The 72089-nt window shown below is 45.7% G+C and overlaps 2 protein-coding genes and 1 long non-coding RNA gene across 23 annotated transcripts; 2 read left to right on the forward strand and 1 right to left on the reverse strand.

Annotated features, from left to right (window-relative positions):
• Positions 1-34468: 34468 nt before the first annotated feature.
• Positions 34469-53590, forward strand: LOC139830954 (uncharacterized). Of its 21 annotated transcripts, XR_011744527.1 has the most exons (13): positions 34472-35087; positions 35164-35428; positions 35747-35829; positions 35930-36054; positions 36147-36290; positions 36723-36849; positions 37418-37492; positions 37611-38094; positions 51184-51234; positions 52209-52672; positions 52745-52839; positions 52925-53006; positions 53329-53590. XR_011744527.1 is itself a non-coding variant. In XM_071819728.1 (11 exons), exons 8-11 carry the CDS (start codon positions 52627-52629, stop codon positions 53299-53301), a joined length of 231 nt encoding a protein of 76 aa, XP_071675829.1. In that variant the 5' UTR covers positions 34476-35087; positions 35164-35428; positions 35747-35829; positions 35930-36054; positions 36147-36290; positions 36723-38094; positions 51184-51234; positions 52209-52626; the 3' UTR covers positions 53302-53590. The 21 variants fall into 21 exon arrangements, 8 of the variants coding, with proteins under 8 accessions (XP_071675829.1, XP_071675822.1, XP_071675823.1 ...); XR_011744518.1 differs by having other exon boundaries at positions 34470-35087; positions 36940-38094; XR_011744522.1 differs by having other exon boundaries at positions 34470-35087; positions 37037-38094.
• LOC139831389 (uncharacterized) lies at positions 38980-39845 on the reverse strand. Its single transcript, XM_071820652.1, has 4 exons — positions 39664-39845; positions 39389-39562; positions 39199-39309; positions 38980-39097 (listed from the first exon to the last, which is right to left on the reverse strand). Exons 1-4 carry the CDS (start codon positions 39843-39845, stop codon positions 38980-38982), a joined length of 585 nt encoding a protein of 194 aa, XP_071676753.1.
• A 69-nt stretch (positions 53591-53659) lies between the features above and the next one.
• On the forward strand, positions 53660-54157 carry LOC139831200 (uncharacterized). Its single transcript, XR_011745872.1, has 2 exons — positions 53660-53854; positions 53947-54157. It is a non-coding gene; the product is annotated as an uncharacterized lncRNA (long non-coding RNA).
• Positions 54158-72089: the final 17932 nt, after the last annotated feature.

Raw genomic sequence — 72089 nt, forward strand, 5'->3', positions numbered from 1 at the left:
GTTGATTCCAACTCTAATAATTCACATTTGATATAATCTAATTGTTTATGCAAAAATATAGCATAGTTGTTTTGCATGATCATGGACTAGATTCAAATAATGGCTATGGAGCCATTTCTAGTCCATTTAACACATACACACAAACTTAATTAAATATTATGAGAGCTCCTCTCTCATTTAAATTGTGATCCTAAGTAATTCAAATAGAGGTACTGACCTTGGTCTAATAAGCCTCATGCTTGGTTACTTAGAGACATTAAATTTTTTCCATACTAGTATTAAGATGTATGAGGTGTAGCACCTCATTTAAATTATTACTCCCTCATAATAGATATGAAAGGTTGACCTGGGTCAACTTATATTTCATACCTTATTATTAATTGTGGAGATTAAATCTTGATAGGATTTAATGAGAGGAAATTATTTTCTCCAAAGACTTAAATAGCAAATCAAATAAATGCTCCTAATGAGAGGAAATTATTTTTCTCTTAAATAAGAACAAACCAAGTAACTCACCCTACCATGCTTGAATTGATGTTAGAATAAGTTGTGTGAACCCTTTGGTGTGTTTTAGTCTAGCATGTAAGTATTGTTTGGTGATTGTGTACCTCGTATTCATCTATAGACGCTAGTACCGGAGACTATCAAGAGGAGGTGGTATTCTACCAGGAGGAAGAGCCAGAAAACTTTGATCACCTCACCAATCAAGGCAAGCTAACACTCTTGCAAGGTTCCCTTGTGCAAAGCTCTACAAGAGCAAGGCACCATTATTTTTATTTTATGCTTAATGCTCCTATCCCAAGTTTTTACTTGACAAGCTTAACTAAATTTTGTTTATCAAAGTATCTTTTTTGATTCCTGACTCACTTAGTCTAGTTATGGAGTAGTGTGATGGCGTGTAACTCACACGTTCGTTGGGAACCCCAAGAGGAAGGTATGATGCGCACGGCAGCAAGTTTTCCCTCAGAAAGAAACCAAGGTTTATCGAACCAGGAGGAGCCAAGAAGCACGTTGAAGGTTGATGGCGGCGGGATGTAGTGCGGCGCAACACCAGGGATTCCGGCGCCAATGTGGAACCTGCACAACACAACCAAAGTACTTTGCCCCAATGAAATAGTGAGGTTGTCAATCTCACCGGCTTGCTGTAACAAAGGATTAACCGTATTGTGTGGAAGATGATTGTTTGCAGAAAACAGTAGAACAAGTATTGCAGTAGATTGTATTTCAGTATAGAGAATTGGACCGGGGTCCACAGTTCACTAGAGGTGTCTCTCCCATAAGATAAACAGCATGTTGGGTGAACAAATTACAGTTGGGCAATTGACAAATAAAGAGGGCATGACCATGCACATACATATTATGATGAGTATAGTGAGATTTAATTGGGCATTACGACAAAGTACATAGACCGCCATCCAGCATGCATCTATGCCTAAAAAGTCCACCTTCAGGTTATCATCCGAACCCCCTCCAGTATTAAGTTGCAAAGCAACAGACAATTGCATTAAGTATGGTGCGTAATGTAATCAACAACTACATCCTTAGACATAGCATCAATGTTTTATCCCTAGTGGCAACAGCACAACACAACCTTAGAACTTTCTCATCCTTTGTCCTGTATCAATGTAGGCATGAACCCACTATCGAGCATAAATACTCCCTCTTGGAGTTACAAGCATCTACTTGGCCAGAGCATCTACTAGTAACGGAGAGCATGCAAGATCATAAACAACACATAGACATAACTTTGATAATCAACATAACAAGTATTCTCTATTCATCGGATCCCAACAAACGCAACATATAGAATTACAGATAGATGATCTTGATCATGTTAGGCAGCTCACAAGATCCGACAATGAAGCACAATGGGGAGAAGACAACCATCTAGCTACTGCTATGGACCCATAGTCCAGGGGTAGACTACTCACACATCACTCCGGAGGCGACCATGGCGGTGTAGAGTCCTCCGGGAGATGAATCCCCTCTCCGGCAGGGTGCCGGAGGCGATCTCCTGGATCCCCCGAGATGGGATCGGCGGCGGCGGTGTCTCGCAAGGTTTTCCGTATCGTGGCTCTCGGTGCATGGGGGTTTCGCGACGGAGGCTTTAAGTAGGCGGAAGGGCAAGTCGGGGAAGGGGCACGAGGGCCCCACACCACAGGGCCGCGCGGCCAAGGGGGGGCCGCGCCGCCCTAGGGTTTGGGCACCTCGTGGCCCCACTTCATCTCCTCTTCGGTCTTCTGGAAGCTTCGTGGCAAAATAGGACCCTGGGCGTTGATTTCGTCCAATTCCGAGAATATTTCGTTACTAGGATTTCTGAAACCAAAAACAGCAGAAATAAAGAATCGGCACTTCGGCATCTTGTTAATAGGTTAGTTCCGTAAAATGCACGAATATGACATAAAGTGTGCATAAAACATGTAGATATCATCAATAAGGTGGCATGGACCATACGAAATGATCGATACGTTGGAGCCGTATCAGCCGCCCCAAGCGGAGGTCTGCTCGTCCCGAGCGGGTAAAACGATAACACAGATAATTTCTGGAGTGACATGCCATCATAATCTTGATCATACTATTTGTAAAGCATATGTAGTGAATGCAGCGATCAAAACAATGTATATGACATGAGTAAACAAGTGAATCATATAGCAAAGACTTTTCATGAATAGCACTTCAAGACAAGCATCAATAAGTCTTGCATAAGAGTTAACTCATAAAGCAATAATTCAAAGTAAAGGCATTGAAGCAACACAAAGGAAGATTAAGTTTCAGCGGTTGCTTTCAACTTGTAACATGTATATCTCATGGATATTGTCAACATAGAGTAATATAATAAGTGCAATAAGCAAGTATGTAGGAATCAATGCACAGTTCACACAAGTGTTTGCTTCTTGAGGTGGAGAGAAATAGGTGAACTGACTCAACATTGAAAGTAAAAGAATGGTCCTCCATAGAGGAAAATCATCGATTGCTATATTTGTGCTAGAGCTTTGATTTTGAAAACATGAAACAATTTTGTCAACGGTAGTAATAAAGCATATGTATCATGTAAATTATATCTTACAAGTTGCAAGCCTCATGCATAGTATACTAATAGTGCCCGCACCTTGTCCTAATTAGCTTGGACTACCGGATCATCACAATGCACATGTTTTAACCAAGTGTCACAAAGGGGTACCTCTATGCCGCCTGTACAAAGGTCTAAGGAGAAAGCTCGCATTGGATTTCTCGCTATTGATTATTCTCAACTTAGACATCCATACCGGGACAACATAGACAACAGATAATGGACTCCTCTTTTATGAATAAGCATGTAACAACAATTAATAATTTTCTCATTTGAGATTGAGGATATATGTCCAAAACTGAAACTTCCACCATGGATCATGGCTTTAGTTAGCGGCCCAATGCTCTTCTCTAACAATATGCATGCTTAACCATAAGGTGGTAGATCGCTCTTACTTTAGACAAGATGAACATGCATAGCAACTCACATGAAATTCAACAAAGAGTAGTTGATGGCGTCCCCAGTGAACATGGTTATCGCACAACAAGCAACTTAATAAGAGATAAAGTGCATAATTACATATTCAATACCACAATAGTTTTTAAGCTATTTGTCCCATGAGCTATATATTGCAAAGGTGAATGATGGAATTTTAAAGGTAGCACTCAAGCAATTTACTTTGGAATGGCGGAAAAATACCATGTAGTAGGTAGGTATGGTGGACACAAATGGCATAGTGGTTGGCTCAAGTATTTTGGATGCATGAGAAGTATTCCCTCTCGATACAAGGTTTAGGGTAGCAAGGCTTATTTGAAACAAACACAAGGATGAACCGGTGCAGCAAAACTCACATAAAAGATATATTGTAAACATTATAAGACTCTACACCGTCTTCCTTGTTGTTCAAACTCAATAATAGAAATTATCTAGACCTTAGAGAAACCAAATATGCAAACCAAATTTTAGCATGCTCTATGTATTTCTTCATTAATGGGTGCAAAGCATATGATGCAAGAGCTTAAACTTGAGCACAACAATTGCCAAGTATCACATTACCCAAGACATTATAGCAAATTACTACATGTATCATTTTCCAATTCCAACCATATAACAATTTAACAAAGAAGAAACTTCGCCATGAATACTATGAGTAGAAACTAAGGACATACTTGTCCATATGCTACAGCGGAGCGTGTCTCTCTCCCATAAAGTGAATGCTAGGATCCATTTTATTCAAACAAAACAAAAAACAAAAACAAGCCGACGCTCCAAGCAAAGCACATAAGATGTGACGGAATAAAAATATAGTTTCAGGGGAGGAACCTGATAATGTTGTCGATGAAGAAGGGGATGCCTTGGGCATCCCCAAGCTTAGACGCTTGAGTCTTCTTAGAATATGCAGGGGTGAACCACCGGGGCATCCCCAAGCTTAGAGCTTTCACTCTCCTTGATCATGTTGCATCATACTCCTCTCTTGATCTTTGAAAACTTCCTCCACACCAAACTTAGAACAACTCATTAGAGGGTTAGCGACAATAAAAATTAACATATTCAGAGGTGACACAATCATTCTTAACACTTCTGGACATTGCATAAAGCTACTGGACATTAATGGATCAAAGAAATTCATCCAACATAGCAAAAGAGGCAATGCGAAATAAAAGGCAGAATCTGTCAAAACAGAACAGTTCGTATTGACGAATTTTATCGAGACACCAGACTTGCTCAAATGAAAATTCTCAAATTGAATGAAAGTTGCGTACATATCTGAGGATCACTCACGTAAATTGGCATAATTTTCTGAGTTACCTACAGAGAATTTTGCCCAGATTCGTGACAGCAAAGAAATCTGTTTCTGTGCAGTAATCCAAATCTAGTATGAACTTTTCTATCAACGACTTTACTTGGCACAATAAAACACTAAACTAAGATAAGGAGAGGTTGCTACAGTAGTAAACAACTTCCAAGACACAAAATAAAAACAAAGTACTGTAGGTAAAAACATGGGTTGTCTCCCATAAGCGTTTTTCTTTAACGCCTTTCAGCTAGGCGCAGAAAGTGTGTATCAAGTATTATCGAAGGGTGGTGCATTCTCAGCGGGGTGCGGAGTTTTCTCAACCAGGCATAGTATATTAGATACATAAGTTTTAGCATCTCCCTTTTCATTAGTCTTAGGCGTGCTACTCTCATCAAACAAATTTTCAGGAACAAGCCAAGCATAGTTATTTTCTAGTGCATCATTCATAGCTAGGAGTTTACATGGTATTGGTGCTTTGATCTCCCCACCATCATCAATATTATTAGTGTATCTTATTCTATCCATGTCCATCTTTTCAAGGAGACTAACAAAATTAGTATGAGAACCAAGCATATTAAATTTAGCAAAGACCTTTCTAGCTTCTCTTGCTAGACCACCAAATTCTCTAAGAAGGGTTTCTAAAACAAAATCTTTCTTTTCCCCTTCTTCCATATCACCAAGTGTGAGAAACATGTGTTGGATTATAGGATTAAGATTAACAAATTTAGTTTCCAACAGGCGAACTAAATGCGCAGCAGCAATTTCATAAGTAGGCGCAAGGTCTACCAAGTGTCTATCTTCAAAATTTTCAATGGTACTAACATGATTGAAGAATTCTTCTATATTATTTCTCCCAACTATAGACCCACGTCCTACCGGTATGTCTTTTGTGGTAAAATTAAGAGGAAACATGATGAATCAAATAAAGTAAATGCAAGTAACTAATTTTTTGTGTGTTTTTGATAAAGCAAACAAGATAGCAAATAAAGTAAAACTAGCAACTAATTTTTTTGTATTTTGATTTAGTGCAGCAAACAAAGTAGTAAATAAAACTAAGCAAGACAAAAAACAAAGTAAAGAGATTGGGATGTGGAGACTCCCCTTGCAGCGTGTCTTGATCTCCCCGGCAACGGCGCCAGAAAAAGAGCTTGATGGCGTGTAACTCACACATTCGTTGGGAACCCCAAGAGGAAGGTATGATGCGCACAGCAGCAAGTTTTCCCTCAGAAAGAAACCAAGGTTTATCGAACCAGGAGGAGCCAAGAAGCACGTTGAAGGTTGATGGCAGCGGGATGTAGTGCGGCGCAACACCAGGGATTTCGGCGCCAACGTGGAACCTGCACAACACAACCAAAGTACTTTGCCCCAACGAAACAGTGAGGTTGTCAATCTCACCGGCTTGCTGTAACAAAGGATTAACCGTATTGTGTGGAAGATGATTGTTTGCAGAAAACAGTAGAACAAGTATTGCAGTAGATTGTATTTCAGTATAGAGAATTGGACCGGGGTCCACAGTTCACTAGAGGTGTCTCTCCCATAAGATAAACAGCATGTTGGGTGAACAAATTACAGTTGGGCAATTGACAAATAAAGAGGGCATGACCATGCACATACATATTATGATGAGTATAGTGAGATTTAATTGGGCATTACGACAAAGTACATAGACCGCCATCCAGCATGCGTCTATGCCTAAAAAGTCCACCTTCAGGTTATCATCCGAACCCCCTCCAGTATTAAGTTGCAAAGCAACAGACAATTGCATTAAGTATGGTGCGTAATGTAATCAACAACTACATCCTTAGACATAGCATCAATGTTTTATCCCTAGTGGCAACAAAGACAACACAACCTTAGAACTTTCTCATCACTTGTCCCGGTATCAATGTAGGCATGAACCCACTATCGAGCATAAATACTCCCTCTTGGAGTTACAAGCATCTACTTGGCCAGAGCATCTACTAGTAACGGAGAGCATGCAAGATCATAAACAACACATAGACATAACTTTGATAATCAACATAACAAGTATTCTCTATTCATCGGATCCCAACAAACGGAACATATAGAATTACAGATAGATGATCTTGATCATGTTAGGCAGCTCACAAGATCCGACAATGAAGCACAATGGGGAGAAGACAACCATCTAGCTACTGCTATGGACCCATAGTCCAGGGGTAGACTACTCACACATCACTCCGGAGGCGACCATGGCGGTGTAGAGTCCTCCGGGAGATGAATCCCCTCTCCGGCAGGGTGCCGGAGGCGATCTCCTGGATCCCCCGAGATGGGATCGGCGGCGGCGGCGTCTCAGTAAGGTTTTCCGTATCGTGGCTCTCGGTACTGGGGGTTTCGCGACGGAGGCTTTAAGTAGGCGGAAGGGCAAGTCAGGAAGGGGCACGAGGGCCCCACACCACAGGGCCGCGCGGCCAAGGGGGGGGCCGCGCCGCCCTAGGGTTTGGGCACCTCGTGGCCCCACTTCGTCTCCTCTTCGGTCTTCTGGAAGCTTCGTGGCAAAATAGGACCCTGGGCGTTGATTTTGTCCAATTCCGAGAATATTTCGTTACTAGGATTTCTGAAACCAAAAACAGCAGAAAACAGCAACTGGCACTTCGGCATCTTGTTAATAGGTTAGTTCCAGAAAATGCACGAATATGACATAAAGTGTGCATAAAACATGTAGATAACATCAATAATGTGGCATGGAACATAAGAAATTATCGATACGTTGGAGACGTATCATAGTGCAAGAGTATCAAACTTAGCCTAGAGCAATCCAAGATACTTAGCATCCCTCATAAGTAGTTGCTAGTTGTTGCGGTCAGAAACCCACCGGCGAGCAGCGACGGGCAACACAGGAGAGCCGGGAACAACTTAGGGATGCGGCTGGCCCTGGTCCCTCCGAGCGACGGCCCGCAAAGAACTCCGGCACGCACGTCCGATGCTGGTGCAAGGGCGTGCCACCTGACCTATACCTGGTCAGGAAGCTGATGGAGATGCCTCGCTTAGCTTCCTGCATGGCATACACGTAAACATTAAATACGAGCCTCGATCGGCTCTCAGGTTGTCCTGTGAATCGGCTCAAGGAGCCGATCCACCCATGATTCGCACGAGGTGTACGAATATATGGTGGTCCTACTTGATCAAGATAAAGCTAAAACGATCTACGACGATCTGGGGTTTTCACTGCATAATCGGATCATCCTACTCACGATTGGGCCACGCGGCTACGCACGGTGATCGTAAGCCGATCCTAGATAGGGCCTAAAAACCAACACGAGGTTGATCCTCGGAACATCCTGTCTAGGACTAGCAAACGACACCCTACGCGCCGCTGGATCCTCCAACCCTTTGTAAGGCCTAACTATTGCAGATATTAAACTAATCCTTGAAGAACAAGGAGCAACCGTAACGGATCGGATCTACTAAATAATGATCAAGCGGGGTGCCGCCCCTACACCTAAGATAGGTGTAAGGGCGGCTAGGTGTATAAGGGTTGCACGACGATAGCATATGATACGAAGAACAATGCTAACCCTAACACATCTAAGATAACTACGTTGCTCGCCATCAAAAAGGCTTCAGTACGAGCAACGCATGAACAACGAAATAAGCTTGTGCTGCCTAGATCGCGAGATGCGATCTAGGCAGCATGATGCTTACCGAAAGAAACCCTCAAGACGAAGGAGTTGGCGATGCGCCGAGATTGATTTGTGGTGAACGTTGGTTGTTGTTTCTTTCATAAACCCTAGATACATATTTATAGTCCAGGGGACTTTCTAATTTAGGTGTGCACCTAACCGTGCACGGGTTAAACTCTATCTTTTAATCTAAGATGCGATCTACTATATTACAGATACACGGGCAATCTAGCCCAAACTCTTCGTGCAAGGCCGCTTCAGAGATCTTCTACGTGTAATCTTCCAAGCCCATCTCCCTTTCGGCCCATCTCCTGATTTGGCCAAAATCTGGTGATAACACATGCCCCCCTGGTTTTGGAATTGATAATTCCAAAATCACTCTGTTTTTCTTCGTCGGGTCATGTCGCGGCAGAGCAGAACCGTCGCAGCATCCTTCATCATGATGCCCTGCCTTCTCAACTATTCTGCGTGATTTGACCGCTGTCTTTGGGCACCGCCTCCTCGGAAACTGCTGTGGCATTGAATCTCTACTATATCCCCTTTATTTAACTGCTCTGAGCAGTTTGCCACTTCATCCCTTCGCTCTGTTCTGGCCATCGGCACCCAAAAAACCCCCAATCTCCCGTAGCCATGTCTTCTTCTTCTTCCTCCGCTTTGTCGGTCTTCTCCGACTCTTCCTCATCTCGCGAGCCGACGCCGGAGTGGGGCTCGTTGGCGGCGCACGACATTCTCGCCCCAACGACGTGGGACAAGGAGGAACACGATTCCTTCGTCTGGTCCGAGGATGACAAATCCTTGACCGACGGAGAGGGCGACCTTCAATTCCTCGTCGAAGGGGAAGAGGAGGCGGAGAGCGAGGACGACCGCTTCTCCTGGGACGATTTCACCTCCTCCGAGGAAGAGGCAGAGGAGGACGACGACGACTCCCTCGAAGGTTACCCACCAGCGAAGCGCCTCCGCACCTGGTGGGACGACGACGATGAGGAAGATGAGGCTCCTGTAGAAGGCTGCGGGAGTTCCGATGAGGAGCCTATCAGCAGCTGCGCCAGCGGCAGCGACGACGAGGGCAGCAACGGCCCTTAGATTAGGGACTAGCAGTAGTAGTCGGCTTTTGTCCTCTTCTCCTCCGAGCAATCGGTTCTTTCTTTGTAAGAAATCCCTCTATTAATGAAGAAAATATTCCTCAATTAATTTCGCTTCCTTGTCAACTTTGCCGATCGTCAAACGAAGTCGCCGCATAGAGAGCCGATAGCAGGACATCGGCTCGCAGTATAAACGTGATCTGAGGCCAAGCCGCCGCCTACAGGTCTAACTCACGTCCAAACCATCAGATTGAACCCCTCAGCATCCCAGCAGGAGATTCATCCCAAATATCATGATTTCTGGTCTGAACCGATCCCGTTAACCTGCTAATTTGAGCTTGTTCCTCTAGAGTCGATAGCAATGTATCGGCTTTATTATTCTGAAGTCGATGTCCGTGCATCGGCTGGACTCGCATACTGTTATCTCCGTATGTTTTCTCAAGTCGATGTCTGCGCATCGGCTGTGATTTTTTTTTTACTGGCCGATTTTAAATCGGCCTCCATACCTTACTGCCCATCATCCCACATGCTTGAGAAATACTTCTTGAGGTGTTGACCATTGAAGGCTACTGGGAACTTAACGCCGTCCAATTGTTCCAGCATGTATGCATTACCCTTCAAGGCCTGGATGACTTTGTACGGACCGTGCCAATTAGGAGACCATTTGCCATATGCCTTGTCCCTAGTTCCTAACGGCAGCACAGCTTCCCACACTAGATCACCAACTTGAAACTCCTTTGGCCTAACCTTCTTATTGTAGGCACGAGCTACCCTGGCTTTGTTCTCTTTAATCTTCTCCAACGACCAAAGCCTAAGTTCTGTTGCGTCCTCAATAGTGTCACTCATCAAAGCTGCATATTCTTCAGCTGTTAGATCATTCTGAAACGTGACACGTCTTGATCCAGCCGTAATTTCCCAAGGTAATACGGCTTCCTGTCCATAAACGAGCTGGTATGGCGAAGTTTTTATAGCTCCATGGCACGACATGCGGTAGGCCCACAATGCTTCTGATAACTTTTCATGCCAATCCCTAGGGTTCTCGTCAATTTTTCTCTTGATCAACTTGATCAAGCTCTGATTGGACGCTTCAGCTTGCCCATTGGCTTGAGCATAGTATGGAGATGATCGGATCAGTTTAATCCCCAAGTCATCGCAGAACTTTCTAAATTCTTTAGAAATAAAGACCGAACCTCCATCGGTCGTGATAGTTTGGGGAATCCCGAACCTATGAATGACGTGTTCTTTCACAAACTTGATCACATCTTCTGATTTCACCTTCTTCATAGGGACGGCCTCCACCCACTTGGTGAAGTAATCTGTGATAACCAAAATCCATTCATGTTTTTTACTCGACGCCGGATGGATTTTGCCGATCATATCCATGCCCCACCCTCGGAACGGCCAAGGCTTGATGATAGGGTTCATTGCTGATGCGGGTACCATCTGAATCTTCCCGAACATCTGGCACGCTTGGCACCCCTTCTAGTATTTGAAGCAATCTTCAAGCATGGTGGGCCAATAAAACCCTAATCGCCTAATTAGCCATTTCATCTTGTGAGCCGATTGATGAGTTCCACAGGCGCCTTCATGCACCTCATGTAAGAGCCGATTAGACTCAGTTGGTCCCAGGCACTTGAGTAGTAACCCTTCCAACGTCCTGTAGAACATGTCGTCTCCTATGAGGACATACTTCATGGCTCTGTATCTTACTCGTTTAGGTGCCCCCCGAGCCGAATCTTTTAAGTAATTGAAGATTTCGGCTCTCCAATCATCCTGTTCCAGGAACTGTACCTGAACTTCCGACCCGTCAGATATATCTATATAGCCTGACGCCATTTGTGCGAGATTGTTGGCCTCGGTGTTTTGGGATCTTGGGACCCAATTAAAGTTGATGTACCGAAACTGTGTCATCAACTCACGGCATTCCACCCAATATGGGAAAAGCGATTCACTCTCGCACTTATATTCATCCGTGAGCTGGTTAATCACCAACTTGGAGTCTCCAAAAAGCTCTACTGCTTCTGCCCCGGCTTCCAGTAGTAACTCCATTCCCTTACGTACTGCCTCATATTCTGCGACGTTGTTGGTGCAAGGGGTAGATAATCTGATGGAGAAGGAGTATTCTGCCCCCCGAGGCGACACGAGCAGAATGCCGATGCCACAACCATCGTCGCAAGCCGATCCATCGAAGAACATAGCCCATGCACGTATAGATAGTGCTGCTATATTGGTACTGATCCATTCAGCTATAAGATCGGCCAACGCTTGCCCCTTGACTGCTTTCGTAGGCTGATACCGGAGATCGAACTCTGACAACGCAAACATCCACTTACCCAGTCGGCCTTTCAAAACAGGGGCCGACAGCATGTGCTTGACAACATCTGACTTGCATATGACGATGATCTCTGCCGTCAAAAGGATGTGATGAAGCTTGGTGCAGGTAAAGAACAGGCAGAGGCAAAGTTTCTCGACCTCAGGATACCTTGTCTCCGCGTCCAACATCCTTCTGCTGAGGTAGAAAACGACCTTTTCAATGCCCTCGTAGAGTTGCACCACTACCGAAGCGATGGACGTGTCAGCTACTGACAAGTAGATGTAGAACGGCCTGTCTTGCTGGGGCGGAACTAGCACAGGCGGCGTCGTCAGATACCGCTTAATCTCATCAAACGCCTGCTGTTCTGCCCCCCAGTGAAATTCGTCATCAGATTTAGTCTTCACCAGTGCCATGAACGGCTCGATTCATCCTGACAGATTAGAGATGAATCGTCGGACAAAATTGATCTTGCCGATGAGACGTTGGAGCTCCTTCTTCGTGGTGGGCGGTTGCATGGTACGCACCGCCTCTTGACTTTTCAGGCCGATCTCAATTCCCCGTTCATGAACCAGAAAACCTAGGAACTGACCAGCCGTCACACCAAAAGCACACTTCTTCGGATTCATTCTCAGTCCGAACTTCCGAGTTCGGTCTAGGACACGCCGTAAATCATCCAAGTGTCCCTCCATGGAGACAGATTTGACTACCACGTCGTCGATGTAGATTTCCACCAACTTACCGATCAGATCGTGAAATATATAATTCATGGCTCGTTGGTACGTTGCACCAGCATTCTTCAACCCAAAGGTCATGACTACATATTCAAACAAGCCTACTGCCCCTGGTACTCTGAATGCGGTCTTGTGTACATCTTCCGGAGCCATGAAGATTTGGTTATAGCCGGCGTTGCCATCCATGAAGCTCAACACCTTGTGGCCAGCAGCTGCATTGATCAATGTTTCTGCCACAGGCATCGGATACTCATCTTTTGGAGTGGCTCTGTTGAGGTCTCGGAAATCGATGGCCACACGCCATCGGCCGTCCTTCTTCTCTACAGGAACGATACTGGAGATCCACTCAGCATACCTGCATGGCCTGATGAACCCGGCGGCCAACATCTTCTCAATCTCTTTCTTGACTTCTTCCAGAATTTCGGCCCTCATCTGACGTGCTCGTTGTTGGAACGGCCGAAATCCTTTCTTAAGGGGGAGCTGATGTTCAATGATGCTCCTGTCCAACCCAGGCATCTCTGTGTAATCCCATGCAAAGCAATCTGGGTATTCCTTTAACAGAGCTATCATCTGACTCCTGAGCTGTGGATCTAACTTCTTGCTGATAAAAGTTGGTCGCGGCTTATCCCCAGGACCGATGTCGACTTCCTCTAGCTCATCAGCCGATGTAAACCCATACCCTAGCTTTCCGTCACCTGTGAGGTCGACGCCACATACTGGGAGAGCAGGTGGTACGGATAATACGGGCCGATCGCTAGAATCGGCCTTCATCCTGATCATCACCAGGATCTTTTGGCAGTGTCGGGGCCGATCGTGTGGAACAGCTTCCTCCTTATCTTCGCTATGAGAGCAGCTGCCCTCGTCTCTACCCTTACCAGGGCGGTGCCCAAGTTCTACCATGTTGATGTTGAACGAGTATCTTGGCTGGCACCTCCCAGGGTACATGTCTTCCACCATGTCAACGGCGTATGCCGGTGAATTCGGCACCTCTGGTGCTGCCGATGCGAATGGCAACGGTGGACGGGACTGGAGTGGCACCTCTCCTTGGTAGGTCCCGAGAGCTGGTCCTAACAGAGAGTACTGATGCCTCATGATTTCCTGGATCATCCGAAAGGCGACACGCTCCAAAGTATTCACCAGGCTCTCAGAATGGCGACGCTCGATCGGCTCTCAGGTTGTCCTGTGAATCGGCTCTCAGGTTGTCCTGTGAATCGGCTCAAGGAGCCTCGATCGGCTCTCAGGTTGTCCTGTGAATCGGCTCAAGGAGCCGATCCACCCATGATTCGCACGAGGTGTACGAATATATGGTGGTCCTGCTTGATCAAGATAAAGCTAAAATGATCTACGACGATCTGGGGTTTTCACCGCATAATCGGATCATCCTACTCACGATTGGGCCTCGCGGCCACGCACGGTGATCGTAAGCCGATCCTAGATAGGGCCTAAAAACCAACACGAGGTTGATCCTCGGAACATCCTGTCTAGGACTAGCAAACGACACCCTACGCACCGCTGGATCCTCCAACCCTTTGTAAGGCCTAACTATTGCAGATATTAAACTAATCCTTGAAGAACAAGGAGCAACCGTAACGGATCGGATCTACTAAATAATGATCAAGCGGGGTGCCGCCCCTACACCTAAGATAGGTGTAAGGGCGGCTAGGTGTATAAGGGTTGCACGACGATAGCATATGATACGAAGAACAATGCTAACCCTAACACATCTAAGATAACTACGTTGCTCGCCATCAAAAAGGCTTCAGTACGAGCAACGCATGAACAACGAAATAAGCTTGTGCTGCCTAGATCGCGAGATGCGATCTAGGTAGCATGATGCTTACCGAAAGAAACCCTCGAGACGAAGGAGTTGGCGATGCGCCGAGATTGATTTGTGGTGAACGTTGGTTGTTGTTTCTTTCATAAACCCTAGATACATATTTATAGTCTAGGGGACTTTCTAATTTAGGCGTGCACCTAACCGTGCACGGGTTAAACTCTATCTTTTAATCTAAGATGCGATCTACTATATTACAGATACACGGGCAATCTAGCCCAAACTCTTCGTGCAAGGCCGCTTCAGAGATCTTCTACGTGTAATCTTCCAAGCCCATCTCCCTTTCGGCCCATCTCCTGATTTGGCCAAAATCTGGTGATAACACTAGTGCTAAACTAAAATTGACTACTAGAGATGGGAACTTGTGAAAACCAATGACTTAGAAAACCTTGGAATGATGAGTCATGCTATTGAAAGATTTTGAAGGTGAATATGACTGGTGAATGACTTGGTGAATTTTACGAAAACTGATGGTTGGGTTCGGATGCGATACCATTCCAATTTGAAAGTACCCTGATGGCGTGTAACTCACACGTTCGTTGGGAACCCCAAGAGGAAGGTATGATGCGCACAGCAGCAAGTTTTCCCTCAGAAAGAAACCAAGGTTTATCGAACCAGGAGGAGCCAAGAAGCACGTTGAAGGTTGATGGCGGCGGGATGTAGTGCGGCGCAACACCAGGGATTCCGGCGCCAACGTGGAACCTGCACAACACAACCAAAGTACTTTGCCCCAACGAAATAGTGAGGTTGTCAATCTCACCGGCTTGCTGTAACAAAGGATTAACCGTATTGTGTGGAAGATGATTGTTTGCAGAAAACAGTAGAACAAGTATTGCAGTAGATTGTATTTCAGTAAAGAGAATTGGACCGGGGTCCATAGTTCACTAGAGGTGTCTCTCCCATAAGACAAACAGCATGTTGGGTGAACAAATTACAGTTGGGCAATTGACAAATAAAGAGAGCATGACCATGCACATACATATCATGATGAGTATTGTGAGATTTAATTGGGCATTATGACAAAGTACATAGACCGCCATCCAACTGCATCTATGCCTAAAAAGTCCACCTTCAGGTTATCATCCGAACCCCCTCCAGTATTAAGTTGCAAAGCAACAGACAATTGCATTAAGTATGGTGCGTAATGTAATCAACAACTACATCCTTAGACATAGCATCAATGTTTTATCCCTAGTGGCAACAGCACAACACAACCTTAGAACTTTCTCACATCGTCCCGAGTGTCAATGCGAGCATGAACCCACTATCGAGCATAAGTACTCCCTCTTGGAGTTACAAGCATCTACTTGGCCAGAGCATCTACTAGTAACGGAAAGCATGCAAGATCATAAATAACACATAGGTATAACTTTGATAATCAACATAACAAGTATTCTCTATTCATCGGATCCCAACAAACGCAACATATAGAATTACGTATAGATGATCTTGATCATGTTAGGCAGCTCACAAGATCCGACAATGATAGCACAATGGGGAGAAGACAACCATCTAGCTACTGCTATGGACCCATAGTCCAGGGGTAGACTACTCACACATCACACCGGAGGCGACCATGGCGGCGTAGAGTCCTCCGGGAGATGATTCCCCTCTCCGGCAGGGTGCCGGAGGCGATCTCCTGGATCCCCCGAGATGGGATCGGCGTTGGCGGCGTCTCTGGAAGGTTTTCCGTATCGTGGCTCTCGGTACTGGGGGTTTCGTCACGGAGGCTATTTGTAGGCGGAAGGGCAGGTCAAGAGGTGGCACGGGGGCCCCACACCACAGGGCCGCGTGGCCAAGGGGGGGCCGCGCCGCCCTAGGGTGTGGCCCCCTCGTGGCCCCTCTTCGTCTCTCCTTTGGACTTCTGGAAGCTTCGTGGAAAAATAGGCCCCTGGGCTTTGATTTCGTCCAATTCCGAGAATATTTCCTTACTAGGATTTCTGAAACCAAAAACAGCAGAAAATAGCAACTGGCACTTCGGCATCTTGTTAATAGGTTAGTTCCAGAAAATGCATGAATATGACATAAAGTGTGCATAAAACATGTAGATAACATCAATAATGTGGCATGGAACATAAGAAATTATCGATACGTCGGAGACGTATCAGCATCCCCAAGCTTAGTTCTGCTCGTCCCGAGCAGGTAAAACGATAACACAGATAATTTCTGGAGTGACATGCCATCATAATCTTGATCATACTATTTGTAAAGCATATGTAGTGAATGCAGCGATCAAAACAATATATATGACATGAGTAAACAAGTGAATCATAAAGCAAAGACTTTTCATGAATAGCACTTCAAGACAAGCATCAATAAGTCTTGCATAAGAGTTAACTCATAAAGCAATAATTCAAAGTAAAGGCATTGAAGCAACACAAAAGAAGATTAAGTTTCAGCGGTTGCTTTCAACTTGTAACATGTATATCTCATGGATATTGTCAACATAGAGTAATATAATAAGTGCAATAAGCAAGTATGTAGGAATCAATGCACAGTTCACACAAGTGTTTGCTTCTTGAGGTGGAGAGAAATAGGTGAACTGACTCAACATTGAAAGTAAAAGAATGGTCCTCATAGAGGAAAAGCATCAATTGCTATATTTGTGCTAGAGCTTTGATTTTGAAAACATGAAACAATTTTGTCAACGGTAGTAATAAAGCATATGCATCATGTAAATTATATCTTATAAGTTGCAAGCCTCATGCATAGTGTACCAATAGTGCCCGCACCTTGTCCTAATTAGCTTGGACTACCTGGATTATCACCGCAATACATATGCTTTCACCAAGTATCACAAAGGGGTACCTCTATGCCGCCTGTACAAAGGTCTAAGGAGAAAGCTCGCATTTGGATTTCTCGCTTTTGATTATTCTCAACTTAGACATCCATACTGGGACAACATAGACAACAGATAATGGACTCCTCTTTTAATGCTTAAGCATTCAACAACAATTAATTCTTTTCTCATTAGAGATTTGAGGATGTTTGTCCAAAACTGAAACTTCCACCATGGATCATGGCTTTAGTTAGCGGCCCAATGTTCTTCTCTAACAATATGCATGCTCAAACCATTCAACTCAGCGTAGATCGCCCTTACTTCAGACAAGACGAACATGCATAGCAACTCACATGAAATTCAACAATGAAAAGTTGATGGCGTCCCCAGTAAACATGGTTATCGCACAACAAGCAACTTAATAAGAGATAAAGTGCATAATTACATATTCAATACCACAATAGTTTTTAAGCTATTGTCCCATGAGCTATATATTGCAAAGGTGAATGATGGAATTTTAAAGGTAGCACTCAAGCAATTTACTTTGGAATGGCGGAAAATACCATGTAGTAGGTAGGTATGGTGGACACAAATGGCATAGTGGTTGGCTCAAGTATTTTGGATGCATGAGAAGTATTCCCTCTCGATACAAGGTTTAGGCTAGCAAGGCTTATTTGAAACAAACACAAGGATGAACCGGTGCAGCAAAACTCACATAAAAGACATATTGAAAACATTATAAGACTCTACACCGTCTTCCTTGTTGTTCAAACTCAATACTAGAAATTATCTAGACCTTAGAGAAACCAAATATGCAAACCAAATTATAGCATGCTCTATGTATTTCTTCATTAATGGGTGCAAAGCATATGATGCAAGAGCTTAAACATGAGCACAACAATTGCCAAGTATCACATTACCCAAGACATTAATAGCAATTACTACATGTATCATTTTCCAATTCCAACCATATAACAATTTAACGAAGAAGAAACTTCGCCATGAATACTATGAGTAGAAACCAAGGACATACTTGTCCATATGCTACAGCGGAGCGTGTCTCTCTCCCATAAAGTGAATGCAAGGATCCATTTTATTCAAACAAAACAAAAAACAAAAACAAACCGACGCTCCAAGCAAAAGCACATAAGATGTGATGGAATAAAAATATAGTTTCAGGGGAGGAACCTGATAATGTTGTCGATGAAGAAGGGGATGCCTTGGGCATCCCCAAGCTTAGACGCTTGAGTCTTCTTAATATATGCAGGGGTGAACCACCGGGGCATCCCCAAGCTTAGAGCTTTCACTCTCCTTGATCATGTTGCATCATACTCCTCTCTTGATCCTTGAAAACTTCCTCCACACCAAACTCGAAACAACTCATTAGAGGGTTAGTGCACAATATAAATTAACATATTCAGAGGTGACACAATCATTCTTAACACTTCTGTACATTGCATAATGCTACTGGACATTAGTGGATCAAAGAAATTCATCCAACATAGCAAAAGAGGCAATGCGAAATAAAAGGCAGAATCTGTCAAAACAGAACAGTTCGTATTGACGAATTTTAAAATGGCACCAGACTTGCTCAAATGAAAATGCCCAAATTGAATGAAAGTTGCATACATATCTGAGGATCATGCAAGTAAATTGGCTTAATTTTCTGAACTACCTACAGGGAGGTGGACCCAGATTCGTGACAGCAAAGAAATCTGGAACTGCGCAGTAATCCAAATCTAGTACTTACTTTTCTATCAACGGCTTAACTTGGCACAACAAAACACAAAACTAAGATAAGGAGAGGTTGCTACAGTAGTAAACAACTTCCAAGACACAAAATAAAAACAAAGTGCTGTAGGTAAAAACATGGGTTGTCTCCCATAAGCGCTTTTCTTTAACGCCTTTCAGCTAGGCGCAGAAAGTGTGTATCAAGTATTATCAAGAGACGAAGTGTCAACATCATAATTTGTTCTCATAATAGAATCAAAAGGTACCTTCATTCTCTTTCTAGGGAAGTGTTCCATACCTTTCTTGAGAGGAAATTGATATTTTATATTACCTTCCTTCATATCAATAATAGCACCAACAGTTCGAAGAAAAGGTCTTCCCAATATAATGGGACAAGATGCATTGCATTCAATATCAAAAACAACAAAATCAACGGGAACAAGGTTATTGTTAACGGTAATGCGAACATTATCAACCTTACCCAAAGGTTTCTTTATAGAATGATCAGCAAGATTAACATCCAAATAACAATTTTTCAGCGGTGGCAAGTCAAGCATATTATATATTTTCTTAGGCATAACAGAAATACTTGCACCAAGATCACATAAAGCATTACAATCAAAATCTTTAACCTTCATCTTAAGGATGGGCTCCCAACCATCTTCTAGCTTTTTAGGAATAGAGGCTTCGCGCTCTAGTTTCTCTTCTCTAGCTTTTATGAGAGCATTTGTAATATGATGTGTGAAAGCCAAATTTATAGCACTAGCATTAGGACTTTTAGCAAGTTTTTGCAAGAACTTTATAACTTCAGAGATGTGGCAATCATCAAAATTCAAACCATTATAATCTAAAGCAATGGGATCATCATCCCCAATGTTGGAAAAAATTTCAGCAGCTTTATCACAGGCAATTTCAAGCTTTAGCGATTTCGAGGCAGTTTTTCGCGCTTTGCATTAGAAGTGGAAACATTGCTAACACCAATTCTTTTATTAGTATTAGTAGGAGGTGCAGCAACATGTGTAGCATTAGTATTACTAGTGGTGGTAATAGTCCAAACTTTAGCTACATTCTTCTCTTTAGCTAGTTTTTCATTTTCTTCTCTATCCCACCTAGCACGCAGTTCAGCCATTAATCTTATATTCTCATTAATTCTAACTTGAATGGAATTTGCTGTAGTAACAATTTTATTATGATGATTCTCATTAGGCAAAACTTTTGATTTCAAAAGATCAACATCAGCAGCAAGACTATCAACTTTAGAAGCAAGTATATCAATTTTCCCAAGCTTTTCTTCAACAGATTTGTTAAAAGCAGTTTGTGTACTAATAAATTCTTTAAGTATGGCTTCAAGTCCAGGGGGTGTGTTCCTATTATTGTTATAAGAATTCCCATAAGAATTACCATAGCCGTTGCCATTATTATAAGGATATGGCCTATAGTTGTTACTAGAATTGTTCCGGTAAGCGTTGTTGTTGAAATTATTATTTTTAATGAAGTTTACATCAACATGTTCTTCTTGTGCAACCAATGAAGCTAATGGAACATTATTAGGATCAATATTAGTCCTATCATTCACAAGCATAGACATAATAGCATCAATCTTATCACTCAAGGAAGAGGTTTCTTCGACAGAATTTACCTTCTTACCTTGTGGAGCTCTTTCCGTGTGCCATTCAGAGTAATTGATCATCATATTATCAAGAAGCTTTGTTGCTTCACCAAGAGTGATGGACATAAAGGTACCTCCAGCAGCTGTATCCAATAAATTCCGTGAAGAAAAATTTAGTCCTGCATAGAAGGTTTGGATGATCATCCAAGTAGTCAGTCCATGGGTTGGGCAATTTTTAACCAAAGATTTCATTCTTTCCCAAGCTTGAGCAACATGTTCAGTATCTAATTGTTTAAAATTCATTATGCTACTCCTCAAAGATATAATTTTAGCAGGGGGATAATATCTACCAATAAAAGCATCCTTGCATTTAGTCCATGAATCAATACTATTCTTAGGCAGAGATAGCAACCAATCTTTAGCTCTTCCTCTTAATGAGAAAGGGAACAATTTTAGTTTAATAATATCACCATCTACATCTTTATATTTTTGCATTTCACATAGTTCAACAAAATTATTGAGATGGGCAGCAGCATCATCAGAACTAACACCAGAAAATTGCTCTCGCATAACAAGATTAAGTAAAGCAGGTTTAATTTCAAAGAATTCTGCTGTAGTAGCAGGTGGAGCAATAGGTGTGCATAAGAAATCATTATTATTTGTGGTTGTGAAGTCACACAACTTAGTATTTTCAGCGTTGGCCATTTTAGATACAGTAAATAAAACAAACTAGATAAAGTAAATGCAAGTAAACTAATTTTTTTGTGTTTTTGATATAGCAAACAAGATAGCAAATGAAGTAAAACTAGCAACTAATTTTTTTTGTATTTTGATTTAGTGCAGCAAACAAAGTAGTAAATAAAACTAAGCAAGACAAAAACAAAGTAAAGAGATTGAGAAGTGGAGACTCCCCTTGCAGCGTGTCTTGATCTCCCCGGCAACGGCGCCAGAAAATATGCTTGATGGCGTGTAACTCACATGTTCGTTGGGAACCCCAAGAGGAAGGTATGATGCGCACAGCAGCAAGTTTTCCCTCAGAAAGAAACCAAGGTTTATCGAACCAGGAGGAGCCAAGAAGCACGTTGAAGGTTGATGGCGGCGGGATGTAGTGCGGCGCAACACCAGGGATTCCGGCGCCAACGTGGAACCTGCACAACACAACCAAAGTACTTTGCCCCAACGAAACAGTGAGGTTGTCAATCTCACCGGCTTGCTGTAACAAAGGATTAACCGTATTGTGTGGAAGATGATTGTTTGCAGAAAACAGTAGAACAAGTATTGCGATGATTGTATTTCAGTAAAGAGAATTGGACCGGGGTCCACAGTTCACTAGAGGTGTCTCTCCCATAAGACAAACAGCATGTTGGGTGAACAAATTACAGTTGGGCAATTGACAAATAAAGAGAGCATGACCATGCACATACATATCATGATGAGTATTGTGAGATTTAATTGGGCATTACGACAAAGTACATAGACCGCCATCCAACTGCATCTATGCCTAAAAAGTCCACCTTCAGGTTATCATCCGAACCCCCTCCAGTATTAAGTTGCAAAGCAACAGACAATTGCATTAAGTATGGTGCGTAATGTAATCAACAACTACATCCTTAGACATAGCATCAATGTTTTATCCCTAGTGGCAACAGCACAACACAACCTTAGAACTTTCTGTCCCTGTCCCAGGTGTCAATGCAGGCATGAACCCACTATCGAGCATAAGTACTCCCTCTTGGAGTTACAAGCATCTACTTGGCCAGAGCATCTACTAGTAACGGAAAGCATGCAAGATCATAAATAACACATAGGTATAACTTTGATAATCAACATAACAAGTATTCTCTATTCATCGGATCCCAACAAACGCAACATATAGAATTACATATAGATGATCTTGATCATGTTAGGCAGCTCACAAGATCCGACAATGATAGCACAATGGGGAGAAGACAACCATCTAGCTACTGCTATGGACCCATAGTCCAGGGGTAGACTACTCACACATCACACCGGAGGCGACCATGGCGGCGTAGAGTCCTCCGGGAGATGATTCCCCTCTCCGGCAGGGTGCCGGAGGCGATCTCCTGGATCCCCCGAGATGGGATCGGCGTTGGCGGCGTCTCTGGAAGGTTTTCCGTATCGTGGCTCTCGGTACTGGGGGTTTCGTCACGGAGGCTATTTGTAGGCGGAAGGGCAGGTCAAGAGGCGGCACGGGGGCCCCACACCACAGGGCCTCGCGGCCAAGGGGGGGGGGCCGCGCCGCCCTAGGGTGTGGCCCCCTCGTGGCCCCTCTTCGTCTCTCCTTCGGACTTCTGGAAGCTTCGTGGAAAAATAGGCCCCTGGGCTTTGATTTCGTCCAATTCCGAGAATATTTCCTTACTAGGATTTCTGAAACCAAAACAGCAGAAAACAGCAACTGGCACTTCGGCATCTTGTTAATAGGTTAGTTCCAGAAAATGCACGAATATGACATAAAGTGTGCATAAAACATGTAGATAACATCAATAATGTGGCATGGAACATAAGAAATTATCGATACGTCAGAGACGTATCATACCCCCACAATACCCAACATGGGTAAGGGCTTAACTAGAAATTTATGTGCTTTAGTATGGGTTCCCTCTAAACAAGCGTCATCGGGGTTAGGCTGGAGGCTGCCTCTACAACAAAAGAACTGATGAGAAATGATGTTAATATGAGGTGAATGTACGGCCCAAGCCCTGTGCAGTTCCCGGGTTGACTGCGGTTTTCACCGGGAGGCCAAGCTCATGGGGAGAGGTGCCTATACTAGAGTATGTAAGTGAAAGGTTATGGTTGGTAGTCCGCATACGGAGTATGGTAAATCAGGGCCAGTTAACCCTGACGGATTATTGCAAATGTTGTGGCACAAGTGTACGACCTCTGCAGAGTGTAGAACTATTCGAATAGCCGTGTCCACGGTTATGGACGGTTGGAAAGGCCATACTGTTCCGTCATCAGACCATTTTCAAAAAATGTGACATATGACTTGTGACTTGAATTTGAAAGGTGAATGGGTACTTTGAATTGAATCACAACCGAGTTGTGGGAATGACACTAATGTTCCCACTTGAGTTAGTTTAGCAAAGGAAGAGTCTTTACTAAATGTTTATGAAATAAACTTGGCTTTATGCAAATAAACCTAGAGCTTAGTATCCCCTTACTAAAATTGTTAGTGCTTACACTAGTATTAGTTTGCGAGTACTTTAAAAGTACTCATGGCTTTGTCCCTGGCTATTCAAATGGCCAGACTATGAAGGTGAACAGCAGTACGAGGAAGATGGACAGCAGGACGTCTACGACAACTAGGACTACTCCTGACGTCAAGCGTTGGCCTGTGGATTAGATAGCCACTACTACTTCACTTCCGCTATTTGTGATGTTCGTTGATCAATAGATCAACTACTATTGTAATATTGGATCATGTGATCTACCTTTGTAAGACGATTATGTGTTGTAATAAATGATGACTCTATGATATTCAACTATTATGTCTCGCAACAACAATATTCCTGGGATTGCGATGTATGGCATAATAGGCATCTGGACTTAAAAATCCGGGTGTTGACACCTGCCCCCACAATCACCAAGAAAATGGCGCCTCAGATCGCAAGGACCTCCAAATTATGGAAAATGGACTTTTGCTTCTTCCCCACTCATGTATGCTTGTTCGCTTTTGGTGCGAAGCTTTTCTTATAGCTACGTACCTCATTAACCATTTACCAAACCCGACTACACCATGCGTAAGTCCTTTAGCTGTGCATGTTGGCCCTATCTCCGCACATACAATGCTAGAAAACTTTGTTTTCGCTCCAAGGAGTGTATCTTTGTCGGCTATAGCTCGCATCACAAGGGCTACAAGAGCCTCGACACTATCACCGGACGCATCTATATTTCTCGCTATGTCATTTTTGGCGAGATGGTGTTTCTTTTTGCTCGAAAATTCGAAGCCACGCTTACCACAATCGAGCCTACACCTCCTACATATCAGCAACTCCTTGCACCACTGCCTCTTGAGCCTACTATTCCTAGCGGAAGTACTAGTCGAACTAATAATGAGTTGTTTTAGATGAACAGGGAGCGCTCCCCAGCTCCATTTTCACTGAAAATGAAACACTAAAGCATTTCAAACGAGTTCTAAACAACCAGCTCCAGCCTACCACTACATGAGGATATTAAGAAAGAAAACAAGTTCAGCAAAAAAAAAGAGCTACAGATGGAGAAAGCACAGCAGTCAAGAGAAGCTACTCTCTAGGTAAAACAAGGAATTAGGCCCAGCATCATGCATCACGGGACCTTTGCACTCATCCATCTCCACACATCTCGCTTCTGAAACCATCTCACGTCAAGTCACCACATGAATGTTGTCCGTTTCTTCGGAATACTACTTCATTAGATAGGCTTCAGAAGCACGCCCAGCGTATGGAGATGTTGTAGAAACTTTCCATGTTGAAATCCAGTGGAACGAGGTGCACCTTAATCTGGCATCAATGAAGGCAAGCTCCTCAGTTTTTTCACCAGGGAGATATTGTAGCTTTTCACATGCTCCCACTCCAGGTTTTTAAAAGGCATCTGCGAAGTCATTAGATACGACAGTATCAGCCTCCATACATGTTTAATGGATAACCAAGTTTTTCTGTTAAACACCAAAAGATTTCTATTATTCCATATGCTCCAGATTACAACATATGAAACTACATTAAACACTTCAAATCTCTTATTGCATAGCCATTTAGAGGCAAGAGATAGGTAATCATTGACTTTTACACCAAAAATCTCTTGCACATCAACCCAAAACAATTTAGAGACTAAACGGTCAAAGAAAAGGTGCTTAACAGATTCCATTTCACTACAGAGTTTACAAACAAGAGGTTTTCTGTATATCTCTACGTCTAAGATTATCCCTAGTAATAATTTTATTTTGTGATAGCAACCAAAGAAAAATTTGAACTCTAGGAGGAATCTTCAGATCCCAAACTGCTGGTAAATACACAGGTTGCAGACCCGCATATAATGACTTGGAAGAGTAGACACCACTAGATTCATATTTTCAAATAAGTTGATCTTCAACTTCAGAAAAACTAATAGTTTTGGCAATTTCCACTATCTCAAACCACATATTCATCATATGTGGTGTGATAGTTCTCCTAAAATCACATCTCAATTGTTGCCCATCCCAAATATCAGCAATGGTCCTCAGTTGTTGATTAACTACAAAGTAAATATCCCAATACTGGGTAGATAAAGGTGCTTTTCCAAACCAGGTATCCTCCCAAAATCTAATTTTCCTACCATTGCTTACTTTCCAGTTGTATCCAAACTTAATAACCCTAGATGCCCACATTAAACCATTTCAAAAGACAGAGGGATTCAGATCTTGACAGGAAAGTATATTAAGGTTTCTAGTGTTATATTTAGCATCCATTGTCCTCTTTCAAAGGCTCCCGTCTCCTTGAATATACCTCCTAATCCAAGATCCAACTAGACATATATTTAGATCCTGGAGATTTGGTATACCAAGGCCTCCATAATCCTTCTTAATATATATAGAGGGCCAGTTAGCCAAATGAATTTTTCTATTGCCATCTACATCATCCCACATACCAATTAGCTATCTGAGTATTAATAAGATCTAAGGCCCACTTTAGGAATCTAAAAAAAGACAACATTTATATAGGTATACTGGATAAAACAACTTGGATGAGGATTCTTTTTTGCTTCAGTGGACAAAAGCTTCTCCCTCCAGCATGCCATTCTATTGAGCAAACTATCTACCAGAGGTTGTAAGTCATCTCTCCTAAGTTTGTTACAATGTAAAGAAAGCCCTAAATATTTAACAGGGAACTTTCCAGCCACCCATTGGAAAATATCTAGGTAAGAAGAAACCTCCGGAGGCGACCCGGACGTTTGGAACCTGGGTGCGCGCGCACCCATTTACGAAAAGTTTAAAAAAATGCTATTTAAAAGTTTCAAAAAAATGTTAAGTAAAATTTTGCATGTACATATTATGTTGATACTTACTCGTGTGAGTTTTCACGAAAAAATACCATTGTGTGTGGCCTGCATAAAAATGACACTATTCACAGGAATAGGAATTTGCATTTTGTCATTTTTGTGTAGGTCACACACAATGGTATTTTTTCGTGAAAACACACACGAGTAAGTATCAACATAATATATACATGCAAAAATTTACTTCACATTTTTTTGAAACTTTTAAACAGCATTTTTTTGAACTTTTCGTAAATAGGTGCGCGCGCACCCAGGTTCCATTCACCATTTCCGCCTCCGGAGGTTCCATGTTTATGGCCATTAATTCGATCTAATGATAGTTAATTTTCATCCTTGACACGAGCAAGTGAGAGTTCATTTAAGATTAATGGCATTCTCCTCATTATTTTCTAAAAAATGAGGGTATCATCTATATATTGCAAACTAATCACACCTCCAGGTTTACGTCTCCGCGTTGGAGATATCCTGGCGGCCACTGATCGATGGCTCAATGGTGTTGACGCGCCCACGTGCATGGCCACCTTGGGTCAACTTTTCAGCCACAGCGTTAGCCTCTTTTTGTGCACTAGCTCCTCTCAGGCCCAGCCTTGGCCATTTCCCGAGCCGCTCGACCGGCTCACGGCCTCTCTATCCCTCACAAGGGACTGTGCGATGATGCTCACGGCACCGGCGCACTCCGATCGCGGCCGATGCCGACAGTTTCTGCATCGTGTTACTCCTCTCCAATGAATCAGGTTTTTTCGTTTTGTTTTTTATGGTGTAATAGTACCATTTGGCGTAGCATTGCAAATAAAAATAAGCAATGCAAAGACCACAAAATGCAGTGTCCTGCTTATTGACGTAGTCTGCTTATTTAAAAGTACTGTCCTACCTATCTAAAAGGTAGTGCTTCGTCTAATCGAAGGTAGTGCTTACTGGCGCAATGCTCCGCCTTAGCGAAGGTAACACCTTATTACCCACCAGTGTAAGAGCACACGTATCCGAAAACGGTGTCTTGCTTATCAACACGGTGTAGTGCACTGATGGTAGTGCCAAAGGCTCTGCAACGCAAAACTAATTGAAGTGCGTTTGGGAAAAGGAAGACAGTGCAAATGAGAACCGAAAAGTGCAAATCACGTGCATCACATATACTAGACAGGAGTGCAATCACTAGTAGAAAAAAGGTCTTTAGTCCCGGCTCATAACGGGCTTTATTCTCGGTTGCTTACGAACTGGGACTAAAGATCCATCCACGTGGGTTCCGTGCGTCGGGGCGAAAATGTCTCCAGGTGAATTTTTCTAATTTTATTTTTTTTAATTTTTTTTCACTCCATTTTTTCCTATTTTTTCAGAATTTCTATTATTTCAGTTATTTGCATAGTTTAGTCTCTAATACTAACTACACTTATCTCTAGTCAAATTACTTACTCGTGGTCAAACTTTCCGCTCGGTCACCCATCATCTCACTACTCTAGCACTAGCACGCTTAACTTCCGAGTTCCATTCCGTCCCGCATCAAAGTGTTTCGCGCGCATGTATGTGATACTAGTATTATATCAATCCTATTACCATGTTGGTCGATGTCACATTTCTTTATTGTTTAAATTTCAAATAATTCTTTTAATAAACAAAAGTAATGATGTAATAATAATCTTGAATAAATAAATAAATAAACATTAACTTTTTAATTTGTATTTTTTTTATTTTTTTTGCCAAACCTAAAACCTAAAAAATTTAAAATCTAAAAATTGGGTAAAAGTAATAGTAATCTTTATGGAGGATGCAATTATTAATTTTAAATTTTTTTAAAAAAATCCGTAATTTATAGCAAAAACTAAAATCTTCTTGCTTTCCTATTTTCATTTGATATTTTGAGAATCTAAAATTTGGCTAACCGGGTAAACCCCGGTGAATTCGAATAGAACTTTTTCCCACGGTGATTTTGATATATTATACTTTTTTCCAACATCGTATGCAAAAGTTAATGCGGTTTTACCATTTTACAAACCTTTTTTGCAAAAAAGTGAAAATTCAAATTTCTTAATTTCACCGAATAGTAGGTTGCATAACATACAAGAATCTGCAAACATTTTATTTTTTGAATTTTCTATCATTTTCTTTTGTATTGTACAAAGCAAAAAAAAGGCGATCCACGGGGGGGGGGGGGGGGTGAAGGGTGCGTGGGAAGTAAAAAAACCAGAAAAAACCTTTAGTCCCTGTTGGGGGCACCAACCGGAACTAAAGGGTACCCTTTAGTCCCGGTTGGTAACACCAAGCGGGACTAAAGAGGCCTGCGCCGGCCGTAACCCACCATAGCCCTTTAGTCCCGGCCGGAGCATTAGTCTCGGTTCACCAGCAGAACCGGGACTAAAGACCCTATTAGTCCCGGATCAAAGTATTTGGGAACTAATGGGTTGGGATGGAAGGCATTTTTCTACTAGTGAATATACACACTTATGGTAGTGCAAAAAAAAGTTTATCAAAATATATAACATTGGATCTAATATTAAAGATCTCAACAAGACTAATGCAATTGTGAAAACAGATAGTAATTTTGGCACTCTTTTAGAAAGTTATTTTGACTTTTATTTTAAATCTAGAAAAAAAAAGAAAAATCCAATCATGTATCTAGCTCGTGCATCTGAATAGCTTAACTAGTCGCTGTGGTCAGGTCAGATTTTTTACCCGCAAAAAAATCGGTAGCTAGCCCTATCACATGTGGAGCTGATATATAAAGGACAGGAACACACGATATCGTGCGCGCTGGCCCTCATTGCGTCTGCTTCAGCCACGTGGAGGCACCAGATCGATAACTGCGGGCTGGCCCTCGCTGCCTCTGCTTTAGCCACGTGGAGACACCAGATGAAACGCGGAGCATTTTTCTTAGAGTGCGCCCTTTGTTTAGTCGAACAGATGGATTAATGGACCAACGAATGCTTGGCGGTATCTCTAAACCAATCACTGTTCTGAAAACTACACTTCATGATTGCAAGTGGAAATAACCCAAAATTCAGAAGATGCACTAGGGATTGCAAGTGGGAATAAAGTTTCCTATGCTAGAGTTATAGATCTCGGTCTTCTCTCCCAAATCCTAGAAGATCAAGAATTTTGGGTCGATAGGGAGAGAGATCTTGAGAGTTTTAACTCGAGTATTAATGAATGAGAGAGAGAGAGGGGATAATAGGTGAGGTTTCTTGGGGAACAAAACACTTTTAAAATAGGGGAACTCGATATCAAACCCGTATGTTCAGTTTCGTCATACCCGCTACTAAGTTTCGGCAAGCGGTAGTACCGTTGCACACGCAAACTGGAGTGAAGCTCCAAGGGTGGTACTACCAGTATCACTGGTTATTATACCCGATGGATTTCCTACCTGTCTAATCCCACTCCCATATGTACCCTTAGCGACAGGCACCCCCAGCGGTTGTGGTCTGGTTTCGCAGCCGAGGTACTATTGCAAGATGTTATCCGACATGACAATACCAAGGGGTGGGCACCCGTAGTGGCTCACTTGGGATTGAGCGATTCTACCGTTGGCCACCTTAGTATTTCCAGGCTTGAAGCAAAGCTATGAGCATATTAGAAGCAAGGTGATACTCAACCATTTTTAGGAGGGCATCGTGCATTTATGCTTTTGTACGTGAATATGATTCTACACATATCTTCCATAGCGGAACCCTCTTGATAATACAATTATTCAACGATGCAACGAAAGAAAAGGCGGAAGCACCATCTTCGCTCTAAACCCTTTTCAGGGGCAACAAATCTTCTTGTGCTAGCTTCAAGAGAATCTATAAAGGTTATGCACACGATTAGTCACCTAAGCACATGTACATTGGTAGGGAAGACATGTCTTCTTGGTAGGTTTGATTTAACTGAATATTAATTTATGGGAATGCAACTAATATTTGAGAATATGTTTTTGTTTATTGCCAGGTGTCTAACACCATAAATCTGAGTCACCATATTTTATATTTGTTTGTTGCTACCGCTTCATTTTATTTCGGCATAACACTATGTCGTGTAGCAATTGCCGCGTAAAATACTCGACCCTAAAATGGATTGACCCGTATTACTCTAAGCTCAGTTCGCCCTTTCCAAATTGTCTCCTTATAGCAAGTCCAATTGAAATAAACAATTACGGCTTCAGTTTTGGAATTGAGATCTATCATAGATAGAAGCCATCCAGTGCTTTTTGAGAAAATTAGATAGGTAAGGTATTTTGTTTTAAAATTGTTTAGATCAAGCAAGTTTATCATCTATATAACCTCCCTTAATGAGAGAATAATCAATACTTAATGTCTACAAATACTCAGGCATTGTTGCCACGGGTTGATTTACTCCTTCATTTACAGAATGAAGCAATATTGTACTGAAATTTTGGAATTGTACTTTGATAAACCTTAAAATAAATATAAAATCATATACAGTAGCACCTTGGAATCTTATCCGTATAAAATACTGTGTAAGTGGAGTAATTTGACTGGAAAAAAGGCATATGTTTGTCTATACATATATTTATTTTTAAACTATGTGTTCGTATGCACATCTATCTAACATATAGAGTTGGCCAGGCTATGCTTTTCACGTAGATGGTCGACAAGAGCTGTGGCCCAGCACCGCATTAGTCAAAACGAGAAGAGAGAGCTCTGTCCGTCTTGGTATCCAGGCACAAAGAAAATTCCCAAATCGACGAGCCGCCTCCAATCCTCCACTGGGGCGCGCTGCCGCTGCCTCCCGCGGTCTGCCCGCCCCTTCAATCGACGACGGCCACCGCCTTTCCCTTGCTGGGGATCGCTTCCTCCCGTTTTGCGCCCTTCCACCTTTCTGCCGCCGACTCGCGCTTTGCATTCTCCCACTTCTTCCGTCTTGTGCGTCCGGCCGCTCGTCAAGCCTGGATTTTTTTGAGTAATCTTTCCTTTCTCGTCGTTCTCCTTCCATCTAATTTCTTCCTGACAATTTGATGATATACCAATCGATGGTAATGCTTATTGATTCCAAGGCAACTTGGTGACTCTGGAAAATTTGACTATATAAACCGGCGTGAGTCCCTACAAAGAAGCGAGGTGGGACTAAAATCTTGCATAGATGCCTCATTCGGGCGGAACAAAGCTCGCACCCGGAAACAGGCCGGCCCAGGGTGCAGAAGAGCCAGATCGATCCAGCGACAGATATGGTCAATCGGTGCTCTTGCCAACCGTTTTTTTGCATACGCGGTGGCACTCCATGTAATTCGATCGAAAACTGAGGGCGGTTTTAAAACGGACGAAAATATGGGGAGAAACATTACTTCCTTTATTAGTAGGTATAGACTAGGAAAGTTGCCCGTGCGTTGCTACGGATTGACACCACTAAACAGTTGGTATTTGTACCATTGCTTAAACTTTTAGATGAAAATTGTTGGCACGACCGGAATTTCTCCCAAAAATCTATGGAAGCTGCAAATCTTTATTAGTTTTTTGTAAGTACCATATCAATATAACACAATTGTTCATTAACACACACAAAAAACTGTCCATACAACAGATAAGAAGAGCACAAAATAAAATCAATGCCATTAATATTTGAAAAGAGGCTTGAATGATCAACTGGCTTCGAATGAATATATAAGTTTATCATACCCTGACTGGACACAAGAAAGATATAGCATCAGGATGCAAAGATTGCGTTAAAATCTAACAATAGCCTCCATACGAGCAGACCCAATCCTCGACGTGGTGGAAACGATTTGCATCTTCTGAATATGATCCACCTCTTAAACATATTAGCAGCTGAATCATGTCATCAACCATTTGGCGCGCATCTTCTGATTTGTGTTGTCTTCCATGTCCTGGAAATAACTCATGATTCCTATTGCCTATTCCAATTGAGCTATAAAAAATCCAAGAAGAATCATGCAGCTTAAGAATCCTCTCAAACACACGTTTTGGAAATCAAAATTTCTAGAAGCAGAAAATAGTGTCCTCCATAAGTTGGCGGTGCGCTTTATCAGCAGTTCGTCAATGAACTTGTAATAAGCTTTTACAAGCTAACCTGGTCGAGCTAGCAAATAAATCAGTCACACAATGTAGTAATTTCCTGGAACGATCCCATAATGCGTGTCGTGCAGTCGAAGTATTCATCTTGTGAGACAACAGACTCGACATCCACACTTCAGAACATCACCGTGCACGTGCAGCCCCGCACGCCGGCACTCCGCTTACATGGTGGTGTTGCTCAGAGTGACATACCTGTGCTCCGCCAGGGCCGACCTTGACCTCCAAGCCGTGCGCCTGCTGGAGTCACGCCTTGGGCACCAAACACATAGCTGTATGTGTGCATCAACACGAATACGGAATATATAGCCGCGCGCTTCCGCCGCGGATCCAGCCGAGAGCGCCTACCCGTGCAGTAGCGTGCTCTACCAATCGACGTGGCCGGGGTTGGGAAACGGGCAAAGGAGACCACGTTGAGCATGAGCATCCATGAGCACCCATAGCCACATGCTCGCGCAGAACTCATGTCGAGAGCCCGCATCGTCGCACTCCCCGGGGCCCCATCCGTGAGCATCCTAACGTCAAAGCTGTTGCGGTTTGGACACGTCGGAGCCGATGGCCGACGACCACGGCGATCGGTAGATACCCGTCCTGGTTTTGTTTCTTCTTCTGTCGCCTCTTGAGACAGACCGTAGCCTGGCTGTATTTTTATACGCGATGCATACTCGATGAGTCCTTGACTCCTTGTACACGGCCAAGCGGTGTGCTTCCCTTCAGCTAGGTCGAGGAGACCAGGGCGCAGACGCTGTCGGCTCCACGCTAGTCCGCGACTCCCAGCCGCAGCTCGACGAGCTATCCTCCTCCGAGGAGACCAGCATCTTCTCCAGCTCCTTCCGTTGTCCCAGAAGCAGCTTGCAGATAAGGTCGACGAAGAGGCGGGCTTGGGGAAGAAGGGCGATGCACGAGCGAAAAAATAGCGTCCAAATCTGAATCAATCCCCAAAGCATCTATCTCCCAGTCGCTAGCGGCCGCACGCGTCGTTCAGGACGGCCGACGAGACGTGTAGGCGCAGCCGAAGACCTCGGATGTATCGGTATTGCCTCCGACTACGGCGGCAAACTTCCCCGTCAACGAGCTGATCCAGGCCGGGCAGACCGTGTACAATTTCGGCAAGCGGCGACTGTACACATGCTTCGTAGCCGACGATTCGTCGATCCAGGACTTTCTCTTTCCGATGGAAAGCTCGGTTTCGAGGGAATTCCACGATATCGATCTGATCGATAGTGGATTAGTCCACACACCTGATCTAGACCCTCGTTGCAACGCATCGGGCACAGAGTGACGTATCACCGGAGATTAGATTAAACCTCGATATCGGACGAAGTCGGCAGAACGGCGATATCTAAACGAATCTCATGTTGAGGTGGTATTCGAGGTATTTATAGCTGGCTTTGGCTTGAGGAACGGGCAAAGTTACGTGTACATGCAGGAGAGTTCAGGCTTGAGCGGACCAAGAGCTTTCCTCTCGTACGATGTCGTCCTATAGTCAGGTCCTGGACCTCCTGGATGTGGGCTTTGTTTATTGGCAGCCAATAACAGGCCGTGTTGTTTTGTTTACTGGCAGGGCCAAACGCCATGGGCTCACGGACGGGTCCATGTGCGATCGTAGGTAAAGAGAGGCTGCATGCGTGAACCGTTATTCACTAAGCGGTGGCATTCTCCGTAAATTCAACTGAAAATCAAGGGTATATACAAAACGGACGAAATTTTTGGGGAGAAACCTTACTTCCTTTATTAGTAGGTATAGATATAGATATAGATAGAAAGGTATAATTGTTGCACCCCCATGGGGCATGGAGAGGCCATCCACGATACGCCACTAGGCGCGCAAGGGCTGGGCGCTCGCATCTCCTCTCCGTCGGGTCCACGTGGCAGCTCGTTATTGGCCCAGCCCAAAAAAATCTCTTCATCCACGCGAGGCCAAAGCCAGCCCTGTCCCGTTCCATTCGCCTCCTCCCCAATCCCCTCCTCCTCGTCCGCCGCCACGCTGCTCGTGACGTTTGGCCGGCCGCCAACCTCCTCCCCGCCCCTGCTTCTCGCCGCCGGCGACTGCGGTCGGCGCTGCAACGCGCGTGGATTGGGGGAGGTGCTCAGCAGGAGAAGCGCGAGGCGCCTCCTCACCTTGTCGTCCTCCCGATCCCAGCGCCCGGCCGCCAAACTCCTCTCCTCCCCTGCTTCTCGCCGTCGGCGACTGCGGCCGCCGCTGCACCACTCGGGGATTGGGGGAAGTGCTCAGCAGGATAAGCGCGAGGCGCCGCCTCACCTTGTCCTTCTCCCGATCCCAGCGCCCCCGGAAGTCAGTCTCCGACGAGCGCGAGGGGAGGAGGCCGCCGCCGACGAGAAGGCTGGGATGGAGATGGTGGCGTAGGAGGAGAAGATGCAGGGAGGCGCAAACGAGCAGGGGAGGGTCACAAGTGCGGGAAGAGGAAGCTAGGGTTTTCACCGCGGCGGATTTCTTCCGTGGTGAACTCACGCGACCTCTCCCCATGACTGAGCACCATCCCCGGCCAGGTACAGTGGTCTTCCTTACCTTGGCTTCCCACTCCTTCCTTAAATATCTCTTCATTACTCCATCACTGATTTGCAGCATTTGTCTCCACTACCGTGAGGCTACATGTGTGCACATGTGGTGTTTGTGCAAATGTCCATGGATAAATACTGCTTTGAGAAGATGCTGCTGTTTGTACATTTATTGTGTTTGATAGGGCTTGTTTTGCATTATGAATGTTTATAAAAGTTTGGTGACTATAAATGAAATGAAATAGAGATTGAGTAGTCATAGCCTGGATGCCACCACTGTCAAGATCAAGATCAGGTGTTTGGGGCTGAACCTCGGCGTCGTTGATCTGCAGGTTCATCTCCCTCTCTCTGTTTTCATGTGTGTGTGTTGGCTGGCAATCCTCTTCTTCCTTCAGTAGCTCAGAAAGTAGTATGGCCATGTGCTAAACTTATTTCTAGAATTTTGCTTCAAATATTGTATGACCTGTGATTGTTTCAATTTGGTCATGCTTGCTTTGTATTATGGACTCATGGCAAAAAATTGTATATGCACATTTGCATGTATTATTTACTGAATAAATTTCCCTGTAGCTCACTGCATATGCAAGCTATGAATGTCAAAATTGCTCCAGTAAGTTTTTCTTCATCAATGGTGCTTCCGTTTTTGCCAGAAATTGAAGAGATGGAATTTATACTGTTGGTGCACAAACAACCGTGATGGTTGTGGTCTCTACTCTCTACTTTTCCAGTTGAGGTATCTCTCTTGGCCATAATGAGGTCATTACTTAATCTATATTGAGTTTAAAATTTCTTCTTGCTCTACCACATCAAGTAAATTCATGATTTTTTTGTAGCTATATATCCCAAAGTTTTGTTCTCATATTAGTTTCCAAGTAGTTGCATTTCTGTTTGTCAGAACTAAAGATGTAATCTCAAGTTCAGGCAAATGGCATATCAGAGACGATGATCTGGAAGGAAGGTAGAATTGGACATGGCATCTCAATTCTTTGCATACTATTTTATGAATAATTGTACTAATTAGATCTGATCACCTAATGTTTTTCTTGAAAGGTGTAGACGGAAAATATGCCAGAAACAAGCAAGGCATGGGATAAGATTAAAGAGCAAGTGAAGAAATATATAAGCCTGCCCATTCTGAACTGAACTTGGCACATGACATTTTTTTATCAGATAAAAGATTCTCCTTTATCAAAGGTCTGTGGTAGTATTTTGAATGTAACTGACTTACTGCGGAGTTCATAATATTTGGATAACTTCTATCAACTAAATAGGAGGTTGCAAAGATCATATTTGGAATGTAGCAGGACATATTGACAGTTAACAGTGTGAAATTCTTCTTATGCTGGTATCTGTTTGCATGTGCTATCAATTATTCCCTTTTCATATTTCTTTTATTACTTGGGTTCCCACTTCCTATCCTTTCCACATACACATGTCATATCGGATACATCTGTCAATGCTTCATATCTATTATTATGTTGTTGCAGTCTTATAATCCATATTTACTGCATGCCTATGTTGTTACATTGTGCCCATATGTTCAAACCAGAGGACCAACCTATTTACACTTTCATATGATTTACTAACATAGAGTAATTATATCTGGTTCTTTTATTTTAAAAACAGGATACTCAAATGAAGCCTATCCAGTTGCTTGTATTTATTTTAGCATAATGGATGTTATTTAACTCGGTGATCATTGATGTGGAATATCTTCATGCTATTTTTGATGGTTCTCATGTCGTGTTGTATGGTCAGTTCCCCTTTCTCATTTGTATGTACAATAGTTTCCCTTCCGACAATTCGTGACTTTACTATAGTTCAATCTGCATGGGGCCCTCAGTGGTACAGGGTTTTGGCTCATTTTATGATGCCCCCATCCTCTAGAATACAGAACCAGAGATATGGAGTTGTAAGATTTGTTCATTGATTTTTTCCAGTATCAAGGCCTTAAGCCTTTCTTCATGTTTGTAATATTCGTATCCAATGCAAATTAGCTTACCTGATAGAATTTCAATACTCTTGGCTGAATAACAAACTCTTCTCGGTGTGAGGGATTCATGGGAACAAATAGTTTTGGTATAGTTCACAGCGCTGCCTGCACAAGAAGTCCAGGTTATGTTATAATTGGCTAACAATGGTGATTGCCTTAAAATAAGATGCCTTAACTTTATACTGCTCTTTTACCACAAAATGGCATCACCGTTTTAGGCAGCATTCGGCTCCCTTTCAAAAACTAGGCAATCGTACCATACATCTCTCAATTTTGTGACTTGCATGTACAATATATTGCCTCTCAGTTTTATCAATTAGTCATGCAGGCTATTATTGCTAAATAGATGAGTGATTCATGGGAAAATATATTCGTGTTGTATTGTCTGAGACTCAAGCATCAGGTAATAATTCTTAAGAGTAGGAAATGATTGCCTTTCTATAAGATCTCACCAAATTTCTTTTTACGTAATTTGAACATCTATAGTTTTATTTCATTTTTGTCCTTATGACAAAAAATAGGAACTCAAGAATTGCATGTAAGGATATTAGTACATTATTCTTCGCGTCCATCTATAGGTGAGAGTGCTGAACCATAGATGGAGATAATGCTGAATTAAAAGGTATCAACAGACTTGGTATGTTTCTGGCATGACGCAGCGTTGTCCTTGGAACCTGCTTGATATTTATTTCGATTGCTAGCCTACGGTTTTGCTGGACAATCGTCATCGGCCATGGTGGAGGCCTGTGGATTTACTGGTTTACTGAACTGAAGCTTGTTTTTATTTTGCATACACCTCTGTACTGATCTCCATTCCAAGAATTTGCCTGATGTGTTGACCTCTAAAATTGTAGTGCTGCCTACCAATGGAAGATTGTGTGTGCCTAAAACTTGCTCCCTGCAATTTGTGGGGCGGAATAAAATTTTGGCTGTGCATGCATCCAAAGGTCTGTCCTAAGATTTCTGTTGTACTCGCCACCACACCCGTTGTCAGCGCCCATCAAGGTACCTTCCCAAATTCTGATCGATGATCCACTAGTGGAAAACGGGGCAATAGGCCCGGTCCATTTGGGCCTTTAGACCCGGTTCCTGAACCGGGACCAACTAGGCGGGACTAAAGGGGGTACCCTTTAGTCCCGGTTCAAAGATAAACCGGGCCTAAAGGCCTCAACACGTGGTGCGACCAGGGAGCTCGCGCTGGAAGGGCTTTGGTCCCGGTTCGTGGTACGAACCGGGCCTATGTTTCTCTGCCGCGGCAGAGAATTGCTATTTCTCTGCCGCGGCACAGATTTGGGCTGTACCAGCGTTTCTCTGCCGCGGCAGAGAAACAGTCTGTTTCCCTTGCCGCGGCAGAGTTTCAGCAATGCATATATATATCATTCAAGAAACCACAAAAAATCGTCATGAATATATATAGACATCGTCAACAGTACACGACATAGTCAACACAGTACACGTAATGCATGCATATTTACAATACAACTTTTCCTGAACGAATATCCTCCGCCGTCACGATCTTCCGATAGTGCTCTCCACCTGGGGTAAGGACCTCGGTAATAAAGAATCCCGCGATTTCCTCTTGAATTGCTTTTATTTGATCCGCTGTTATGAGAGTGTCCCGCAGGCGTGTCATCTATATTTAAAAAAGGAGATCAATATATGAATGGAACTCAATACAATAGATGGTACTAATTAAGATTAATTGTGAAAATTTGTTATCGTACACGAGTGTGGTGTATTTGGGGATCCCCACCCTTGGGACAGGACATGTCACGCATGAAGGTGCAGACGTAGTATCCACATAAGTTATTCCCTTTTTCCCGCCTCATACACTTTACGAAAAAATAGTTCGATCAAACTAATAATCAAGCATCGTATTGAAAGTAAATATCATATATAAAGTTTCACGGACATAGCTATATATATAGTACTACTTACAGGGTAATCTCTAAATGTAAGCTCCGGTTTCCATTCACCCGGAACAGTATTGATGAACCGTTTCCAAGCCCTGCCCAGCAAAAAATAATGAGTAAATGAGTAATTGATTAGTTGATGATATCTTCGAATTAGAGCAGATGAAGATGCCAATACGAAATTGATTGAAACTACCTCTGGAGGATGGCAGCCATGTCCGCCCATTCCGCATATTCTGTACGTTTCGAGTCCATGACGTTTACGACTCCAAGGTGAAGATCAATGATTAGGAGAATAAAATGGAAACTGCACAAGCATAGCTCAATGATTACGAGAATAAAGTGGAAGGTGCACAAGCATAATGTATGTTATATATAACACTCACTTGAAGTTGTAGGGAAAGAATATATCCTCTTTGTCTGCTTGCTTCTCTAAAAACATTACGATGTTGTCCTCTGTGTCCTTGGCGAAGTCTCGAACCGTAACTTCATGAACTGTGTTTGGGTCTATGAACCCCAGCGGTAGGAGCTTGCCTCTTTTGTATTCCAGCTTCTTCATTCTGCATAATTAAATGTATAGCGTACACAAAGAATATAATGAGGATAATTGTTAGTGCAAATGAATGAGCTACAAACTTAATTACACAAATAAATCACTTACAGGCAGTAGCAACTGATGACAGCTTTGTCGAGGGCGTCTTGATTGAATAACTGAAACAGTTCGCATAACTCAATGTTTATCTCGTCTTTCCCCCGGAAGTAATGCTCATCTCTAAGATACACCGTGATGTAGGTTTCACATCTTCGACAGGCTTTCAGGTACCAGTCATGCAACCTTCGCATCTGAGTCCCTAGACGCGCGAGCTCGCCATGTTTGACGAGATCAGATCCGTATCTATACTTGTTTACCATTTGAGCCGTTGGATAGTAATCTTCGTACTCAACTGATGCTCCCTGAGCTCTAGCCGCCCGTTCGATCATCGATGCCGTCTCTGGATCATGATATGGCTCCACGATGAAGTGGGGTGCGGCCTGAATGTCCTGCTGTCCAAGCTGGGCGACTTTTTTTGCTTCTTTCATCGCTTTAGAGGACTGTCCAAGAGAGCGGTCATAATCAGCTCTCAGCTCAGGTCTCTTCATTCTCGTCTCGGCAAAGTGCTTCACTGTCTGCGGTGGAATAAACATCTTCTTCGGCGCAGTTGCAAGAAACGCCTTTTGCTCTTCGATCTGCTCATGTGGCAACAACTCGGAGTCTGTTCCCTCATTGGAGTTGATGATCTCTTCGGAGCTGTAGGAGGTGCCGCGGACCGCTTCCTCTTTTGCTTAGGTGGAAGCGGCGGAGTCTCCTGACGAGGAGGAGGAGGCGGCGGAGTATTTTCACGCGGAGGAGACTGGTCATGGATAGGGGAATCATCATCGCGCAGAGGAGAATCATCACGCGGAGGAGACTGCACAGGTGGCGGAGGAGGCGGAGGTGGCACAGCTTGTTGGCTTCTCACCTGGAAACACAATGTTCTCCTTCCGCCATTGCACGGTGGTTCTACGGGCTTCTCCCAGTTCTTTGATTTCCCCATCTTCACCTGCAGGGTGCTCAAGCACCAACCCCTCATACTCTCTCAACACTTCATCCACCATCACAACAGCAAAGTCGTCTTGGACCGGACGGCAATGGTAAGACCTTGTAGGTAAGAGGATGCCGACCGCCGCCTTGAAGGATAGGTTGAAAACTTTAACATGCAGCTCACAAGGACGGCTCTCAGTGAGATCATCCACGGGGGTAGCGAGGAGGCTCGACCACCTGGTCATCATCATCATCATTATCCACCCGCCGAGAGGAAGCCACGCTGCTTTTCCGGTGTGGTTGAGATTGCAGCGGGGCGATGGCATTGAGCAGTGCAGGATCTACAGCCTGCCCCCGAGCCATCTGAGATGTAAGTACTTGGGTTACCATGGTTAATTGGGCTTGCATGGTGCTCATACCCTCCTCTAAGTTAGCCAGGCGGTCTGTTTCCCTTGCCTTCCTCCTCTCATGGCTTTTATCAGGAAATCTCTTTCTTTCCGCAGGAAAGCCATACTTCCACGGAACGGAGCCTGCTGTGCCTCGTGTTCATCCGCCGTGTTCTTTGTTCCCAAGGGCGCGTGTCAGCTCATCGTTCTCTCTTTCGGGCTGGAACAACCCCGCCTCCACGTCCCTATGTGCCTTTTCCAGGGCATCAATGGGAACCTTCAGATGAGCTTTCTTATAGATGCACTTCCCTGTTTCTGGATCCAACGTTCCCCCAATCCCGTAGAACCACTCCTTGCACCGTTCGATCCAACCGTGTGTCCCTAATCTGATCCCTTTCTTGAGTCAGTTCCGCCTCAGCTGCCCTGCCACTTAGGACGGTTAGCCCCTGTATCCACCTGGACCCGAATTTGGTGATATAGCTTCCACGCAGCATTTGCCTTATTTATTTCCGACCTTCTCTTAAATTCTTCGACTCCGTCTTTGTACTTCACGAATTCGTCCCAGTGACTTTTTACCTTCTCACTGTCCGGAGTCTTCTTTAACTTGATAAGGCGGCGCAATCTTTTCTTGTGGCTCTTGAATAGTTCGGCCATCTTCTTCTTGCCAAACTCGCGGAGGGCCTGCTCCATCTTGGCCTTCTCAGCGTCACCCCCCTCTTCGGGTACTATGTTGAAATGTGACATGAGCTTGTTCATAATGCTGTTTTTGGCTACATCATCGATATAAAGACCTTGAGCTTCTTCCTCTGCAGACAGCACTAGTCCCTTCGGCTTGTGCCATTCTCGAACGGTGATTGGGACGTGGTCCCTAACAAGCACTCCGCATTGAGCTATAAATGTCTTTGCACCTTTCTCTGGAGCAATCGGTTTACCATCCTTCTCGATGTGGGTGATGTCGTGCCTAACACCGTCATCCAACTTTTTGGCCGGGCCTCGCTTCCTCGACTTTACAGAAGAAGTGCTCGATCCGGAGGGCTAAAAAAGAAATAGTTCATAGTCAGTACAATTTCATTAGTTAATGCATCTAGTCGATCAACAGCGGCTTAATTAATTTATATACCTCGGTGATAACTACAGTTCGGGAGCCATTATGATGATCTTGTTCCTCACCGGCGCCACTAGGATCTTCTTCCTCAATATCCTCCGCTCCCTCACCGGAGTCATTCAAATAAGTTGCGGTGACATCGTCTGGAATAACGTCGTCGTCGCGATCATCCAGAGTACCGTTTGCTATGAGTTCCTCCATGAAATTTTCTTGAATTTCATCTCTCTCCATGCTTTCTACAACGACCTGCAAGCTATACATAGGAACCATCATATGATCAAATTAAGGATAATGCAGAAAACTGAAAATGGAGTTACATATGTGTAGTTCTTAACTAAGGATCGATAATATAGTGCTGAAAGCAGATACTGCAGTTACATGCATACATAGATCGGGTTCATGTTTATTTAACCCTAATACATATCAATCACTACTACAACCACTCAACCGCGCAGACCGGGTCCTAGAGGGCGCCGACCGGGTCCTGAGCCGCGCTGGGTGTGCCCCCAAAGCCACGGAACAACAACGGGAGCATAGCTAACATGAGATCCCCGCATAACGCTCCATCCGGTCCTATACATGTTGTCTAACGCGTACATGTAACGGCGAACGTGCTGGTCCTCCGCTTCAATGCGCTGAGCTACCTCCTCCGGCGGGGCCGGCTCCCTCTGAAACGACCGTGGCCCATAAGACCTCCACCAAAGAATATCCGGGTCGACAACGGGACCCGGATTCCGCACAAAGGTGCGCGACCCGGAAGCTAAGACCTCCCAGTGCCACCCCGGCGGAGCCCAGTCCCGGACCTCCCCCATCTGCTCCATCTCCTCGGTGAGAGTCAGACCACGGCCCGCCGGCTGTCGATGTCGCGGCATCGTAGCTATGAAAACAAATCATATATGTATACTAATATAAATAAAAAAACATGATATTGTGCTAAATAAAAAACTTCACTACTTTTGTACTAACGCCGCGTTCCACGACCCTGTTTTGGGGGCGTCGGCAGGGGCGCCGGCAGTACCGGCACCGCCACGGACTCGGCGCTCCTCCTCGCTCGCTCTTTCTCTATTTCGCGACCCTAAGTCTATGTCGCGGCGGCACCGCTACGGACTCGGCACCGCCACGGTCTAAGTCGTCGGCGCGCGCGGGGGGCGGCGCCGACACAAATGAATCTATTTTCTAACTTTTCTAACTTTTTCCTAACTAATTTTACTAACTTTTTTCTAACTAATTTTACTAACACTAACTAACTAATTTTCTAACTTTTCTCTAACTAATTTTACTAACACTAATTTTTCTAACACACTAACTAATTTTACTAACACACTAACACATTAACTAATAATTTTACTAACACACTAATTTTACTAACACACTAACTAATTTTACTAACACACTAATTTTAACTAAATTTTCACTAAAACTAACTACACTATTTTTTTTTTTGCGGGGTAAAACTAACTACACTATAATCTAACAAATGAAAAAAAAAAAGCCGGATCGAGGAGGCTTACCGGCGGAGGGAGAGGCGCGGTGGCGGCCGGCGGGGTCGGCGGCGGCGATGGCGGCGGACGGCGAGGAGAGGCGGAGGCGGGCGCGGCGGAGGCGGGCGCGGCGGAGGCGGGCGCGGTGGCGGCGGACGGCGAGGAGGAGTGGCGGAGGCGGTGGCCGACGTGCGCGCGCGGGGGAGAGAGAGAGAGGGCGGGGATGGTGCGGACGGCGCGGGTGGCGCGGCGGCGGCAATGGCGCACGGGAGGGCGGCGGCGGCGCGGCGGCAGCGGCGTGGGCGCGCGGAAGTTGGGCAGCCTGGCGGCGCTCAGCGCTTCGTCTCCGCGGGATTGATCGCCGCGGAGACGCAGGCCTTTCGTTTATACTCCCCCCTTTGGACCCGGTGCGTTTACAAACCGGGTCCAAAGACTTTGGACCCGGTTTGTAAAACAAACCGGACTAAAGGTCTTTTTTGCTGCGTTTTCGCTGCGCGCGCAAAAAAGGCCTTTAGTCCCGGTTTGTAATACAAACCGGGTCCAAAGGCCAATTTTTTTTAAAAATTTCATTCCCGCCTTATTTCAAATGAAAAAAGCCACCGCACCGCCACCACCGTCACCGCCGTGTAGTGGCCACTGTCGCCACCGCCACCGCCTGCCCACCACCGCCACCGCCGTGTACTGGCCACCGTCGGCACCGCCGTGTACTGCCCACAACCGCACCGCCACCGCCTGGCCACCACCGTCACCGCCGTGTAGTGGCCACTGTCGCCACCGCCACCGCCTGCCCACCACCGCCACCGCCACCGCCTGGCCACCACCGTCACCGCCATGTACGGGCCACCGCCGTGTACTGCCCACCACCGCCACCGCCACACGTGTCCCTTCCCCGTGCCACGTGTCGCCGCCGCTTCCACGTGCCTCGCCCCGCCGCCACCGCCATGTACGGGCCACCGCCGTGTACTGCCCACCACCGCCACCGCCGGGGCCGGGCCACCGTCGGCACCGCCGTGTACTGCCCACCACCGCCACCGCCATCGCCTGGCCACCACCGTCACCGCCGTGTAGTGGCCACTGTCGCCACCGCCATCGCCTGGCCACCACCGTCACCGCCATGTACGGGCCACCGCCGTGTACTGCCCACCACCGCCACCGCCACACGTGTCCCTTCCCCGTGCCACGTGTCGCCGCCGCTTCCACGTGCCTCGCCCCGCCGCCACCGCCATGTACGGGCCACCGCCGTGTACTGCCCACCACCGCCACCGCCGTGTACTGGCCACCGTCGGCACCGCCGTGTACTGCCCACCACCGCCACCGCCATCGCCTGGCCACCACTGTCACCGCCGTGTAGTGGCCACTGTCGCCACCGCCATCGCCTGGCCACCGCCGTGTACTGCCCACCACCGCCACCGCCGTGTACTGGCCACCGTCGGCACCGCCGTGTACTGCCCACCACCGCCACCGCCACCGCCTGGCCAGCACCGTCACCGCCATGTACGGGCCACCGCCGTGTACTGCCCACCACCGCCACCGCCACACGTGTCCCTTCCCCGTGCGACGTGTCGCCGCCGCTTCCACGTGCCTCGCCCCGCCGCCACCGCCGTGCGACGTGTAGATCCCGCTTCCACGTGCCACGCCCCGCCGCTTCCCCGCGCCACCTGTCGCCAAACTTGCCGCGTCGCTGTGCTATAAAGCGCCGCGTGCGCGCGGAACCACACGTCGCCGTCGCCTCCGTTCATTCGTCGCCGGGATGCCGCCGCGCCGTCGCGGCTCGTCCGGTTTCCGTGGCGTCCGAGCGCGGCCGAACGGTAGGTTCTACGCCGAGATGCGTGCCGGTGGCTTCCGGCTCACCCTCGGCACGTACAACACCCCGGAGCTGGCGGCGCGCGCTTACGACGCGGCCGCATGGCGATTTCGGCGGCCACGGTGCGACATGAACTTCCCAGACGTTGAATCGCTAGAGGAGGCGGAGTTCCTCGCACCGACGCCGTGCCTCGTCGACGACGAGGACCGTCGCCGCCACCGCCAGGTGCAGCGCCGGATCGCAATCGCCGAGCACGACAAGGAGTTGATGCGCCAGTGGAGGGCGCAGTTCCCCAACGACGTCGACAACACCGCCGCGTTCTTCGCTGACCTCCGGGCACAACGCAGGTCCAACAGGCGCCATCGTCGGGCCGTCGCCGTGTTCGAGCTCGATAACCCGAATACAACTTGGGCCGACAACGACCCTCGGTGGGACGACATTTGGACCGAGACAACCTCCGACGACGAGTAGATCGACTAGACTAGTTGTTTATCTATTTTATTGTATTTTCAATAAAGTCGTTGTGGCGACGCCGATGATGAGAAAAGTTTCCCGCCAGATTACATGTGGAATTAAAGTACAGAACTCAACTGAAAATTAATTAAGATACATGGCCAGATAGTACTCGTGCCTAGCCCTATAGTACTCGTGCCTAGCTCAACTGAAAATTAATTAAGATACATGGCCAGATTCGACTGTTCGAGTCATTCAGTCATACTCGTGCCTAGCCCTGTAGTACTCGCCACTGTAGTCGTCGTAGTCACCGTCATCATCGTCGCTGGCATCGGGGTCGCGGTAGTCAAACCTCGGCGGGAGAGCACGCGTGGGCTGGGACTGAGGGTAGCGCAGGCGGGGGCCACGGTGGGCCATGATGCCCTGGAGAGTTCGGTCGCGCCACCACAGCCGACGGCCGGCCTCGTTGAAGTTCGAAGGAGGCGGGCCGCCCTCCTCGTGCCTAGCGAGCGCCCTCTCACGCCGATTGATGAAGAAGCTCTCCCAAGTCGGGCTGTAGTCGGGATGCCACTGGGGATTCCTCCGCTGCTCTGGCGTGAGCTCGAAGTAGTAGTGGTTCGTGATGGCCATCTCGCGCGCCACACCTAGAGGGACAGGAGGGACCGGTACCCCTCCGACGCTCAGCAACCAGCCGGTAGGGACGCGGTAGCCCGGCGGGCAGGGGTAGTTCGACGCGCAAAGCGCCTCCGCCTCCCGGAGGGTTAGAGATACGATGGAAGCCATGTGACCTGGTGATGAGGTTTTGCGAGATATGAGTCTAGATGTGATATGTAAATGGAGGCCAAGCCAACATATATATAGTGAAAAAATGGCGGGAGGACGGAGGCGGGAAGCGATGGAAAGCACGGGAAGAAAAATAGGCGGGAACGCAAAGGGCGCCAAAAGCTGCTCGGTGGGATAAGGCCGTGGGGGTAACCGTTCGTCCCGGCTGGTGGGTACACCCGGGAATAAAGATCCTTTTGTGTGTCATCTAACAAAACTGTCGGTGGGATAAGGACGTGTGGGTAACCTTTAGTCCCGGCTGGTGGGTACAACCGGGACTAAAGATGTCGGCAGGATAAGAACGCATGGGTGGACGCACTGCTCGATGAGATAAAGCATGTAGCGCACGACGCACTGTCGAAGGAACAAGACAAAGTAGAAGAGGTGCCGTGCCTATAAAAGGAGCATCGATACGCCTTGCCAAGCCCCTGAACGACTACATCTCATCTAACAGTGTTGGGGAAAGGGTTGGGAAATCTCCCGTGGCGCATCTCCACTTTTAATATCTTACATACGATTACATGATTACACAAAAATAAATGGGAAATTGATTGCCATGTTGAGATACTCATTTGTGCCATGAACATTCTTCAATTAACTTGATGATGGAGCATCTTCATCATTTAATTAATCTTCTTCGGCCGTAACCATGGAGCATCTTCATCATTTAACTTGATGCTTGGATCAATGTTCACTCGAAGGGTGGAATTTCATCAAACTGATTATAATCTTCGACATGTCTGTCTTGTCCTCCACTCCCACGATGTTTCTTTTTCCGTAAAGAACTATGTGGCGCTTTGGCTCATCGTTTGATGTATTTGTGTCCTTATGTTTCCTTTTTCTTGGTTTGGTAGACATTTCCTTCACATAGAAAACATGGGCCACATCCTTGGCTAGGACGAATGGTTCGTCTCTATACCCAAGCTTGTTGAGATCCACCGTTGTCATTCCATACAACTTGTCTACCCGAACCCCGCCTCCTGTTTTGTTGACCCATTTGCACCTAAACAAAGGGACCTTAAAAGAAGGTCCATACTCAAGTTCCCATATATCCTCTATGTAACCATAATATGTGTCATTTGGGCCTTCATTCATTATTGCATCAAAGCGGACACCACTGTTTTGGTTGGTGCTCTTTTTATCTTGGGCGATCGTGTAAAATGTATTCCCATTTATCTCGTACCCTTGGAAAGTCACTACGATCGAAGATGGTGTCTGGGCCAGCAAGTACAACCGATCTTCAATATGTTTGTTATTCAGAGATGTTTTTGCAACCAACCGCCGAAAGTCGACATGTGTTCACGTCTAATCCAATCGTTCGATCGCCCCGGGTTAAGGAGCGTAGAAAGTTCTTGTGGTCACCGATATACGGAGCCACCAAGGTGGAACTTTGTAGGACTGTGTAGTGTGCTTGAGTCAAAGAAATCCCGTCCCTACATATCATTGATTTCCTTCCTAGCGTGCCTTTTCCACTTAGTCTCCCTTCATGCCGCGATTCAGAACACCAATCGGCTTAAGGTCAGGAATAAAGTCAACACAGATTCAATGACCTCCTCTGTTCCATAGCCCTTGGAGATGCTTCCTTCGGCCTAGCACGGTTATGAACATATTTCTTCAAGACTCCCATGAACCTCTCGAAGGGGAACATATTGTGTAGAAACACAGGACCGAGAATGGAAATCTCATCGACCAGGTGAACGAGGAGATGTGTCATAATATTGAAGAAGGATGGTGGGAACACCAGCTCACAACTAACGAGACATTGGACCACATCATTGCAACCTCGGTAGAATTTCTGGATTTATTACCTTCTGAGAAATTGCATTGAGGAATGCACATAGCTTCACAATGGGCAGTCGAACATTTTCCGGTAGAAGCCCCCTCAACGCAATCGGAAGCAACTGTGTCATTATCACGTGACAGTCATGAGACTTCAAGTTCTGGAATGTTTTCTTCTCCATATTTATTATTCCCTTTATATTGGAGGAGAAGCCAGACGGGACCTTGATACTGCTAAGACATTCAAAAAATATTTCCTTCTCTGCTTTTGTAAGAGCGTAGCTGGATAAATGACGTCCTTTAACTCTCTCATGCAGGTTTTTGGGGTCTTGCCCACGTTGCGGGTCCTCCCGTGCTACGGGTGAATCTTGTGGCTTCCCGTACACACCCGTAAAGCCTAGCAGGTTCACGCAAAGATTCTTCGTCACGTGCATCACATCGATTGAAGAGCGGACCTCTAAGACTTCCCAATAGGGTAGATCCCAAAATATAGATTTCTTCTTCCACATGGGCGCGTGTCCGGCATCGTCATTCGGAACAGACCGTCCGCCAGGACCCTTTCCAAACATTACATCTAGATCCTTGACCATACCAAATATATCAACACCATCACGATGGGGAGGCTTCCTCCGGTGATCAGCCTCACCGTTGTAATGCTTGCCTTTCTTTCTTACGGGATGGGTAAGCCTAAGAAATCGACGATGCCCCTGTACACGACCTTCGACCTTTTTCCAAATAATCACCTTCGAGCTCATGTAAACAGTGTGTGCATGCATTGTATCCCTTGTTTGACTATCCTAAAATGTTACCAAGAGCAGGCCAGTCATTGATGGTTACGAAAAGCATCGCTCTTAGGTCAAATTCCTCCTGCTTGTGCTCGTCCCACACACGTACACCTGCTAGGGACCACAGCTGTAGAAGTTCTTCGACTAATGGCTTCAGGTACACATCAATGTCGTTCCCGGGTTGCTTTGGGCCTTGTATGAGCACTGGCATCATAATGAACTTCCGCTACATGCACAACCAAGGAGGAAGGTTATATATACAAAGAGTCACAGGCCAGGTGCTATGGCTGCAGCTCTGCTCTCCAAAAGGATTCATGCCATCTCGTCGAGACCAAACCGTAAGTTCCTTGCATCCCGTGCAAAGTTTGGGAACTCTCTATCGATTTTTCTCCATTGGGAGCCATCAGCTAGGGTGCCTCAACATCACGTCTTTCTTACGGTCTTCTTTGTGCCATCGCAACAACCTAGCATGCTCTTTATTTCGAACAAGCGTTTCAGCCGTGGTATTATAGGAGCATACCACATAACCTTGGCAGAACCCTCTTCTGGGCGCTCGCCCTCAACATCACCAGGGTCATCTCGTCTGATCTTATACCGCAATGCGGTGCACACCGGACATGCATCCAAATTCTCGTACTCATCGCGGTAGAGGATGCAACATTAATGCATGCATGTATCTTTTGCACATCTAATCCTAGAGGGCAGACAATCTTCTTCGCTTCGTACGTCTTTGGCGGGCAATTCGTTACCCCTTGGAAGCTTCCTCTTAATTATTGTCAAGAACTTTCCAAATCCTGAGTCGGTGACACCGTTCTCTGCCTTCCATTGCAACAATTCCAAGCAGTGTCGCCTAGCTTTTTATGGCCATCTTCGCAAGTTGGGTATAACAATTTGTTGTGATCTTCTATCATCTTGTCGAAGGCCAACCTTTCCTTTTCAGTTTCACATTCTCTCCTTGCATCAGCAATGGCCCGGCCAAGATCATCATCAGCAGGCTCATCTGGTGCCTCTTGATCTTCTACTTCATTGTCTTCATTGCCTTCTGCGGATCATCGTATTCAGGGAAATTGGGATAACCGTCATCATCCTCTTCCTCTTCGTCATTGTCTTCCATCATAACCCCTCTTTCTCCGTGCTTGGTCCAACAATAGTAACTGGGCATGAAACCGGATCGCAGAAGGTGGCTGTGAATGAGACTCGAGCGAGCGTAATTTACGGTATTCTTGCAGTCCACACATGGACAATACATGAAGCCACCATGTTTGTTTGCCTCCGCCACGGCCATAAAATTATCCAGGCCCGCAGTGAACTCGTCAAACCGTCGGTCAATGTACATCCATTGCCGATTCATCTGCCTGATATAATTAAGCTGATCAAAACCATTACAGAACATCACGATGTATATATACACATGCATTTTATCAATTGCAGATGAAAAGGAAAAAGTTGTTAACCTCGATGAAGAAGAAAAAAGCAAGTTAAGTGTGGCTTAATTTGTGTAAACTCAAGTGGCAAATCCTCTTAAGCATTTCATCAAACACCTCTTGTGCATGTGAAGAAGAGAGGAGAGCAATACACCCTCTTGTGAAGATAGTGAAAAAATGGCTAAGTGTGACTCACACTTGGGCAAGGGCAAGGTTATATAGCCAGAGGGGGGCCTTTGGACCCGGTTTGTCATACAAACCGGGACTAAAGGGTTCCCAGCTGACACGGCCTGCCGCGCCCTGCGGTGGACCCTTTGGTCCCGGTTTGTATGACAAACCGGGTCCAAAGGCCGCCTGAAGACGAGCGCCAGCGGGTGGGGTCGTCCTGGGCAGAAACGAACCGGGTCCAATGGGGGCATTGGACCCGGTTTGGTTCAGCAGTGGGTCATTTGCTTGGGTCCAAAGGCCTCTTCTCCACTAGTGATCACATCATGGTTTCTTACTACGTGCAGCCATGTGTGCTGGTTTGAGAAGTATTTTTTGTTGCCTGCTTTAAACTCCAATGCCATTGTTGTTCTCAGGGCTTATTGTAGGTGGATAGTCAGGGTTTGGGTGACTCAATGCTGCAGTACGTAAGTACAAGTGGTTGTGTTCTTCGTGTTCATCGTATTGCCATGTTTTAGAGCACATATGACGAACAAAATCGACTTAAGTTTTTTTTCCACTGCCATATTCTAGGGCATACAATATTTTGCATGCCAGAAAGATTGAGGACATAATTGATAGAAGCTTCTAGGAGTTTTAGCTTATTTTTGGTAATATAATGGCCCTGTAGTAATTTCTCGCTTCTGAGTTTATTAGCATGTTTATAATTCTTCAATCCTGGATTTCTTTTATTGTTGATCTCATCTTTATCATTCCATCCTTCCGGATGAATGATTCCCAGTGATTGATCATGCTCAGTGTCCAGAATCCAAACATGCTGAGTTAGTCCAGAAAAATAGGCAAGCCACCCAGTCTAAACTAATTTTTTTACTAGGATCATTCTCTTTTCAATAATTGTTTGATATTACCGTGGAGATTATGCTGGTATTTAATTTATCTTTATACAAAACACATCCATGTGTGAAGGCAATGCACACATGATTCTTAGACCAATAATAGCATGTAGACATTTGGATCATGGGTTACATCTTTGTTGACTGAAATGTCGATCTAAGACTGTGTTTGCCGTCTCTATTGCAGGAAAATTAACTACTTTATTACGAGATCATTGCAGGAATGTTAATAGTTTGAATTTATAAGGACATCTATAAGAGCCTAGCAGACGCACTTCATATGATGTTCATAGCTAATGTTTCTAGCTTTAAACTTGCTCTGTTTTTATTTTGGTGAAATATACCTCAAACAAAAATTATTGGTTTAACAACACTAGGCAAGCTATTACCATTATTTATGGTGTATCAAGTTACCTTATATGAATATTGGTCGCTGCATCCCTTCATATCTTGATAGCCAATATTTGATGATAAATATTGCTTTATATCCTTGTATATATGTAGATGAATCTTGCAAAAAGATAATTATGTGCTTGTTCGTCATACAGGACATCATCACGAGGGATGTTGACTCCTGGGATGGAGGAAGCATGGCAGAGCATCCAGCCAACAGTGGGGATGGAAGTGCGGATAAGGTAGGCGACTGGCTGAAGAGGCAGTGGAAGATGACGAACAGGGCAGGGGTTTGGGTTCCACCGCCACCGTCCTGCGGCAGTTGGGGGCCTCTTCGTTGCAGAGCCGGCGGCCGGCTAGGCTCCACCTCCTCCATCCCTACCTTGGCGCTGCACATGGGAGAACAAGGGGGCGACAGGAAGATGGCATGAGGACGAGGGGTTGCCGGGGTGGATTCTGCAGCACCGTGTCGTCTTGTCTCCTGCAACCAGCCCCATCCCCTCCGCCTCCCGTGACTCTTTTCTCGTCGATCTCGCGACGCTGCTACACTCCCTCTTCATCAACATCCACGTCATGGTCGTCTTCACGTCGAGCTGGCAGCGCATATGCATGATCCCAGGTTTGGTCTCTCTTTGTTCACCATTGTTCACCTTAGCTCACGGAAAATAGTAAAACAATGTCCTTGATGCAGCTAGAAAGCTTGGTGTCACCCAATGTACTAGCGATAAGGCGCTGATCGCTTTTATCATTGTGTACAATGTATCAGTTAGCAGGGAAGGAATAATAGTAGGTCACCCTATCCTTTTGTGTTATACATTTCTTATTTTCCCCTCAATTTTTTGCCTTTTGAATAATCTTTTGTCACCTACAGGTTACATGGTGTATGGTACAGTTCTGGGAGTTAGCCGATGGCAATATATTTGCACTTTTATTTTGGTGCTTAACAGTTGAAGGTAAATAAATTGCAGTCTTATTTTATTTCCTTATGCTAAAAACTCAAGAAATGACATGTTGTACTTGGTTTACGAGTATTTCTTGTATAGAGAAAGCTTTATATACATATCAGCATTACCATTTTGGTTGTTGATATATGGCACCACCATATATGCATTATATAGAAAAAAAATATCTGTCTTTACTTGACAATCAGATATTCTTTCCCATGGATCATAAATATCCCACGGTCTTCTTCTTTGTTTTCTTCTTTATTCTTATGCAGTTTATGTTTTTCGCTCTTTAGGTATGTAACTGAAAATCTACGTGATATAATTGCAGTCAGTTGCAAGTGTTAATAGTATTCATGTGCACCAAGGAGCTCTAGGAGTTGGGGAGGAAGGAGGAGTCCAGGGACATCAATTGGCAGCGCCAGGAAGCTCAGCAAGAGGCGTGCAAGAGGGTCACCAGCGTTGTAGCACACCATAGCTCAGACCAGAACCACAAGAGATGGAGTTTGACACCCTGAAGCAAACAAGGTAAAAGTTATCTGAATAAAAGTGTTAACCTACTTGTTTGTGTGGTGTCTGATGTGTGGGTGAGAATGAGAACCAGAGCTAGAGAAAATTAATGCTTCAACTAGGGAAACCAAGTGGGCATGCAGTGGCATGGAGGTCGACTCATGCCTATAAGTATGGACATTGGGCGAGCACCAACAGGGTACACAAACACACACCTCAAGCATTCGTCCGGTGAGTTCTCTAGTCACATCATACCATGGCCAGAGCTGCCCGTCTCATGGTGCTCGCGTTGGTGCTCCTCTGCGTGGTGATCACGGGCTGCCACGGAACCGGCGGCGACGTCAGCGGTAAGCTTCTTACTGTACTGCAAACATTCTGGTTCGCTGTCGAATTCCATTATCTCAGAGCCTAACCATGCTTGTGTGCGTTTCCTTTCCAGATCGTCGAGGGTTGGGAGGGATCCCGGCCGGATTCCACATCCCTGGAACTGGAAGGCCCAAAATCCCCAAACTACCCAAACGTGCACCTATACCCAAACGCCGCGGCCGGACTTTCGCTGGTGTTTCTTCACCAGATCTGTTGGGATGTCACCAGGATCATTATGTGATGTATCAACACGATCTGGAAACGCTGTACAGTTTGACTTGTTAGGGCATGTACATTGGTTTAGACGGATGCTGTCTGGAGTACTACTACATGTCATCTATAGACAATGATATAGACAGTGTATACAATAGTCTGTCTGTAAATTATCTATTTTTAGTCATAGCTATATGTGAGTATAAGTTAAAGACACCCTTCATACAACAGCAAAACTGGTGTCTGTAAGCTGTCTGTAAGAAGCCTACAGACTGTCTGTAACTTTACAGACATGCTCCTTCTCTCTCCTTATTATCTTTCCTCCACATCACCAAAATCACCTGTAACTACCTCTTACAGACAGCTGAGTCATCACCATTGTACATGCCCTTACGCCCCGCCCCCTCCCTCAACCGTTTGAGGGATTCATGGGTGGACGGCGCGCCTTGATGCATGCAAGGGGTCAGCCGTCCTCCCTCCCCCTCAACTATTGGGGACAGATCGACAGCCGCCATGTGTGCCGTCAAGCTAGATAATATCTATGATGTGTAAACTGGCGGGGAATAAAATTTACTTCATATGTCTAGCGTTGCCCTCGTATCGGGGCTGTTAGAGTATATTTGGTAGTTATAGATTACACGGGATTGTATTAGGATTGTTTCCATATTCTCCCTAGGAGGTTTCTTAGCTTCCAAATCTTGTACTCTATATATACTCGCCCATGAGGTGCAATACAATATCCATCATATTTCGCAATCTCTCCTCCCTCTCTATCCTTCTACATGGTATCAGAGCGGCACGCTCCTTGACCTAGCCGCCGCACAAGCTTCCGCCCGCGCCGCCCCCGGGGAGGTCAATCTCCATGGCCTACTCCGGGGGCCGCGCAACCCGTATGAAGGTTCGTTCGCCGATCTGTTGATCCGCTGCCCTCGAGTCTTTTTTTTTCCAATCCGTAGATTGGTTTTCTTTTTGCTCCGCCGGTCGAGCGACCGGCGTTTTCATTTTGGTTTACCGATCATAGATCGGATTGAGTCGCCCACCGCCGCCGTCACCGCGCGCCTCTACTCCGACAACGGCATCGACTGCACCAGCCATCTTCATCAACCGCGCGGCGCGGCTGCACGTGTCACACACGGGACGCCTACGTGCGACGCAGCAGGCTGTCTCGCCCGCGCGGTCTCCATCGCTGGTCCGTCTTCGTCGTCATCGCCCGGGACATCAACGACAACGTCGCATCGACTCTGATCTGCGCGTCGTCCTCGCCATGGCGCGTACACAGCTGCCGTCGGTCTGATCAACCGATCGCGCGCACGTCTACGCCAAGCACGTCCCCGAGCACGCGCCTACGACCGATCGAGCATCGGGCTGCGCGCCGCTGCGTCGCCCCTTCAGGCCGCAGCGCCGCCGCCTTTGGTCCAAGCTACCGGCCTCTGACGCGCCTTCCAAGGCGTGTACGTTGCTGGTGGTCTCCCGCCGCTGCACCGACTCGCGCACTACAGCTACGCCGCCCCCTTGGGCCGTGGCGTCGCCGCACGCGGTCACCTTCGCCGTCCCCCGCGCATCGACGTCCGAGGCCACCACAGCGCCGCCCCTTCGGCGTGGGTCGCCTCCGTCTGCGCATGGTCTTCGTCACGCCGCCGGGTCTTCCTCGCCTACTTCGAGTACCGCCGCCGCGCCTCCACAGGTAACCTGCATGGCCACTGCTGGCCGTTGCGGGTCCCGTCGACCACTTCACGCCCATCTAGGCGTCAAGCATGACCACTCCAGGCCGCTGCTGCGACCGCCGCCTTCTACGTCTCCGTCCACCACGACCTCGTCGCCAGCGTCATCGTCTCATCCCTGACTACTTCGTCTACTCCGACAACCGCGGACTGCATCGGCACCTCTCCCTCTCGTTCGCGACGTTACTGTTGTTCACGTCGCTACCGCTACGACTGCGGGGGAGTGTTAGAGTATATTTGGTAGTTATAGATTACACGGGATTGTATTAGGATTGTTTCCATATTCTCCCTAGGAGGTTTCTTAGCTTCCAAGTCTTGTACTCCATATATACTCGCCCATGAGGTGCAATACAATATCCATCATATTCCGCAATCTCTCCTCCCTCTCTATCCTTCTACAGGGGCTCCTGTATTTACTTCGGTTCAGAATCATCTCGTGTTACAGAAATGCATGGGCTGTGTGTGCTGTGCTAAGATAGCCTTGCTACGTCATTGACGGCTCCACTTATCAAATTCAAAATCCTGCATCTCTTTGTTATTAGAGAAGAGAGACCCTATATGGACCGTGCACTAAAATATAACTGCTAATTTACAGCGCTAGAGCCCGCACGCGTCGCTCCAGCAGGCGCGGTAAAATCACGCTCGCGCCAAAAAGTTTACCGTACGCGGGGAAAAACGGCGACGTGCGAGTTTTTTTTTAGGCACCGCTGAATGCCCGCGGTATAAAACTGGCCCCTCCAACAGTGTTGAAGATGCTCTTATATTATCATACACTGGTGGAAAAACAGGCTTCGGGTGAGCCCCGTAAGTCGCGATGCTGCAGGAACCGCGACTAATGGTACCTTTAGTCGCGGTTCGGGAGGCGAACCGCGACCAAAGGCCTGGGCCCAGGGCGCTCGGTGGCCAGCCGGTGCACGTGGGGGGCTTTAGTCGCGGTTGGCCAGGCCAACCGCGACTAAAGGTGCCCGAAGGCCTTTAGTCGCGGTTGGCCAGGCCAACCGGGACTAAAGCCCCTCCCCTATATATACCCACCCAGCAGCCAACACTTAGCCATTTGGTGTCATTCTCTACACAAGCTTCACAAGTGGGTGTTAGGTTTGCTTTTGGTTCCTCTTATGCACATAAGGTGTTTGATGAAATGCCCCAAGAGCATGAAACAAACATGATATGAAGTGTTGGAGCCACACTTGAGCTTTCTCATTTATTTTTTCCTCCTCGATCGCGGTTAGCAACTTGAACCTTTGATGTGTCGTTGATAAAATGTGCATGTGCATGTGTGTAGTTCATTGTTTAATTTATATTGTTTGTAGCTAGTTAGTTTAACAAATGCATGATGGTTAATTATATATTTTATATTATAATAATGCAGATGAATCGACAATGGATGTACGGTAACCGACTCTCCGGCGAGTTCAGTGCGGGTTTGAAAGATTTCCTCGTAGTGGCTAATGCGAACAAGCAGGGGGGTTTTGTTATCTGTCCATGTGTTAAATGTAAGAATCAGAATGGTTACTCTTCCTCAAGAGATGTTCACATGCACCTGCTTCGGCACGGTTTCATGCCAAGCTATAATTGTTGGACCAAGCATGGAGAAAGAGGGGTTATAATGGAAGAAGATGAAGAAGGGGATGATTTCATCGATGAAAGCTATCTTGCTCATTTCGGTGATACTTTCATAGAGGATGCTGAAGGTGAAGGGGAAGGTGAAGGGGAAGGTGAAGAAGAGGCACGTGATGATGATCCCGTTGGTGATCTTGGTCGGACCATTGCTGATGCACGGAGACGCTACTTAAACTGAAAAAGAGAGGGAGAATTTGGATCGCATGTTAGAGGATCACAGGAAGGCGCTGTACCCCGGATGCGATGATGGTCTGAAAAAGTTGGGCTGCACACTGGATTTGCTGAGATGGAAGGCACAGGCAGGTGTAGCTGACTCGGCATTTGAAAACTTGCTGAAAATGTTGAAGAATATGTTTCCAAAGAATAACGAGTTGCCCGCCACTACGTACGAAGCAAAGAAGGTTGTCTGCCCTCTAGGTTTAGAGGTTCTGAAGATACATGCATGCATCAACGACTGCATCCTCTACCGCGGTGAATACGAGAATTTGAATGAATGCCCGGTATGCACCGCATTGCGTTATAAGATCGAGGCGATGACCCTGGTGACGATGTTGAGGGCCGAAACCCGGGAAGAGGGTTCCCGCCAAGGTGATGTGGTATGCTCCTATAATACCACGGTTGAAACGTCTGTTCAGGAACAAAGAGCATGCCAAGTTGTTGCGATGGCACAAAGAGGACCGTAAGTCGGACGGGGAGTTGAGACACCCCGCAGATGGAACACAATGGAGAAAGATCGACAGAGAGTTCAAAGATTTTGCAGTGACGCAAGGAACATAAGATTTGGTCTAAGTACGGATGGCATGAATCCTTTTGGCGAGCGTAGCTCCAGCCATAGTACCTGGCCCGTGACTCTATGCATCTACAACCTTCCTCCTTGGTTGTGCATGAAGCGGAAGTTCATTATGATGCCAGTGCTCATCCAAGGTCCGAAGCAACCCGGCAACGACATCGATGTGTACCTAAGGCCATTAGTTGATGAACTTTTACAGCTGTGGGGCAGACCTGGTGTCCGTGTGTGGGATGAGCACAAAGAAGAGGAATTTGACCTACGAGCGTTGCTTTTCGTAACCATCAACGATTGGCCTGCTCTTAGTAACCTTTCGGGACTATCAAATAAGGGATACAATGCATGCACGCACTGCTTACATGAGACTGAAAGTGTACATTTGCCAAATTGTAAGAAGAACGTGTACCTTGGGCATCGTCGATTTCTTCCGAAAGGTCATCCAGTAAGAAAGAAAGGCAAGCATTACAATGGCAAGGCAGATCACCGGCCGAAGCCTGCGGAACACACTGGTGCTGAGGTATTTGATATGGCCAAGGGTTTGAAAGTCATCTTTGGAAAGGGTCCTGGCGGACAATCAGTTCCGAAGGGAGCTGACGGGCACGTAGCCATGTGGAAGAAGAAATCTATATTCTGGGAGCTAGAATATTGGAAAGTCCTAGAAGTCCGCTCTGCAATCGACGTGATGCACGTTACGAAGAATATTTGCGTGAACATCCTAAGCTTCTTGGGTGTGTATGGGAAGTCAAATGATACAAAGGAAGCACGGCAGGACCAGCAAAGTTTGAAAGACCCTGATGACCGGCATCCGGAACGGTTTCAAGGTCGTGCCGCCTACGCTCGACCAAAGAAGAGAAGGTCATCTTTTTGAATGCCGAGCGAGTATGAAGGTCCCGTCAGATTCTCGTCCAATATAAAGGGAATAATAAACATGGCGGAGAAAAAGTTCCAAAACCTGAAGTCTCACGATCGCCACGTGATTATGACGCAATTGCTTCCGATTGCTTTGAGGGGGCTCTGCCGGAAAATGTTCGAGTAGCCATTGTGAAGCTATGTGCATTCCTCAATGCAATCTCTCGAAGGTAATCAATCCAAGTTCTACCACGGTTACGAACGATGTGATCTAATGTCTTGTCGATTTCGAGTTGGTGTTCCCGCCATCCTTCTTCAATATTATGACGCACCTCCTGGTTCACCTAGTCGATGAGATTTCCATTCTCGGTCCTGTATTTCTACACAATATGTTCCCCTTCGAGAGGTTCATGGGAGTATTAAAGAAATATGTTCGTAACCGTGCTAGGCCAGAAGGAAGCATCGCCAAGGGCTATGGAAATGAGGAGGTAATTGAGTTTTGTGTTGACTTTGTTCCCCGACCTTAAGCCGATTGGTCTTCCTCAATCGCGGCACGAGGGAGACTAAGTGGAAAAGGCACGATCGGAAGGAAATCAATGATATGTATGGACGGCCATTCTCTCGATCGAAGCACACCACACGCTTCGACCAATTCCAGCTTGGTGGCTCCGTACTTTGAGAAACACAAGAATACTTTACGCTCGGACAACCCTGGGAAGCCTGAATCCTGGATTAGGAAGGCCCACATGGAGACTTTCGGCAGTTGGTTGAGAAAACATTTAATGAGTGACAATAAGGTTGTAGATCAGTTGTACATGTTGGCCAAGACACCATCTTCGACTATAACGACTTTCCAAGGGTACGAGATAAATGGGAATACATTTTACACGATCGCCAAAGATAAAAAGAGCACCAACCAAAACAGTGGTGTCCGCTTTGATGCAGCAACCGAGAATGGGCAAAAGGTCACATATTATGGTTACATAGAGGAGATATGGGAACTTGACTATGGACCCTCCTTTAGGGTCCCTTTGTTCCGGTGCAAATGGTTCAAGCTAACAGGAGGTGGGGTAAAGGTGGACCAGCAATACGGAATGACAATGGTGGATTTCAACAATCTTGGTTACCTTGACGAACCATTCGTCCTAGCGAAAGATGTCGCTCAGGTTTTCTATGTGAAGGACATGAGTAGCAAACCGAGGAAACGGAAAGATAAGAAAACGATCAGTACATCATGCGATGATCCAAAGCGCCACATTGTTCTTTCAGGGAAAAGAAACATCGTGGGAGTGGAGGACAAGACAGACATGTCAGAAGATTATAATATGTTTGCTGAAATTCCGCCCTTCAAAGTGAACACCGACCCAAGCATTAAGTTAAATGATGAGGATGCTCCATGGATACGGCACAATCGTAAGCAAGCAGGGACACAAGGGAAGAAATGATGTGTAATAATTTATTGTACCAAACTTTGTTGAATGAATCATGTGAATTATATTACCCGTGATGTGTTTGGTGTCCATTTTCGAATGATTCAATTGACTCGAGATAGCACTGATGATACATGAAATTTGGAGTGACTAAGTCATACTCCTGCATACATGAAATTTGGAGTGACTAAGTCATACTCCTGCATATAGGAAATTTGGAGTGACTAAGTCATACTCCTGCATACATGAAATTTGGAGTGATTTAGTCATACTCCTGCCTAGGCGTATAATATGCATACTCGTAGTCTTCATAGCCGCCGCCGTTGTACTGGTAGTCGTCGCCTTCTAAGTTGCCGGCGTCGCTGTTGTCGTCGCTGGCTGCCGTCGGCCGGGCGCGGCGCTCGTGGCTCGAATCGAGGGTAGCGCAGCGGGGATATCGCCGGCCGTGATGTAGTCCATGACGCTCTGCGAGAGTCCGGCCGTACCACCATAGCCGACGGCCGGCCTCGTGGAAGTTTCCAGGAGGCAGACCGTCCTCCTCATACCTGGCGAGCGCCCTCTCACGCCGATTGATGAAGAAGGCGTCCCAAGTATGCTGGTTATCGGGATGCCAACGGGGATTCATCCGCTGCTCCGGTGTGAGGTCGAGGTAGTAGTGGTTCGTGATGGCCGCCCGGCGCGCAGTACCCTGAGGGACGGGAGGGACCGGCACGCCGCCGGCGCTTAGGCTCCAGCCGGCAGGGACGCGGTAGCCCGGAGGGCAAGGGTAGTTCGAGGCGCAAAGCTCCTCCACCTGCGGGTCGGTTAGAGTGGGTGCGGTGGAAGCCATGAGAGAGGGATGAGAGATTGTAGAGATGATAATGCGGCCAAGCCGGGCTACCTATATGTAGTGACAAATGGCGGGAAAAATGGGAGCGGGAAGACAGGAGGCGGGAAGAAAGAGGCGGGGAGAAAGTGGCGGGAAGAAATTGGCGGGAAAAAATTGGCGGGAAGAAAGAGGCCGGAAGAAATTGGCGGGAAACAATTGGCGGGAAGAAAGAGGCGGGAAGACAGGGAAGAAATGGCGGGAAGACGAGGAGGGAAGAGGGGGTCGGCGGAAAGAGGCGGGAAGAAATGAATTAGTTTTATTTTCCTGAATTTTTTCATACATTATTTGTATTTTTAACATTTAGAAATGAATTAGTTTTAATTTTCTGAATTTTTTGATATAATATTTGTATTTCTAAGATTTTGAATTGAATTAGTTTTATTTTTCTGAATTTATTGATATATTATATGTATTTTTCAGATTTTGAAATGAATTAGTTTTATTTTTCTTAATTTTTTGATATATTATTTGTATTTTTAACATATTGAAATGAATTAGTTTTATTTTCTTGAATTTTTTCATACATTATTTGTATTTTTAACATTTAGAAATGAATTAGTTTTAATTTTCTGAATTTTTTGATATAATATTTGTATTTTTAAGTTTTTGAATTGAATTAGTTTTATTTTTCTGAATTTATTGATATATTATATGTATTTTTCAGATTTTGAAATGAATTAGTTTTATTTTTCTTTACTTTTTGATATATTATTTGTAATTTGAAAAATAAAAGTAATTCAAAAAGAAAAGTAATTTGAAAAAGAAAAGTAATTTGAAAAATACCTTTAGTCGCGTTTGGCCTCCCAAACCGCGACTAAAGGGTAATTTTCCGCGGGAACCGAAAACCCGGCGAAAATACCCTTTAGTCGCGGTTGGTGTGGCCAACCGCGACTAAAGGGTACCCTTTAGTCGCGGGCCGCCTCCCCAACCGCGACTAAAGGGGTGTTAGTATAAATACGGGCGCCGCACGAGCGGCCACTTCATCTTCTTCTCCGCGCGCGAACGGACGAACTCCTCGACGCTGCCGAAGCCACGCTTCGCCGTCGCCGTCGCCTCTGTCACGCCGCCGTCGCCGTCGTCGTCACGCCGCCGTCGCCGCGCCCGAGCCGCCGCCGAACGCGCGCCGCCCCGTCTTCGCGCCGCCGTACGTCGTCTCGCCGTCCGCCCGTCGCGCCGATCGATCGAATTAACAACCGCCGCCGCGCGCCTCGCCGGTCTTCGCGCGCGCTGTTGCCGGCGCCACCGCGCGCCGCCCCCCACTCGCGGCCACAGGCCCTTATTGCCCGCGCCACGCCGTAGCGCTTCTCGCGAGGGGAGAGAGAGAGAGATCGAGGGCGCGGGGAGAGAGAGAGAGAGACGGCCGGCGCCCCTCTGCCTCTCTTTTTTTTTTGTTTTTTTTTTTGTTTTTTTAACTTAACTAAAAATTTGTATACTAACAAAATTTAACAAATCATCTGTAGTGAATTTCGTCCAAAATTAACAAAATTAACAAAATTTAACAAATATGTAATATGTAACAAAATTTAACAAAAATTTACACATCTGTTTTTGTTGCTATAATTAATACAAAAAAACAAATGTTGTAAACTTATAAATTTTACATTGATAACGTTATTATTTTTACTTACAGTTCTCTTGCATACACAACAATTACACATCATATGTAGTATTTTTTCCAAAATGTAGAACAACAAGGAATCAACATCAATTTTCAAGGTATATATGAACAACACCAATTTTCAGGGTATCATACACAACAATATTCAGTGTGCCCCTAACAACATTTGGTTTTGTTACTAACATAACAAATTAATGTTGTAAACTTATTGATTTTACATTGTTAACATTGTTAATTTACTCACAGTTATCTTGCATACACAACAATTAATCTCATACACAACAATTACACACATCATCTGTAGTGAATTTCGTCCAAAATGTAGAACAACAATTTCCTCGGCACCGCCACCGCCCTCTCGGTCACCGCCACACCGGTCTCTGCGTCCCCCTTTCGCCACCGCCACCGGTCTCTCGGTCACGCGGTCACTGCGTCCCCCCTTTCGCCACCACCACCGTTCTCTCGGTCACGCGATCACTGCGTCCCCCCTCTCGCCTCCCTCGTCACCCTCTCTCTTTATATGTAGAAGAGATATGATAATGCTGGCATATACACAATTAATTTGTTTTTACTACATGTTTTCAGGACTGACATATGGCGGACGATAGAGCTGACCCGATTCTGGACAACTATGATCCGGACGCTGAAGACCATATGTTCGGCATCATAAAAGGCGATATTCCATATGTGCCGACCGGAGAAGAAGAAGATGATATCTCTTCTTATCTCGAACCTTGAGTGTGAAGATGAAGGGCGCCGTCAGCAAGATGATGCCGAAGAAACGTCGATAAACGACGATCTTCAATTGGAAGTAGCAACCACCTCCGGCGCCGAGGTATATATATATACATATTGAGCGTCTGGTGATACAAACTAACTGATTTGAATAAATGTGTGTGTACTAACGCGCGCGACTCTCTTTCTTATTTTAGCCCTCGGCCGGATCGTCGAAAAAATCGAGTACGTCGTCAAAGCGTGGCGCAACCAAGACGATGAAACCAAACGAAACATGCACCATCGATGTTGTCGATGAACAAACCGGCAGGCCGCTGGAGCCCAGCAAGAACGCCACCAAGTTTGTCGGTAATGCGGAGCCGTTGTTAGAGACAACGTCTCGATCACCGTCCAGGAGTGGAATGAGCCAAAGAAGGCACGTCTTGGTTTCACTTTTGTCGATAAGAGAACAAAAAAGATTGCTTCAAGAAGCTTATGGAACATTTCGTTCTACCTCCGGAATACCGCAGATACGATGAGGCGGGTAACAAGATTCAGGAAAACAAGGAGAGGTGCAAGCTAGTCAAACAGTTCGCTCTTTCTAGGATGGCCAACGCATTCCGGAAATACAAGCAAAATCTAGCCCATGACTTTGTCAAGCCGGGCAAGACTCCGGATTTCAAAGGACAATATGAGAAACTGGAACATGATTGGCCAGAATTTGTGAAGCAAAAGAAATCGGAGCAGTTCCTTGAAATATCGAAAAAAATAAGGAGAATGCGGCCAAGAAGGAGTACAATCATATCATGGGGCCAGGAGGGTATCGCTTTTGGCAGCCTAAGTGGCGTAAGATGGAGAACGAGCCGAGGGCGCGAGGAATCCGTCCAGTGCACGGAGGGATGGGACCCAAGGGCCAAAAGCTGGTGGTACGGGCATGGGGGATCGGCGAACCCGGAGACAGGGGAGTGTGTTTATCGGGGCAAAATAATTACACCCACCCAAAAGCTTATTGAGGCAATGAGGGAGGCTCAAGAGGGAGGATCAAGTTCAACGAGAGAGAACGACGCCCGACAAAAGCCCTCGGGAATCCCGAACACGGAGGACGTATACGAGGCATGGGGCCCATTCCGTGGAAAGTAGGGTTCCCCGAACGATGACCCGTACGGTTACGTGCCGTAAGAGAAAGATGGATCGGGATGCAGATGTTGTGGCGAAGTTGGTAACGGAAATGGATGTGATGAAGAAACCGTGAGTGTACTAGTCGCCGAAAGAGATGCAGCTCGGGCGCAGCATGAAGATCATCCAATGGATCTCGGAAGCCAGCAGCGGAGAAGAAGCAGCGTGGCTTCCACGGAGGCCTCACCGGCTGGTGCACCGACGATCGAAATTACTGCACCGGAGCCTCTGGTGGTCGAAATTACTGCACCGGAGCCTCCTCGCTACCCCGTGGACGATATAAAGGAGATGAAAGCATGTCATCTGTATTATCCTATGGGGAACATGTCCATGAAGGTAGCCATCGGCAGTGTTTTGCCACCTGGAGGACTCCACCACAACAACCCCATTCAAGATGGCTATGCTCGTGTCACGGTGGAGGAGATAGTCCAAGGGTTTGAGGACCTGGACATTGACATTGCTACACCTGAAGGGGTGAAAAGACTTGGAGATGTCAAGCGCCGATTCATTCTATGGCGTAAGAAATTTATCAAGTTTCCAGGCGAGGCGCCAACAAGTCCACCCCCGTACGGTGGTGGTGGTGGCGGTGGCGGTGACGGTGGCGGTGGCGGTGGCGGTGACGGTGGCGGTGGCGGTGGTGGTGGTGGTGCTTCACCTAATACACCTCATTCACGTCAGCCGACGCCGCCCCCCAGTCCTCGTCCGGCGGGTGATCAGACACCGGTACCGCCCCCCAATCCACCTCCGGCGAAGAAGCAGAAGCAGTCCTGGGTTATTAACCCGGACCCTTATGTACCTAAGAAAACAAAGATACCAGAGCCATCACTGAAGCCTCTCATCCCGAGGCCTTGGGAACTTAGTGTCGAGGAAAATGCAGCGGCCGTGGCTGCTCAAGCATGAGAAATGGAAGGAGGAGTGCAAGAAGAAAAGAGAGGGCGAGCCCAAGCCGGTATATTCGACAAGCAAAAGCGATGGGCTAAGTCATTTTTGAACACACCGTCCCAAGCCGCGAAGAATCTGCCTGACGACTATTTACGTGAACTTCGTAGGCAAGCACTCGCGTTCAAGAGGAACCAAGAGTTGGCGGAGAAGAAAGCCTTGGAGGACGAGGCCGAGTCAAAATTAGAAAGGGGGAAAGAAGTTGCCCAGCTCGGGGAACAAAGTAAAAAATCGATCGCCCCGCTCATAGTGCAAGCCGCCGATCCGGATGCCCCCGATATCATAGCAGCTGCGGCAGCACATGGATTGACTGTAACGAGTGCCAGAGAACAAGCGGCCGACTTAGGTATCACTCTTCGTGCAATCGCTAGGCCTTGATGAGGCGCCAATGAAGGACGTAGTATTTACATATGTGAAGAATGGCCCTCTCGTCGAGCCTGCGCGCAGAAGAGGATCTACCTCGACAAATGAAAGGTCTCGCTAAATTGGTACAAGGGTTACATAAAACATAAAAACGCCAAAGAGTATATCTATGCGGAAGTTAGATATGAGCATCACTTCAAACATTAAGGGTACAAATTCATCCGAGTGAATTGTTCCAGCTGTTCAATCTGCGCGACCTCGACAAATCTATCATCGGTTGCTACGTTCGTAAGTGATTTATTAATTTCTACCCCATCTCGTTCATTGCTCGCACTATATATATATATATATATATATATTGTCCTAACTATCTTGTTGTGTACGCTATTATGCAGAATGAAGAAGCGGGAAATGCGAATAAGGAACATCCATGATGTTGGGTTCATTGACCCACACATCGTTAATTCACATGTGTTAGAACACCACCCCGCCGACGTGGAGGTTGTACTGTGGCGGTTTATTAGAAAACAGCAACAGATAAGTGATATTCTATTTCCTTACCATTTTGGGTGAGTGTTTCTGTCTTGAGCACATTCTCTTTTGTTTACTCCATGCATGGTATGTGGCTAATCGATGAGTTATGCATGATCGTGCATGTATCGTGTCCGCAGGTTCCACTGGATTCGATGGTAATTAAAGTTCAGACCTCCTCGGTTCTCGTCCACGACTCTCTGAATATGGATCCGGCGCTTTGGGGCGACATGAGAAAAATGATGCAAAAGTAATTATTTTCATTCATTTGCGCTCTATATCGATCGGCCTATTTCGTTCATCATTTCCTAATATCAAGTAACTAATTAATAACTCTCTTGTTTATTTAATTTTCTTTGCCTCGTAGGGTTTGGAGACGGTTCGTAGATACCAAGGTCGGTGAATTCAAAAAAGAGCTACATTTTAAAATGGCGGTGCGGACGATCGGGGATATTCAGCCACCGGGGACCAATCTATGTGGATACTATGTTTGTGAGAGGATCCGGAGATACTGCAATGAGCGGGACCGAAGTGTGAGAACAACATCCCGAGGAATAACCTCCGAAGACGCTTAGTCCGAAGCTCGCTTCCGACCACTTCAAGAGGAACTAGCTGGATGGTTGGCGAGGGAAGTCATCGATCCTAGAGGAGAACACTATTACGATGACGTAGAACTTTATATGCACCAGAATTTGTAACTAACTTGTTCAAAATTGTATATGGTCATCCGATATTGAATATATATTGTATATGGTCATCCGATATTGAATATATATTGTATATTCCTCTTGAATTCTTTTTGGTTCTAATTTCAAATTTGTTTGAAATTGTACATTCATATGCATGTATGTATACAGTACCGTAGAATATGTGAAACTCCTTCAAAATTAAAACCCAAAAGAAATAAAACAATACAAATTAAAAAGAAACCAGATTTAGGGGGAGGGGGGCTAAAACCCTAAACCCTGCGGAGGCCTTTAGTCGCGGTTGGCCAGAAGAACCGCGACTAAAGGTCCTCCGCCCTGGCGCTCGCCTGCGGCCCACGTGGACGGGCCTTTAGTCGCGGTTCGTAAGGAACCGCGACTAAAGGGGGGGGGCCTTTAGTCGCGATACTTTGGTCGCGGTTGCGCCACCGCGACTAATGGCAGTTGCCAACCGCGACCAAAGCCCCTTTTTCCACCAGTGATAGTTTAATACATCATTTGGCTAGGTTTTTTTTTGCGAATTATCATTTGGCTAGGATTAACTAGGAATGTACAAATCTGCGTAATAGAATAAAGATATGGAGACATGCATCCATCTAGCTGGAAATCGTCCCACCCCAACACCCTAGGGTTTGATAAGCTGCGTGTAAAATACAAAACGGCTATATCATTTTTGCAGGTAGCACTACATCACAGTTGATTAGTAGAGGCACAAAACCATGCATTTTAAATGCCAATAATGACTCCAAAAATCATTGAAGCCATTAAAAAATGTGCCGTATCAAATAAGGTACGAAAAAGACATTTAAGGCACTTTTCAGAAATGCATTTCAAAATAGATCATCTCAGGTACTTTTGAATACTGATTAAAAATGTATTTTGTAGGCACTTTGAAAATTGTCTTGGAAAACATATGCAAACACTTTGCAACAGTGCCTCAAAAATCATATGCTGCTACTTGGGCAAAGTAACTCACAAAATAATTTGAGGCATTGTATATATAAAAAATCGATAAAGGAGGCATTATATGTAATGCCTTTAAAAAAACAATTCTAGGCATCACAGAGTAACGCCTCTAAAAACATATTAAGGCACTTTTTACAAGTGGTTTAGAATACAATTAATTGCGCTTTTAACATGAATTTAAGCTCAAGCTGCAGGCACATTTCATTCATCATCGGCTCGTTCAGGAGAAAGTAGATGTTGAAGCAGATATAGGTTTACCTCATGCTTGCCCAAACAACTCTGGCGGCTGAGTTGTGTGTTGTTCTGTAGTTAGGTTTTTCTCTCATCTAGCATCCTTCTTATATAGGTCAGCTTCCACATGGGCTTGGACCTCTTGGGCCACAGTACTGTTCAATGTGTTCAGTAGCCCCCTCAATATGGGTGGTAGATATTTATCAATTCTATCTTGTCACATGCCCAAGTTAAAGTTTGTTGTTCTTAGTCCCTCTATCAAACAATCTGCAATCTCCTGCCCAGAGCTAACATGAGTATGGTTGATGATCCCAACATCAAGTTTCTCCTTAATAAAGAAGTGATTAGTTTCCACATGTTTTTCCTATCATGCTAAACTGGATTATTTGCAATACCTATAGCTGACAAATTGTCACACGAGACTCTTAGGGGTCCCTTTCTGAGAAGTTTATCCTCGCCCAGGAGATACTTCATCAAGAGCATCTCACTCAACCCTTGGGATAAAAGTCTATATTCAACTTCTCATGTTGATCTAGACACACTTGTTTGTTTCTGGATTCTCCATGACACCAAGTTTCTTCCCAAAAAATAATAATAGCCCGATATTGATCTTCTAGCATCTTGACAACCAACCCAATCGGAATCACTGTAACCTTCGACCTCAAGATGTCCACTCTTTGCAAACCATAATCCTTTTTCCGGAGCTCCCTTCAAGTATCTTAGGATTATATGTACTATATCAAGATGCCCACTCACGGATTCATGCATGTATCTGCTCACCACACCCACAACATATGTAAAGACATCCCTGGTATGACACACGATCACCTTTCTCACTAGCTCGCCAAGTTGTGATGTCACTTAATGATTTTGTTCAATCAGGGTATAGGGGATACACGACATCCCATCATGCCCATACCACTCTCAAGAGATACAAGGTGTATGTTCATTGACTCAAAGATATTCCCGTACTTGTTTGGGCTACTTCTACACCAAGAAAGTATTTTGGGTTGCCCAAATACTTTACCTCAAACTCCTTGATCATACATCCCTTCGGTCTATTTATTTCTTCCTCGTCATCTCATGTAATGATAATGTCATCCACATAAATTGCAAGAATAGTGACCTTTCGATCAGTGTTTGTAAAACAATGTGTGGTCACCAATACATTGACCATACCCCATACCACAAACAACACATTTGACCTTGTCAAACCATGCCCTCGGTGATTGCTTTAGTCCATACAATGATTTCTTCCCTGTGGTCTACGAGGTACCAAAACCTAGTGGTATCTCCATGTACACTTTTTGATGTAGGTCAGCATGCAAGAATACATTCTTGACATCTAATTGATACAACTTCTACCCAAGGTTGGAAGTACATGAAACCAATAACCTCGCCATGTTCTTCTTTGCCACTAGAGTGAACATCTCATCACAGTCAATTCGCTAAGTTTGACTAAACTCTCTAGCAACCAATCTAGCCTTATACCGTTATACCTTCCCTTAAGGAATCTGTTTCATGGTACTTAGAACTCACTGCCTTTTTCTATCGGCAATATGTAACATGGGCATTTCCTTCGGATACCCATTATTAGTATACCTGGCTCGGCCAATATGGAGAAGACCCAATATGGATAAGGCCCAACAAGGCAACCCGAAGAAGTAGTCGACTAGGACTCTTGTAAAACCCTAGGCTGGTTGCATATATAAAGCTAGCCAGGGCACCCGAAATAAGGAGGACAACAGATAGACAGAATAGAGACAACATAGATCCGCCTATGGCGACACCCTGTAAACATACATATGATATTATACTGGATTGCTAGCAGCACGTAGGGATCCTCCACCGAGGGGACCCGAAGCTGGGTACGCCGTGTGCCTAATCTCGCTCCCGGAATCTCCATCGTCGCTCTCCCGAAACCCTAGTCTACAATACGTAGGCATTGTCGAGGTGTTCCCTCGTCAATTGGCGCCGTCTGTGGAAATCGCGGCGTTTGGATTTCGTTATCCGGGCGGGATCTCATCTACATCGGTGGCTAAATCACATCTAGCGATTCATCTATTTTAACATGTTTGGTAAGCTTCTCTCCAGATACGTGCGTCCCAACCAAGGCTCGCCATCACCAGTCGCGAAAACGCACACCTTCGAGTTTGCAAATTGCTACCACTTCAATGCCTCATGCCGATCACGTCATTGGGTCAAGTCCCAAGGAAAAAAGAAAAGCTCAGGCAGCGCTTGGTTGTACATACTACTAATCTAATTGTTTATTGTATTCAAATCTGACTCAAATTTAACTTGTTTCTCTGTCTCATTGATTACTAATACAATTGTTTATTGTATTCAAATCTGACTCATCCATACATGTTGCTTCATATACCATCAATTGGAGGGGTGATCTAAAAATACAAGACCAAGTGCGGTACGGTGGCCAGGACAAGCTCTGGATCACTATGTCGTTTCCATAGGCATGAGAACAACTTCTGGATCAAAGAAAACGTGGTCGGAAATCAAGGCCGGCTTCGTCTCTAGTCAGAGAAAATATTAGCCAATCTTTGGCGGCTACTCGCGCAAGGCGCAATCAAGAAATATTCATCTACATCGGCAACCATCGGAAATCCTCGGATGCACATGGATGATTACTCCAAGCGCCATCGATTCTCACAGGTGGCGGCCCTTCGGTGAAAAGAACGTTACGCGGAATCGGAGCACAGCTAGAAGGCGATCGCGCCTAGCATACATGAAGCCATCGGAGTCGCCCGATCGCGTGGCAAGTAGGCGCTTATGCAGAGCCGACACGAGGACTTAATCTAGACAAAATCATCTAAGGAGCGAGTCTCGGGACTCTTGGTAAAGCACCACGTCCATCACATGCACTCGAGGTGTCAAGAGAAATCCAAGATTTCATCTGAAAGAATCATGCGGCCAAGACAACATAGAAGTTGGCAGACGAAGAACAATTGTGGAGCATACACGAACAAAGCGGAGCCTTTACGCGTCAAAAAATACAAGATTCGCCGGCTGCGCACCTGCCACGTTCAAGGACCTGACATCAGCTTCGGAGGAACCGATACCGCCATCGCGCACTCGCCACACTTGGGGGCTCACCCGACGAGGATCCACCACATCGATTGTGTCTTCTTCATCGACTGTGTCCACCGCACGACTACTTCGACACCACTGACTCAATACACTCGGGTGCTTGCCCGTCGCGGATCCACCACATCGACTACGTTCTCTTTATCGATTACTTCCAGCCAGACGCTGCGCGACTACATCGACTGTCTCCGCCGCACGGCATGTTTTCACATCGGCTCCGTCGCAGCCGATAAAAAAGCTAAGTATCCCTCTTCCAAGAGTCAATTATTATTTACTTTCGCCACATACTCGGAGCTGCCCCATTACATTGTTACCACAAATACACTCGATTACTTGGTGAAATTCTCTTCTTCGCCTCTGGATATATTTTCTTCGGTTAAGTGGATT

This window comes from Lolium perenne, chromosome 5 (assembly GCF_019359855.2).
Source record: "Lolium perenne isolate Kyuss_39 chromosome 5, Kyuss_2.0, whole genome shotgun sequence".
NCBI classification, from domain to species: Eukaryota; Viridiplantae; Streptophyta; class Magnoliopsida; order Poales; family Poaceae; genus Lolium; species Lolium perenne.

Bases quoted from the DNA above. Each gene is read 5' to 3' on its own strand.
- LOC139831389 (XM_071820652.1), bottom strand. From the start codon at position 39,845: ATGCGAAGGTTGCATGACTGGTACCTGAAAGCCTGTCGAAGATGTGAA. The intron at 39,563-39,663 runs GTAAGTGATTTA...TTAATTATGCAG, and splicing joins GTCATCAGTTGCTACTGCCT to AATGAAGAAGCTGGAATACA. The intron at 39,098-39,198 runs GTAGTTTCAATC...TTTGCTGGGCAG, and splicing joins ATGGCTGCCATCCTCCAGAG to GGCTTGGAAACGGTTCATCA.
- LOC139830954 (XM_071819721.1), top strand. From the start codon at position 52,627: ATGGTCGTCTTCACGTCGAGCTGGCAGCGCATATGCATGATCCCAG. The intron at 52,840-52,924 runs GTAGGTCACCCT...TGTCACCTACAG, and splicing joins TTAGCAGGGAAGGAATAATA to GTTACATGGTGTATGGTACA. The intron at 53,007-53,365 runs GTAAATAAATTG...ATGTGCACCAAG, and splicing joins TTGGTGCTTAACAGTTGAAG to GAGCTCTAGGAGTTGGGGAG.